General features: G+C 41.1%; 3 protein-coding genes and 1 long non-coding RNA gene across 27 annotated transcripts; 2 read left to right on the top strand and 2 right to left on the bottom strand.

Annotated features, from left to right (window-relative positions):
- Positions 1-6,917: 6,917 nt before the first annotated feature.
- On the bottom strand, positions 6,918-25,731 carry LOC140583997 (uncharacterized). Of its 13 annotated transcripts, none has more exons than XM_072707951.1 (10): positions 25,683-25,731; positions 24,521-24,580; positions 13,293-14,290; positions 10,389-11,433; positions 10,140-10,286; positions 9,431-9,532; positions 7,745-9,073; positions 7,593-7,662; positions 7,426-7,492; positions 6,918-7,327 (listed from the first exon to the last, which is right to left on the bottom strand). In XM_072707951.1, the coding sequence occupies exons 4-7, from the start codon at positions 11,421-11,423 to the stop codon at positions 8,843-8,845; spliced, it is 1,515 nt and encodes a 504-aa protein (XP_072564052.1). In that variant the 5' UTR covers positions 11,424-11,433; positions 13,293-14,290; positions 24,521-24,580; positions 25,683-25,731; the 3' UTR covers positions 6,918-7,327; positions 7,426-7,492; positions 7,593-7,662; positions 7,745-8,842. The 13 variants fall into 13 exon arrangements, with proteins under 13 accessions (XP_072564052.1, XP_072564053.1, XP_072564047.1 ...); XM_072707952.1 differs by having other exon boundaries at positions 24,544-24,580; XM_072707946.1 differs by having other exon boundaries at positions 6,918-7,354; positions 14,268-14,290; positions 24,544-24,580.
- LOC140583991 (uncharacterized) lies at positions 15,240-18,221 on the bottom strand. Its single transcript, XM_072707903.1, has 5 exons — positions 18,127-18,221; positions 17,749-17,939; positions 17,328-17,527; positions 17,059-17,218; positions 15,240-15,434 (listed from the first exon to the last, which is right to left on the bottom strand). Exons 1-5 carry the CDS (start codon positions 18,219-18,221, stop codon positions 15,310-15,312), a joined length of 771 nt encoding a protein of 256 aa, XP_072564004.1. The 3' UTR covers positions 15,240-15,309.
- Positions 25,732-26,222: 491 nt separating the features above from the next.
- On the top strand, positions 26,223-44,378 carry LOC140583996 (probable ATP-dependent RNA helicase DDX4). Of its 12 annotated transcripts, none has more exons than XM_072707931.1 (22): positions 26,223-26,305; positions 26,622-26,636; positions 28,127-28,169; positions 28,277-28,307; positions 31,406-31,465; positions 31,752-31,814; positions 31,934-31,984; positions 32,422-32,472; positions 35,147-35,209; positions 35,385-35,438; positions 36,393-36,446; positions 36,536-36,577; positions 37,304-37,446; positions 37,741-37,893; positions 38,482-38,636; positions 38,822-38,948; positions 39,193-39,359; positions 39,540-39,685; positions 40,326-40,425; positions 42,851-43,121; positions 43,226-43,333; positions 43,814-44,378. In XM_072707931.1, exons 1-22 carry the CDS (start codon positions 26,238-26,240, stop codon positions 43,901-43,903), a joined length of 2,055 nt encoding a protein of 684 aa, XP_072564032.1. In that variant the 5' UTR covers positions 26,223-26,237; the 3' UTR covers positions 43,904-44,378. The 12 variants fall into 12 exon arrangements, with proteins under 12 accessions (XP_072564032.1, XP_072564031.1, XP_072564033.1 ...); XM_072707930.1 differs by having other exon boundaries at positions 32,416-32,472; XM_072707932.1 differs by lacking the exon at positions 26,622-26,636 and having other exon boundaries at positions 32,416-32,472.
- Positions 44,379-45,233: 855 nt separating this feature from the next.
- On the top strand, positions 45,234-52,228 carry LOC140584021 (uncharacterized). Its single transcript, XR_011986073.1, has 3 exons — positions 45,234-45,583; positions 48,401-48,469; positions 51,138-52,228. It is a non-coding gene; the product is annotated as an uncharacterized lncRNA (long non-coding RNA).
- The last annotated feature ends 11,566 nt before the right edge of the window (positions 52,229-63,794 follow it).

The following is a 63,794-nucleotide window of genomic DNA, read 5'->3' as shown; positions in this document are numbered from 1 at the left end:
TGTGTGTGTGTGTGTGTGTGTGTGTGTGTAGTTACCTAAGCACAGTCGGCCTAGTGTTTGATAGGTGATGGAGAAGCGTATGGTCGTGGGGACAATAAACTACATGCGCCTATGCCAACATGTGTTTAAGTATAGCGACGAACATGGACGCTTTCTTTAACGTAAAACAGTTAAAGGCTCATTCGGTTTTGTTTACATTTTTATTTTTTTTTTCATTTCAAGTAGCCTCTAATCACCTTACATTAGTTCTGATTTACTGTAGTCACCAATCAGAGTATTTTAAAACAATGGCACTGAAATGTCACCACATGTTAAAGCTAACAAAGTAACATGATTATATCAGCGGAACAAACCAGTCGCCGGTACGTATAGACAGATCATGTGTTGCTCAACAATCGACAGCATTTTGAAATCTATTTGTATTTAGACAAATATATTGGGAATAAAGCGTTGTGTTTTAAAAGGCAGACATTGAGGTAGAATTTAAATTGGTCACAATTGTATTTTTTTCCGCAGCTAGAAGTGTCGGCTGAGGCTGATTTTAATTGGCATGTCAGTTTAGGATTCTTGCAGTAGAAGTTATGTAGTGAATTGCGGTACTCTGAAATGAAGTGATATGTGTATTAGAATCGTGAAGCGTCATCTTCCTTTGTTTTAGGTTCACCCCGGGCATTTTATGAATTGTAATGTAATGTCAGACAGTGTGTGATGAATTTCTGAAGGCCTGTTATAGGCCTATATGACAATTTCGTGGAAACGTCTCATGGAAAAATGTAGTTGCAGTTTGTCAGGACTAAAGACTGGCTAATATGACATGGTGAACAAGTCCTGTGGTTAAAGAATGCCTGCCTGTTGCTTAAAACATTGTGTTGTATGCCGAATGTTTCTTGCCCATAGACTACATGTTGCTATACTGTTCCTTTATAATATTCAAGTATTATTTTTTAAATCATTTAATGAAATAGGTAAATACCTCATCATTGATGACTATGGTCAACCTGAGTGACAAGTAACCCGTCCTGGACAGAGGTTTCTTCAAGGCCTGTGGTGGGAACCCCATGGTGTAGGATTAAGAGAAAGAATACAGGGAGTGGTACAAATGAGCAGTTGTCCTGCCCCCTTTTACTCATTTTGGATGCTTAAATTACTAAATTGTGATTTTAATGCTAATCTGTATGATTCTATGGTCTGAGCGAGTCTCCAGTACTACATGAATGGTAAACTTAAAAACTCTACTTCTCTTAGCTTAATGATATTTTCTTTTACTGTGTACGATTGGTAGAAATGAAAATCGTGATTTGTCTCTCAGCTTGTGTGTGTGTGTGTGTGTGCATGCGGTGTGTCAACAATGGCAATTAATCACTAAATTCTAAACAAACCCACATATAAAACCCCCTCCCCACCCTCCCCAGACACCTATAAAACACAGCATTCTTGCTCTCACCCCCCACTCATTTTGTGAAAAAGCATGTCTGTTGCCAAGACTACAGCTCGTGTCTTGAGTCGTACATACTATGACCCCAGCCACCCGGGGTCATACGGAGGGGCCTCCAGACTGCAGAGAGCCGTGCAGGAAGATACGGGGAAAAAAGTGGCTACTGATGACACCAGAGAGTGGCTGTCTATGCAAGACAGTTATACTTTACATAAGCCGGCTAAAAAGAATTTCCCCAGGAGCAGAGTGTTTAATACCGAGAGCCATGTATCAGCGGCAGGCCGGTTTATGCGACATGCAAGGGCTGGCGATGTACAACGACGGGTTAAAGTATCTCCTTACGGTGATTGATGTTTTTTCCTAAAAGGCATACTTGCGTGTGTTAAGAAACAAGACAAGGGTGGTTGTAACGGAGGCCTTTGATTTTATTTTATCCGAGGGGGCGTGTCCCTCAAGTTACACACGGATGCGGGTAATGAGTTTTCAGAATGAACTTTTCAGAAACTTCTAAAAAGTCATAAAATCACCCAATTCACCATTTAACCGAACGTTAAAAGAGAGGATGTCCAAGTCAAATTGTATTTTCTTACAGCTTGAAAACTACATCTTTTCATTGTGCCACACATACAATGTGTAGTGTACATTTGAATGTGTAGTGTACACATTCAAATGTAACGCTTTTTAATAAAGTAAAAACATTTTGCCCCCAAATAATTCTATTAAACAGTAATATCAGCGACCGCTCTCCCTTAACTACAAGAGTAGCAGGACTCCACACATTAATTTAACATGCTATAATTTAACATTTTCATTTTCATTTACTTTTTCCCCTGTGTACACTACACATTCAAATGTACACTACACATTGTATGTGTGGCACAATGAAAAGATGTAGTTTTCAAGCTGTAAGAAAATACAATTTGACTTGGACATCCTCTCTTTTAACGTTCGGTTAAATGGTGAATTGGGTGATTTTATGACTTTTTAGAAGTTTCTGAAAAGTTCATTCTGAAAACTCATTACCCGCATCCGTGTGTAACTTGAGGGACACGCCCCCTCGGATAAAATAAAATCAAAGGCCTCCGTTACAACCACCCTTGTCTTGTTTCTTAACACACGCAAGTATGCCTTTTAGGAAAAAACATCAATCACCGTAAGGAGATACTTTAACCCGTCGTTGTACATCGCCAGCCCTTGCATGTCGCATAAACCGGCCTGCCGCTGATACATGGCTCTCGGTATTAAACACTCTGCTCCTGGGGAAATTCTTTTTAGCCGGCTTATGTAAAGTATAACTGTCTTGCATAGACAGCCACTCTCTGGTGTCATCAGTAGCCACTTTTTTCCCCGTATCTTCCTGCACGGCTCTCTGCAGTCTGGAGGCCCCTCCGTATGACCCCGGGTGGCTGGGGTCATAGTATGTACGACTCAAGACACGAGCTGTAGTCTTGGCAACAGACATGCTTTTTCACAAAATGAGTGGGGGGTGAGAGCAAGAATGCTGTGTTTTATAGGTGTCTGGGGAGGGTGGGGAGGGGGTTTTATATGTGGGTTTGTTTAGAATTTAGTGATTAATTGCCATTGTTGACACACCGCATGCACACACACACACACACACAAGCTGAGAGACAAATCACGATTTTCATTTCTACCAATCGTACACAGTAAAAGAAAATATCATTAAGCTAAGAGAAGTAGAGTTTTTAAGTTTACCATTCATGTAGTACTGGAGACTCGCTCAGACCATAGAATCATACAGATTAGCATTAAAATCACAATTTAGTAATTTAAGCATCCAAAATGAGTAAAAGGGGGCAGGACAACTGCTCATTTGTACCACTCCCTGTATTCTTTCTCTTAATCCTACACCATGGGGTTCCCACCACAGGCCTTGAAGAAACCTCTGTCCAGGACGGGTTACTTGTCACTCAGGTTGACCATAGTCATCAATGATGAGGTATTTACCTATTTCATTAAATGATTTAAAAAATAATACTTGAATATTATAAAGGAACAGTATAGCAACATGTAGTCTATGGGCAAGAAACATTCGGCATACAACACAATGTTTTAAGCAACAGGCAGGCATTCTTTAACCACAGGACTTGTTCACCATGTCATATTAGCCAGTCTTTAGTCCTGACAAACTGCAACTACATTTTTCCATGAGACGTTTCCACGAAATTGTCATATAGGCCTATAACAGGCCTTCAGAAATTCATCACACACTGTCTGACATTACATTACAATTCATAAAATGCCCGGGGTGAACCTAAAACAAAGGAAGATGACGCTTCACGATTCTAATACACATATCACTTCATTTCAGAGTACCGCAATTCACTACATAACTTCTACTGCAAGAATCCTAAACTGACATGCCAATTAAAATCAGCCTCAGCCGACACTTCTAGCTGCGGAAAAAAATACAATTGTGACCAATTTAAATTCTACCTCAATGTCTGCCTTTTAAAACACAACGCTTTATTCCCAATATATTTGTCTAAATACAAATAGATTTCAAAATGCTGTCGATTGTTGAGCAACACATGATCTGTCTATACGTACCGGCGACTGGTTTGTTCCGCTGATATAATCATGTTACTTTGTTAGCTTTAACATGTGGTGACATTTCAGTGCCATTGTTTTAAAATACTCTGATTGGTGACTACAGTAAATCAGAACTAATGTAAGGTGATTAGAGGCTACTTGAAATGAAAAAAAAAATAAAAATGTAAACAAAACCGAATGAGCCTTTAACTGTTTTACGTTAAAGAAAGCGTCCATGTTCGTCGCTATACTTAAACACATGTTGGCATAGGCGCATGTAGTTTATTGTCCCCACGACCATACGCTTCTCCATCACCTATCAAACACTAGGCCGACTGTGCTTAGGTAACTACACACACACACACACACACACACACACAACATGCAAACCAGAAAAATATGCACATGCTTCTGGGGGATTTCAATAGTTTTGTACGTTTATTTATTTATTTTTTTAATGGTGATTAGATTTTCTTCTAAACCGTGTATGTACTAAATGAAAAAGACCAGCTAAAAAATGTTATTGCTAGCCAGCTTCCTATAAGAGTCAGCAAAACCCTGACATTGCAGCATTAATAAGCGCAAATATACACGATCCTGGCTAAAGTGTCTCGGGGATAGATAGCCGCACCTTAAGAATGTCAGAGCCCGGACCGTTCGCAGAATTACATCAGCTAGCAGCTCGTGCGCCTCACCGCGGACTCCATCGTGCTCAGAGCCATTGTGTCCGACATATTATGAATGAATGAAATGCCTTTTTATTGTCACTATACACATGTACAATGAGAATAAAAAGCAGATCCTCCAGTGCAAACATGCACGTAGAACACACAACAAACAATAAACAAATAGTGCAAAAAAAGTGCAAAACGTTCTGCGGTGCTACATATATACATATGGAAGGAACAAATAACTGTGTAGGTTATTGCCGCTGCCATTTCCCTTGTTATCCGGTAAGTAGTAAAGTAAGAAAATGAATCTCTGTTCACATTTCGCTCAGAAATCTCACTGCAAAGTGGATGACGACTGGTTCTGTTGAATTAGGTCTAAGTTTCATTAAGAGTCAAACACGGTGCAGCTCGGTCACCACTGTTAACTTAACATACCGTCCTCAGTAAACATCTCAAATCAGGCGCCCGGATGTCTTAAGTATAGGCCGCGGGGTCACCTTGTAGGAAAACCATTTACTAGAAAGCCGTCTTTATTAAAAATAACTAAGGCTTTATTCTTTAAAGTTTTTAATGTGTTTTAATGCGACTGCTAAATGCAGTTTACAAGCTCCTACTGTTATAAATAAAATGCTATTAAACCAGGTGCACTCGAAGTTACAGCTTTTGATGCTTCAGCTAAAAAACAATTTTGGAAAACTCAGCATATAATGAATGGAAAGAATGGTTACAGATTCGTTGATACACAAAATGCTGGCGGATCGTTCTTTCACGGCGGAGACATTCTCTTGCGATGGACCTGACCCTACACTGGGTACATGGGGACCATTGCTGAAGTAAGGATCTAATGCGTAGCTCGGTGTCGAGTCTCACGGTTAAACACCCCAGTCCCCGTCTGGCTCAGGTTTCAAAAGCTGCTAAAGATTGGTAGATTCCACGAGAGGTACCCCTTTAAATACACTTTATTCCCACCATCCCGCAAATATTAGCACATTTTAAAAACATGACCGTGCTGCATACATATAACAAAATGTATGTACAACTTTTATTTTGAATAATAAAACACCTGTACATGTTACATTTTAAAACTCATTTGATAAATGTACTCAAACATTTTTGTACAAGTTTGAAAAATAAAACACACGTATACATGTTACATTTTAAAACCATTGTGCAACTTTGAAAATAAAAAAAACTTCATGTTATGTTAACAAAATCTGCTTTGATAAAGAGCCTACAAATTTTTTGCAACTTTGTTTTTGTAAAATAAAAGCCACGTTCATATATTAGATTTCAAAACCGATTCGCAAAATGAATGCATATAACTTTGTACAAACACGCTTGCGCTGCATACACGTAACAAAACGTTTTTGTACAACGCGTCTAGAAAATAAAACACCCGAACATTTTAAAACATCTGTACGTCTTACTTTGAAAAGCTTTCATATTACATTTTAAAATATCTGTACATCTTACTTTGAAAAAACTTTTATATGTTACATTTTAAGACATCTGTACATCTTACTTTGAAAAAACTTTCATGTTACATTAACAAATTCATTCGATGAAATATTTTTAAAGACTTACAACACCCTTTTGCGATGCTGCTAGTTTTACATTTCGGTATCCAAAAGGCAGTTTCCCCACTAGGCAACAATCTGCGTTTGTCGTAGACGTCCCTGACATTTTTATTGAGGTCTATTAAACGTTTTCACGTCGCGTTTGATTTTGTTATAGTGCGGCATTATGGGGAATTATCCCGCTGCCTTTCATTTAACACGCTTAACCTTCGGCCTATGTTAGCTTTCTGTTCCTGTCTCTTATGTTAGACGGGTCGGTGTCAAGCAGCACGTGTCTTACATCAGCCATAAGATACCCTCAAAACAATTATTTATCATCCAATTTGTTTCTTACTTCTTGGTTACCTTGTTATGCTTCCTTATCCATGAAAAGATTGGTTTTAATATTTTTGGTGTGGCTTTCTGGACCTTTTTTTTTGACAGCATTCCTCTCGTTTTCAATAAAAAATAATGATAAAATAAACCTCTAGAGAATTATATAAATAAACTGAACTGGTCTTATCTTACCTTACATGTGTGGGGATGCCTTACCTTGATTTTGTTTTAATTTATTTAGTTTAAATAGAGATTCCTGACAAAGTCAAAAAGCTTTGATGCAGCATATATTTCGAAAAAAAGGTTCTTGGGTGTGCTATATAGAACTATAGGGGTTCTAACCAGAGGAAATATAACCATTGCCTTCAAAAAGGTGCCATGTCTTTTAATTGAGAATGTCCAAGGAGTGTCATATATGTACCAAGCTAAAAGGTTCAATATGGAGCCTTTTGTTTTAAGAGTATGCACAAATATATGTGGTGCTTTTATGCATGTTAAACTTAAAAATGGGTCGGTGCCGACCCTATCAGCACAGGAAGGTTATTAATAATGTCTCTAAGGATGGTAGCAAACAGGGCTCTTGGGCCGTCGCGTCACCAGACGCCGCGGGTGGCGAGTCGTGTTGAGCAAAGTAAACCGCATCATTTTCATTATTAGCGTTTTTGTTGTTGTCTGTTTCATTTAATAACGCTTCGGGTATAGGAAGGGGTGTTGCTCCGTCCATAACTGCTGATTCAGGTCTTGCGTAGATTTTCTCTTGACCGGTCCGCCCCGTCTCTCTTGTACATAGAAAAAACAGAGAATACCTATTATTAGAATAAGTTATTTTTAATGAATAGCGTTTTTATTATACGTATAAAAGAAATAATATACTCACTATATGGAGTTTTCTATCCGCACCGTCTCCCGTAGAGAAAAAAAACAAACAAAAAATAGCTGAATCTCTAAAAATAAAATAATTATTTTAAGTTATTTTGTTTTAGAATAAGTTATTTTTAATGAATAGCGTTTTTATTATACGTATAAAAGAAATAATATACTCACTATATGGAGTTTTCTATCCGCAGCGTCTCCCGTAGAGAAAAAAAAAAACAAACCCAAAATAGCTGAATCTCTAAAAATAAAATAATTATTTTAAGTTATTTTATTGTATGGTGTTTATCATAAAACACGCGTAAAAGAAATAATATACTTACTCTATGCAGGTCCCGTGTAGTTTTCTCTTTCCAGTAGGGCAAGGCCTTGATGATACTGGGTACTTGTGTCTACCAAAGGAGGGAATCCCTGCTCGGCATACTAAAAATATCTGCGGTTGGTTACTTATTAGGATTCTTTAAGGAGAAATATACGTCCTGTCAAGTTTTATCTGATGTCTATTTCGATGTACGTTTTAACTACACAGACGGTATGGGGGGAGTCGGGGGAAAAGACAAAACTTCAAACAAGATTTACTGAAATACAAAATGTCAAACTTGATGTGTGGCCCTCGGGGGGGCAAAAGACACAATTTCAAACAAGATTTACTGGAATACAAAATGTCCAACTTGATGTGTGACCCAAATTACAGTTTGACCGGGATTTGACCTATCGGGATGTACATAGGTTGCATGAGGAAAAACACAAGTTTTTCTACCACACAAGGCCAAACTGCTACTGCTGCAGGGGAGTGTCGGCTTTCACGCACACACACACACACACACACACTCAAACTGCCGCTAAGCGTTCATTGGAGGAGGATAGCGTCAGACCCAACTCCTCCTCTCATTCTTAGCTCCAACTTGTTCATTCTCACAGGGTTTCTTTCAGTCTCGCGCAGCACAACTCTCAGCTCTCCGGCATCGCTCTCTCCGAGTCCTTTGCGGATTATCCAAAGCCACGGGACCTTACCACGGTACCGCAGCAGACACAGCATCGCTCTCTCCGAGCCCTTTTCCACGGATTCTCCAAAGCCCGGGACCTTACCACGGTACAGCGTACGCTCACACTCCATCAGGTAACCCACCCCACTCAGACCCAGTGTTTGAGACCTTAACGCACCAACCCCCCTGCTCAGTCCCCCTGCTCGGCACCCTCGTAGCACGGGGCTATTCCCACAAAAAACCACACTCATAAGCACACAATTCACTCTACTCAAATAAAAATAAATAATAATTAAATAATAAATAATTAAATAATAAATAATTAAATTATAATAATTATAATAAATAAATAAACTATATACAAATAAACCCCTATCCCAACGCTCAACTCGCTCACAGCCAAAAAAAATTGCCACCTCGCACTAGCTCATGACGTCACCTGGCTTGCAGCCCGGACCTGTCACTTTTTGATTTATTTGACCTTTGTGACCTTTGACCCAACCTGTCACTTTGACAAAAGCGGTATTCTCCATCTCTCTCAGGCATAACTCTCACACCCTCCAGCACAATGCCAATGTCATCCTCCTCAGATCCAACAGCCTTGATTTTGTAGATTTTCATCCTCTGTTCAGAAAGATCTTGTGACACACTGTCCTCATCAGCATCCTGAAACAACAAACACATGGGTTTTTCTGACTGTAATTGCACACTTGAATATTATAAAGGAACAGTATAGCAACATGTAGTCTATGGGCAAGAAACATTCGGCATACAACACAATGTTTTAAGCAACAGGCAGGCATTCTTTAACCACAGGACTTGTTCACCATGTCATATTAGCCAGTCTTTAGTCCTGACAAACTGCAACTACATTATATACACAATTGTATTTCCTGGACACATCCTGTAGCTGAATGACAAATAAAACATGATAATATCTCAAATTATTTGAAAATTGACAAACACATACACAAACACATATGAATAACAAAAACAGAATAATGTTTCTACTTCAACACTTACACTGTACTCTTTGATCAGTTGATCAATGGACTCCCCAAGGTACACCATCAAGCACTGAATAACCAGATTTCTGGTTATGTTATTGCTAGGATTGCTTGGTGACTGAAAATGAGCAAGAATTCCAAAAATTACCATCAGATAAGTGACCATTTATTAAGACAAAACTGTGAGAATTGGCAGTATTAAAAAAAACTGTTAAATATCAAATTATCATCACATGGAACATTATGTGGGATAAGTAGCTGATGTTAATGCACATGCCTGGGTGCTGACAGTCAACAAAACGGTATTGTCAACATTATATAGGTAAAGACAATTCCAAGTTGTATGCTTCAACAAGTTGTATGCTTCAATCTTTAAATGTGTCGTTTTAGTAAATTAATTTAATTTAGTCATTTAGTTTTTTATTTAATTTAGTTTATGATTGTCAGAAAGGGTTTTTCCTTCTTGGGAAAAAACAAAACCCCAGCAATACCTGTACTTGTGGGGTTTTTTGGGTTTTTTTTTTACTAAGAACAGACATGTATTTAAAATACAATTAAAACATGAAACCCATAATTGTGTTGTTAATTATATCAGTGACGTCCTCTTGCACTGACAAAAACATGCAAACAAGTTAGTGGAGCTATGCACCATGCAAATGACTCTTGAAATTTGACAAAATAATTCTTTAAATAAAATTACAAGCTGAAATGTCTGTGGAAAATACCTTGGCTATGATAGCCTGCAACTTCAATCCCATGGCTCCCCCCTTGGAATGGAAAAGGGCCAACAGTTTGGGAGTGTACTCATCCAGCATGGACATGAATTTGGGTTCAAGGTGTACCAGGGTGATCCTGTAGAACTCATCCTGCAGCTGAATGACAAATAAAACACGATAAAGCCTCAAATTATTTGAAGCTTGAAAGATTACATTAAAAAAACCCAAAAGCCTACCCAAAATGAATTTGGAACTCACATGAGATGCCTCAAACAAAGCTGGCCATCTGGCTTTGATGTCTTCAATGCTGGGGGACAGGTTGACAATTTCATGTCGTCTATGTGCAAATGTTTTAGCCATTTTTTCTTTTATCACTTTGTTGTTGTCTCTTTTCTTGACTTCAGTAAGCAACTGAATTCTCTCTTCTTCTTGACTGTCCTCATCTTCACCTGCTGGATATGGCGGAAGGTAATTTACCTCTGCTTTCCGAGGCTTTTTCACTTTATTTGCAGACTTCTGGTCACCTGGACTCTTGTGTTTCATGGCATTGCATGTCAACTCAGGAACACCAAACCCTCTAAGTTTTGTACGATAATTGGCCATCTTGTATTTGATGCTTTGTTGCCAACCATAATAACCTGAGAAAGAGCCAGGTTCCTTGAGACAAGGGTATTTTGTCACAAGTGCCTCAGCAACATAACTAACCTGTGCACTTGAAGGATAGGCTGTAAATGTAAATACAGTTTCAGCCAACTTCTCAAAAATATCAGTCTTTACTTTGGAGGTGGGCAGAAGATTTCCATTCTTTTTATACTCCTCATTGGCTCTTTCCAGGTACATCTCAGTTTCATATGCAAACTGTGGAATGGGAAACTGTTTTGGCCAGGGCTCACAACGTTCTGTGGTTTTCTGCCTTTTGAGAATAATGGTGTCCTGAGAAGAAGTGGTTGCAGCAGAGTCTGCATTGGATACAATTGACTCAGCATATGAGGACTCATAGTCAGACAGTTGGCCAGAGGGGCTGCCAAAACTGTCATCAACCGGAGTCAAGCTTAGGATGACCGGGGTGATGCCAACAACCTTCACAGTGTCTTTGTCTTTTATCTGGTCAGCTCTGTGAAGAGTGAAGTAGTCCTGAAATTCTGGGTCAAAATACTGAAGACTGAAGTCATTTGAAATCCCAAAAGTATCCTTCACAACACTCTGCAGCTCCTCCAATGTTGGTGGGATCCCTGATGGAAGAACCAACTTCTCGATTTGGTCATCAATAATTACACGAAGCTTTGCCTCCATCTCGTTCAACCTAGAATAAAATGTAAATGGGCAGAGTTAAATTTCCCTTCAATTAAATAAAATTAGTTATTACTTTTCATTTATACAATAGTAGAGATATAAAACTATAAAACAAAAAGCACACTTCAACACACCAAATGTTGCAAAAAACAAATACTTGGGAGATGTACATGTTATCAAGTTTTTGTTGTTGTCGTTTTGGTTTTTTTTTTACCTATTATTCACAGCAGATGTAACGTTTCAGGGTTACCAAGCGTTTTCTTCCCACATTGTAAGAAGCCAAGGGCCACATGTCACCAAGTTTCTGCTGCTCCAAAAGACTGATCTTGCCAGTGTCCTCCAGTTGAAAAGATCTCAGATGCTCTACATACCATGCAGCAAGTAACTTCACAATGAAATATACACAATTGTCCAAAACGACTATCTGTATTATCTCAGCAAAGTCTGGTAGTCCACATGTTGAACCATTAGACAGGATCATCCCAGCAGTGTATCTTGTTCCACTGTAGGTGACAGTGGTGGCAAGCTGCACACAAGTCAGAGATGGTGATCTTGCTCTTAAATCTGCCTGTATGTCTGGATGCAGCACATCTACAGGCATTCTGGATATTTTTGTGACAAGCAGGGCAGGTTTCACCTCTTTTGATTGCATGTGGTATGTCATCATCATTTGATGCCTTGTAGAAAGGGTCAGCAACACATTTTTGAAATTGTTAGTGTGTCTCACAACTTGCTTGAAAAATCTGTGTTTTGCCTCAAAGCGCATTGTCCATACTCCAACCAATGGCCCATATTTTTCTATTAAAGCAGGGTAGTGCTCCAAAAAATGGTGTTTTGGTGTGAGCCTTTGATCAGGAAAAACTTCCAAATATCTGATACGATGTTCAGATATTTTAAATTCAAGGTAGGCAATACTTTGTGTTGTGTGAACAGGGGCAACCACTAACTCAACAATGTCCTTCAAAGTCAGAAGAAGTTGCCAAACAGGATCATCTTCAGGTACACGTAAACCAACAAGGAGAGGTAACAAACGTATTAGGGCCCAGTTTTCATGAGCATTTCCTCCTATAGTTTTGCGACCAGCAAAATTTGAAGGGATTGCTTGTGGACTGTTCAATTTGTCTGAGCCCTTATATGGAAAACGTGTGATTATATTATTCAGTTCAGTCAAACTGAAGTAGTGCTTCTTCAAAAACACTTGAAAACACAATGCTAACTCTCTTGGCACTATTCCCTCAAAAAGGTCATGAAGGACATCTGGTGGGTATCCAGACACAAAGTGAAAATTATTAAGTTGATCAGTTAATGGACATGACCGCTTTAAGCCAAAATGAGGCACTAAATTTGGATTTTCTTTGACAGCTTGCACGTGTAAAACATAGTCATCCTTTTTTCGAAGTGGGAAGACCCCAGACCGTACTTCATATGTCTGGTACTCTGAAGAATGTCCAAGGCAGAATCTACAAACATATGGCCCGTTAAAACTTTCAACAAGTCCACTAATTGCATGAGCACCAAGGTTATCGGCTACAACACAGTGTAGGGCGCCTTTAATATTTCTCCCTAAACATGAAATAAAAACCCCCTCCTGTTCAAGAGTGACAAGATCTTTCAAAAGTGGATCCAATACTACTTTGTATTCAAACTGTTTCACATCAACAGATTTGCAAAGTAAAGCTAGTTGTATTGATGTTAAGGCAGACTGTAATCTCAATGGCAAATTGGCCAAAACCCAATAAACTGCAGTTATTTTATGTTTTTTTCGAGAGGTTCCTAATGGGTTACACACCTCAAAATCATCAACATAAATTATTATTGAGAGTCTTGTTTCTTCTACAGCATAGAAGTCATTGTCCTTAAAACACCTACCATCAAAAATGGACTTAAAATGCCCAGTGCTACTTGAGCACCTCGAAAAGGCTTCCACTGCAATATCTTTGTTCTTCAGTACTTCTTGCAAAGTCTTTAGAACTGGTACATATTGAAAGCTCTTTTTTTGTTCAGCATCAAGAATATATTCAATAGGATCCACAAACTGGAAATGCTCCTTAAAATACTTATTTCTCTTAAAAGCTGAACCAAGTGGCCCGCCTGCTCCAAGAGCTCTGCTAATGGGATGAGAGCGGCACAACTGTTCAGCCAAGTCCTTTATGATAGTGTGGTCAACTGTGCATTTGTTAGATTTCAGTGCTGAATCAATTATATTTTTAACTGCCTCTACAGATGCTGAAGAAGAAATATAGAACAGATCTTCAACCAAAGCATCAATGCACCTCACTGAAACATTATAAGTGCTTTCTAACTTGAGTAGAAGTAAGCCCAGTCCTTGAAGAACAGTACAAGATGCACTTTCTGGATCAACATCACTAGAGCATTCATCACTGTTGAGTTCAGGGACATCAGAATGGTCAGTGTTCTGACTAGGATGACTTTCCAAGACTTCTTTCTTAAAATCAGTTAAGGAGCAACATGTATGTCTCCTGCCTTTGTGCTTTAGAAATGTATTGTATATATTTGTGCGAAAGTCACATCCATTAAAAACGCAAAATACAGTTTCGTGTCTCTTCAAGTGATTTCCTATATGTTGAAAATAGTCCTTCTGAGTAGAGCAAAAAGCAGTGCAAGCCAAACACTTAAATGCAGTGATCACTCCAGGCCTTGGACTCTCTTCAGCAGCATGGTATCTGGACAAATGTGTGCGAAGGGCTCCTTGTGTTTTAAATGTGCAAGGACAACTGCCATACAGACATGGCTGGTGCTGTCCACGACCAAATGTTGCGTGTTGTAATCTGTAATGACGTAGTAGATTCCCCTTTGTAGTAGAAAAAGATTTGCATATCTTACACTGCCATCCCATTTGCCAGGTCCTAAAGTGATGGAAAAATATATATGTAAGAATCTAAATAGTTTTTCATGACAAATGTAAGAGCATGGGTATCTATACACATTTGATGTTGAGATTATAGAGAAGAAGAAAAAAAATCCTACAAATAATAAGCAATTATTTTCTATTTATTATTTTTACAAAAACAAATACGTTAGATTAAGTGGGGTCAACTTGATAATTTTCTGCTGCTTCAATTTCAAAACCATTAGTTTAATTTCCCAGCAAACATGCCCCTTTGGGGCCCGTGTGGGGCCACTGCGGGCAGCCCGCTGTGGGCCCCATTACCGGCGTGAAATGCGGGGCACGTGTGGGCCTCACACTGTGGGGCCCTTGTGGGGCCATTGTGGGCTGCCCACACTAAGCAAAGTGGGCCTCATTGGAGCCCATTGTGGGCCCACACTATGCCCACACTTTGGGCCAGCCTACACGTACATGCCCTGCATTTTTTGGCCTGCTGGATGCTCCCCTGTGGGCATACTGTGGGCACACTGTGGGGTGTACTGTAGGCACATTGGGCATACTGTGGGTGAACTGTGGGCACACTGGACACAAGTGGGTTGTACGGCGGACACATTGGGCATACTGTGGGCAAACTGAGGGCACACTGGACACATGTGGGTTGTACTGCGGACACGTACATTGGGCATACTGTGGGCCTACTGTGGAGACATTGGGAGGGAGGAAAGCTATGAAGCCACAGTGCTCCAGTGTCCCCTTGGGCATGCTCTGTGGGTCTTTAAGAAATAACAAAATTAGTTTGGTCCTATACTGGCAGTATACCAGAACATTATTATTAAAGTGTATGCAGAATATTTGCACTTATTGATAGTAGCAGTAATAAACTACAAGTAATATGTTTCAAACACATCTGTTCACATAAGTTAAAAGAAGTAAACATTGAAAATTGAATACAAAACTGAGTATGTGGATTGAGTACAAAATATTTTTTTATTAAACATAACAATGAGCACATAACATTACATACATACATAATCTATATTAAATTAATCCTCTCAGTGTCCTTTTGCTCCTTCCTCCATCCCGGTCTCTAGCATTCCGCAGCCATGTTTTAATGGAAGATTCGGCCTCTGAGGCTGTGGCCCGGTTACTTTTTGTCACAGCATCTAATTGACAAAAAAGAACACCTGAAATGCTAATGTAAAAAAAGAAAAAAAAGAGGTTGTCCAAGTGCAAAGTATATACTTGTGTTTTCCCTACTGTTAGGTAGTTTCCCAGGGCTTTGTTGTTGAGAGAGAGACAGCTGCAGTTGATTGAGCTAGAGAACAACCCTGAGAGCCCTGTGAGTGAATGAGTGAAATAATTTATAAATAACATGGTGAGTCAGTGTTTTTCCTCTGTTCTGCCCTCGGATTCAAAAGTGTTGTGATGATTTTTGGTAACTTGAATTATAAAGTTAGCGGTAATTCATGGGAGTTCATGTTTTGTTGAGGTTTAAAAGCAATACAACTTGATCTTGTTTGCGCGACTTTCATTTTGACGGGGGGGTGGTTGGACATGCAATGCGTTCTGGGATGCATAAGCTTAGCCCTTAAGCAACCTGGAGTGAAGCGCGGCAGGGATGTGCTTGTTAGAAAGTTTGTCTTTATCTTAAACTTTTCCAGCGCTTTCGAAAGCAATGACTGTAAGTTTTGGTTATTGTTACTTAGAATGATAATGTGTAAATGATCTGAATGTGTTTCTTATGTATGGTTTCGATCGATTTGTGATTATTAGCATAGAAGGTAACTAAACGGTTGTGATAGCGCTAACTTGTAAAACGTTTTATGTTAATTGACAACCACATTGGCATCATAATCGTGTTTATGAATATTTAGTGTCAGCACTTTATTTTAACTTTATACTACTGTAGTTATTTACTGGCTTTAATGCGAAAACTAAAAAAAACTTTTCTTTCTTTTTTCTGTGTTACAGTTTTACTCGTAAAATTTCACCCGTCATGCAGCATTGTTAATAAAGGAGCAAGACGCTCAATTCCTGGGTCGTGAAATTCGAGTTTGGCTGGAGCTGACTGACTACGTTAATTACGTACTAGGAGTATAAAACATGTAGGGAGAACAGTACATCCTCATTTGTAAAAACTTTTTGTTTTTGTAATTTGCCTACCCTACTTCAGATTCCAGAAACAGGAATATGTAAAAGAAACTTTTAGCTCCTAGTTTAGTTCCTGAGTTTAGATAATCTGGTTCCATAGTTTGGATGACTCCAACTTTTTGGATGAATGGATGAAAAGGGCTTTAGGGCAGGGGTCACCAACTCTGGTCCTGGAAGGCTACTATCCAGTAAGTTTTCTATCCTACCTGACTTCTGATGAGCCACACCTGCTCCTGGTATTTACCTGAGAACTAGTGTAGCTCATCAGAAGCCAGGTAGGGTAGAAAACTTACTGGATAGTAGCCTTCCAGGACCGGAGTTGGTGACCTCTGCTTTAGGGTAAGCTAAAATGTCAGTTGCAAAAGGTCTAGTCTAGTTAAGTCACAGGTGGAGCCTTTAAAATAGCTTTGGAGCAGAACTCAAATTTTAACTTGATCTTAAGTTAACTTGCCAGGCTGATCTCTTTATGAAATACCATCATGCCTTTATTTTCTAGTGTAATCTGAAACACAAAACTTGTATGCTGTATTTCCTAGTCACAAAATATTCTGTAATTTGGGCTTTACAATTAAATTCAAGATTTGATTTTGTTCTCCTTCTTAGGGTCTAATTGCATATGAACATTATATACTGTACCTATGACTGCTCTGCAGACCAGCATCTCCCCAAAGGCCACCTTCTGGCCAGAGCCCCGCCAGCACAACTGCAGGGCCAGTGGGGTGGTTAGCATGCGCAAAAGGATGCGTCTTGTGTTGGAAGATGGGTTGGGACCCCCAATTGTTGCCAGATACTTTACCTAAATTGATGTAATAATATATTAGTGTATTCACAAGACAGCAACAAACTGTAATGGAAAATGTAATAAACTTGTGATGGAACATGGCATCTGAGAAAACCAAATGTACCATTTCCCTGTAGCAGGCCTCCTCCTTAAGCCTATTTTCCACCATTTCTAGGTCCTGCAAGTTGTTCAGTGGAAAACATATGCCCTCTGGCAGGACTGCAGCTGGAGAGGTGCAATTTGTCAGCGATAACAACAGCTGCTTGACAACAGCCACCTCTTCTTTAAGATGTTCCAGCTGACTTATTATGTGCAGTTCAGTTGCTGTTGACACAGTAAGTGATAACTTTATATATAGAAGCTCATGGTGCTATCACAATAGTAAGCATAGCAAGCATGGCATTTACTCCTGAAATGTGAAAAGTTGTTTGTAGGCTCTATGTGTTTTAGGTGGTGCTCTGTTCAAAAAAGGGCTCAAAGCATACCCCAAAGCAAACCATACTGCATATGGTTCATGAAGCGTCGTTTTGGCCATCACTACTTACGAGTAACTGTAGGCCTTCTTGATAAGCTGACCATTGAAGAGGCTTGTGGAGTTGGTGGGGCAGGTGGAGTTGGTGGGGTTGGTGGAGATGGTGGGACTGGGGGGGATGGTGGAATGGGTACAGCACGCCTCCGAGGTTTGATAATATTTTCTTCTTCAGAAGACTGGTACTCTGAGTACCGTGAGTTTGGTCTGGTGGAAATGAAAATCAACTTGTTACAAAATAAGATTTGTTAGGGTGTTACGGAATACTTAGATGCTGCTTATGAATGCATTATGAATGTGCACTGAATGTTCTATGAATGGATTATAAAGGCATTATGAAGATTCAGTTAATGTAAAGCGTTACCAAATAATCAATGCAAAAACAGAGACTCACTGCCTTATTCGATTAGACTTCCCTAGTATTCTGTCACTGTCAGAATTGAGACAAGAAGTTGTCTCTGCCTTTTTAGCCTTCTTTCGGGCCTTCATATGATTATATGAAGGCCCGAAAGAAGGCTAAAAAGGCAGAGACAACTTTTTTGTCTACTATAGAAGACAAAAATTGCAGTTTTCAGGGATGTTTTGATTGGCACAACCATGATGAACTTCTGTTGTCATGTTTTTACAAATGACAATTCTTTAGGCACTCTTAGACCAGGGGTCACCAACATGACCCCTGTCTTAGACATTCTAAGGTGGAGCAGTATGAAATTTGTTCTAGACTAAATTTTAAAAGATATGTAATTTTGTTAAACTTTTAGCTAATGGTCACAATAGATCATAAAACACATCTGTCATTCATGAACTACAGTGATTAGCTGTTTGTGGACCTCTTGACTGTGTACACTAACAATTGCTCTGTGATTTGGAACAAATACCACTCACAATGTATGATCAGGGGCCTCTGTTGTGAGTTGAGACTTCTAAGCACTTATGTCTATGGCTGAGGGTGTCTGCTAAATGCAATAAATGTAAATGCAAATGTTAAACACAGGGACCCTCTTTTGTGCAAGCTCTGCCCTCTATCGAACTACAGATTAATCCTCGGTACCCTGACGCAACTTCATGTACCTATTGCCCAATCAGCCTATAAGTTATGGTAGGGGTACAAACTGGGCTTGGAAGAAATAGCACTGGCACTATTTCCAAAGGGTACTGCTGCAGTGAGTGCACCTCAAATATAACAACAACATTATCAAAATTACTTACATGTTTTGAAGAGTGAGCGTACTTTATATATTTCCCAGTCAGCTCCTGGTTTTTCATGCTGCATCTGAGCTCGCTTTATATAATTGGGGAATTTATATGGAGGCCAATAGCAAGTGTCCTCTCCAGCCATCCACATACTGCTTACAACTTCCACCTCTCCCCGTCCCAAGAAATCCACGACATGGAAAAATGGTGAGTTCATCTTATGTAATGAAGAAAAGACGTTATTAATGATTATTTTATATTGTACATTTAAAAAGATGAACATTTAAAAGTAGAATAACTTCTGATCATCCACTGTAATATCTCTAAAAAGGAAATGCAATAACTTTAACAATGACAATGAAAACAGTTTAAAAAACCAACACATTTTTAAAACAAAGTAATTTAAACAAAATTCAAATGTTTATTGCATACTTATATATAATCTGTATACATTGTAGTAATTTGTTTCTCAGTCTGTTCAATAATTTCAAGTTATTTTCAAATAATTAGTCCAACATACAATACAACTGAAAACAATAACATGGCATTTGGTTGTGATTTAAAAAAAGATCACACACACAACCAACAAAAGCATAAACTGTAGTGCTCACTAACAAAGATGCTGACACTTATGACAGCTTAAAACAAAAAAGACTAAATAATAACGTAGTGAGCCGAAGGAAGAACTGATAAAAATCTGTTCAGCTGCTTCACTTGGTGCCTAACCTACTAGGGTTTACTTATAACCTCTATCATAACAAACCACTATAAATAGCTACTGTTGAACATAAAAAAGTAAAATGCTTAAAATGATTGTATTGAAACTTCCTGAACAAGGGATTAAAACAGGCAGGTACACAAACACATACAATACTTAAATACAGGATTCTAATACAAATGCAGCAATGGGGTTGCTGCCCATCCAAATCCAAGCGGGAGCAGAACATATTTTTTCTCAACATCAGAAAGCTTGTACACTTTGACCTCTGTGTCAAGCTCAGAAACAGTGTGGATACCAATGTCTTGTGAATTAATTGGTTCTGTGTACAGTGGGGCCAGATCTAAAAACCATCTCAAAAGAATGAAAGTTTCATCTGTGGTGGTATCATACAAGATATTTTCAACCAAACCAAGTTGTCCACCAATCATCACACAGTTGTCTCCCCTCTTACATTTTATGACAGCATTTTGAACTGTGGCCCTCTTGTATTGCGTGGCTGAAGCAAGATGTGGCACTGTTGGTCCATTTGAGTGCTTTCCACCAAGTTTATCTGGGTGGTAATTTGATTTCTTCTGTTCAGTATACTGCCTCTCTACAACATTTGTTATTTGCTGGAGAATGTGTTGTGACTTTCTGACCTTTCTTTTAAGGTGGCCCAAGAAGTTTTCAAAAGGAAATGCGGACACATGGTCTAATGGTCCAAACCTTCTGACATCATCTGCCAGATGACACAAACAGTGAACATTGTACACCATCTCCTCAACCCCATACAACATCCTGAATTGTCTAAGGAAGTACTTCAATAGATTATCTGCGTAATCACAGTAATGGGCGCACAGGGTAGGAGAAAGCATCAAATGTATGCTTATAGACAATGTAAGGAAGTTAATATAAAGTGGAGTTGGGAGGACTTCTTTCAGTGCCAGTGGACCAGTGTACAGAAGAAACTGCCTAAACTCAGTAGCTTTCCAGCGGTCTACTTTTGATAATGATCTTGGCCTTCGTGCAAACTCACAAGGTATGCACTGTGACATCCCCAAAAGTTTTTCTGAGATTGCATTGATCTTATTGGAGCCCATTCTGTATTTCAGGTGCCCTTTGATCCAAAATTTGAGCATCTTCCTTGTGACACCAAGGCAAACAACATGCATATAGTCCAGCACAAATTGTGAGACCATACCCAAATTTAATCTATTTGGTACTGAGTGACCTCTGTGATGATTTTCATCAAGCAGTTCTGCAAATGATTTATCTGTTCTCCGACTAGCATGTGTTTCTGGAAAAACCATTTTACGCCCCACATAAGAGCCCTCCTGAATGCAACGATCACATCCACTATAGCCTCCATGCCCTTTTGTTATTTTTATGAATGCCCGTGCTGGAGCATCACAAATGAAGCAATCAAGGGACAACTGAAACATCCTCTCAGCTACAGTGAATCCTTGTTCCAGAGTGAAAACCTCCTCAACAAAGTCATGCAGATATTGATTGGGATCACGTGGTTTGCTGTTTCCACAAAAAACACCTATAACAAATGGGTACCTTTCAAAGGGGAATTTACCTAAAATTGGCCAAAGTTGCTTTGGAGAACTTTTGAATAATGGCAGCCCATCTATGTTCACCTGCATCATGACTTTGTCAGTTTGTGATAGCAGTCCCTCTTTGTTTTTGAGCAAATGTTCCAATATGCCGAAATGGACATATTCCCCACCATCAATTGTTTTCACCTCATGTGAATGTGATGTTTTGATTAAAGTTCTTGAACATTTTGGAAGTGTGGGAATGTGTTTGTTTAAAATTTTAAGAAGGCTATCAGCTGCATTTTGTGTCACTCCCGACTCCACCACCCACTGACGCAGTTCATTGGGCAAATCATCAAAATTACAATTGTCATGATTGTCACTGAAACAATCTTCCCCACTAAATCTGAATCTGTCATCATGATTTTTAAAGTCATTGCTGTTGATGTTGTTGTCTTCAGTTACTGAGACGGTATCAGAAGTTATGTCTATATCACTTGTTTCTTCATAATTTGCTCCAAGGGATTCACTGGGATGAGCAAAGTCGGGCTCGAGGTCGTTTTTTTGTGGAGTTTGGAGCTCATAAACAATATTCTGTACACGCCTCCATTTGGTGACTGAACTCACACCACACCACACTACAGGAATTGAGGCAAAAAAGTAGAAAACATACAGCAAATTTCTGCAGAACTTCAAAAGCACAAAGAGACAGGACAAAAATATGTTGGATGGTTGCTGCAAATACTGAGGTGATTTTAGAATAGGTTTCAAATAGCTAAACTAACACTTTGACAGACAAAATATAATAGATATTATAAAAGGACATTCACAAAGAATATTTTTAATTATGGACAGAGTAATACTGAGTAATACTTACTCTTCAGCCAGTGGAGACAATCTGAAAAAAAAAAAAAATATATATATATATACAGTAAAACCGGTCTAAGTCGACACTCGCGGGACCAGCTTAAAAGTGACGACTTAGAGAATTGACGAGATACACTTACTTATGTCTATTTCGCCGTTTTGCCGACTAGTAAATATAAATATATAGTGCGATAGGTGGGGATTCCCCATTTCCACATTGCCGTGGTGACAAGCAGGCGGTGTGAAGCAGGCGGCAGGAATGCAGCGATTGGGGTGTTGACTTAATCCATTCATTTGTGTTGTTCGGGACCGGGATTTAGGTGACGACTAAGGGAATTTGACGACTTACAAGCGGCGATTTACACAAGGAATTTAAAGGAAACATCATTAGGTAAAATCGGTACTTTTGCTTGAGCGTCGACTTGTGCACATTGACGAGTTACAAGCCGGCGACTTAGACCAGTTTTACTGTATATATATATATAATAGCCATTTTTTGCCAGTCTATACACACACACACACCATTATATTAGGGCGGGCGCACCCCCTTGAAGGTCAAGTTAATTTTATTTAATTTTATTTTCTATATAGCGCCAGATCACAACCGAAGTCATTTAAGGTTACCTTTCCTATAGAACATTGTCCTTTTATTAAACAAACTAAATAACCTTATATTATTTACACAACAGCTTGTCATTTTTGTCTCTATACGGTCGGGCGTTTATAATTCTCCTCTGCTCTCTGTATCGCGCCTGGCGGAGTTCGGCCCCGATGCGCGCGCACAAACACTTGCGCGCATACACAGGTGAGCACACTCCCACCAGCGGACAGAGAGCGCGCGTCAGATATGTTGCGTCAACCACTTGAAAAGCTGACAAAAATATCTGCGGTTTTTAAACGCTCCCAGGGTGTTGAAGATGCACATTTTGTGGATAATAGTAATAAAAAGAAATGTTCTGATGTTTAGTTCAGTTGTATTATTGACTGCGCTGTCATTAAAAGAAACACATGAACACCATGAATCCTGTCGGTGTCCCCCCCCCCACTGTATGTAGATGTTATACGTATGACTAACACTACACATAAAAAATAAAAAGATAATGTGAAAGAAATTCATAACTATTTACTGGTGAGACGAATTACTGCTTGTGCGGAGATGCATGATTACAGTTTCGTTTAATTTTAGAAAGTGTCTTTCTTCAAAAAATTTACCTGAACATATATACTTAAGGTAGCCTAAATCATTACCACTGCGCATCAATATAGATGTGTATATATAAAGGAACGTTTAATACTTTACATTACCTTATATTTAAGTATAACCTATATTTAGCCGATCAAGCGGATACGCGTTGAACTGACAAGAACGGATCCGCAATTTAACATTCATTGTGGTTTTCAACAACTCAAAATGCGGTTAAACTGAATGCGGCTAAACATGTATATTAATGTAACATTTTACTCACAGGGAGTACCTTTAAATCGTCCTATCAAGGGATGACCAATAATTGTTTTAATTAGCGATCGCTGTCGCTGTCGTTTCTCTCCTAACGGTCTTTCCGATTCGAAACGCCTGTCTCGAGATCGCGAGCTTCCCGCTGCACTCAAACGCCCAGCGCGTGTCCCCAATCCATCCATCCATCTTCTGTACCCGCGTGTCTTATTCAGGATCGCTGGGGGTTCGGAGCCTATCGCAGAAGCTAGGGCACAGGGAAGGGAATGTACGTGTCCCCAGTGACCACACAAAATAAATGGCAGGGCCAGAACACTCTCTATGACGGGATTGTTTTCTAACCCACAGCCAAAATGAGACACACAGCTTTAGATGACAATAATAATAATAATAATAATAATAATAATAATAATAATAATAATAATAATAATAACAAAAACTATCATTATTAATAATAATAATAATAATAATAACCATCATCATCATCAATTAATTAATAATGACCATCAACAACAATAATAATTATTGATGTTGCTGTTGACAATAATGAATTATTAATAATTAATTTCATTAATCACTAATAATTATTAAATGCTATGGTACGTGACTGTGTGCAGTTCTAATTAGAAAGGGGCTGTCAGACAAAACTGCTGCAGGCCCTCCATGGGCTTACTCACAGAGGGCCTGTGCGGGTTTTCTGTGGGCAAGCCCAACTGTGGGCTTGCCCACAGAAATCCCACATGGGGGCCCCAAAGGGCAAAACTGCTGGGCCCAGCATGGGCTTGCCCAAAGGGGGCCTGTGTGGGTTTACTGTGGGCCAGCCCAACTGTGGGCATGCCCACAGAAATCCCACATTGGGGCCCCAAAGGGCAAAACTGCTGCGGGCCCAGCATGGGCTAACCCGCATAGGCCCCACGTGGGATTAGTGTGGGTTTGCCCTGCCCACACTTGCCCACAGTAAACCCACACCTGCCCATGCGGGGCCCAAATGGGCATGTTTGCTGGGTTAATACAACATGGTATCACAACTTACTTTATAATGCACAGTCTACATACCGATCAGGTGAATTTAAGTTGAGGGATCTTCCATTACCTGAAAGGAAAGCAACATTATCATTAATAGCAGTCTCCAAAATAAAAAACTTACACAAACACACGCAGATTGTTAAAGACATGTCTAAATTAATGCAAAAATTTTTAAAGGTGAGGTTCCTATATAACACAAGGAAACTCTTTATTAGATTAAAAAGGGGATAATTCTTCCCCCTTTTTTCAAAATTGCAAATGTGAGCACTTGATATGCAGTCATTCCAATAGATTAACACATTTCAAAACATATAAGGATGTTTACTGTTATTTTCTAATAATGATTCTACAAATTTTCATGTGAGATATTTACTCTTAACAGTAAATATAAACTCACTGACACTGACTTAACGCCTCTAAACAAACACAAAACGTTAGAACACTTATGCAAATATGCGATGTCTTGACAAATCAAGCAAATATTTGAAGTTTACACAGCTACATTCTCGCATGGAAATATCTTAAAAGTTTATTTTGTGACCCAGAAAGAGTAATATTTCAAACTCCGCCACTCTGCGTTCCTTCGCCACTGCCTCGTTTGAGGGTAGGGCTGATTGGCTGGTTTTGTGGCACAAATATAACAGTGTTCAGAAAGAGTTGAGCGCGCACGGGCAGAAATGTTGAGAGCGTATAAGCAACACATTGCGAGCAAGCGCAAATGCAAAAACTGAGCGAGAGGAGCTGCTATTGTGTGTGTGTGTGTGTGTATGGATAATAGCAAACGGTGAAATACATTTTTTGCACGCAGCAATGAATTTTGTTCACTCAAATTTAGCTTTTCTTCACTCAAAATAAATTTCTCCTCAAAATGCAACACTTGCACCTGAAATTCTTTTTTACGTGCGCTCAGAATAGTGGCACAAAAATAACGCCACAGTCACGGGGCTCCGACAGCATGACGCGAAAAAACAGTTATGTCGCTGGACTGAGTCACTTTAGCTTCATTAACCACAACTGAAAACCACCGCATCGAGACAAAAGCTTCGAAAAACTGACTGTGGCTGTTTTGACGTATCATACGTATCATACTGTTTAAAACCTTTACTCAAAACCGATATACGTTATTGTTTAAACCGTGTCTTATATTTGAACAAATTAAGAAATCTTACCTCTTACAAAATGGAGATCGTCCACTCATGAAGCGTGTGTGTCCTGCACGTGGCACAAAGGATTATGGGCGGAAGTGTACAATGATTAAAATGAAAATGCTTTCATCAGTTAAATCTATTAGATTTCTTAAATTTTCTTGGTACTCATACATTTTTTGTTAAATCTACTCAACAAACCATTGCTTAATTTATCCCAAACGAAAGTGTGTAAATTTAAATAACTGAACATCTCAAAATTGTTGAATTTTGCTTAGATTTAATTAAAACGACACATACACGTTTTTACTGAGTAATAATTACTATTACTCTCCTATTAGATAATAATTAACCCCAATCACAGTTTTTACAGTGGAGTGAAGCCCGTTCTTCTGTGCCACTATGAAAAATAAAGAAATCTTTCAGAAACAATTTATTATGACAGCCCGCAGGAACAGTATTTATAAATATAGAAAAACTGACTGGATATGCATGGCTGTCGAGTGAATTGCATGCTACATGCTAGTGAATTGCAGTCAGATTCAAACTTAGGCCAGCTGCGTTTTTGTACTTGATGCCATGGAGACGCTTTTTGCGGCTCGCGCTCCCTCGCTCACCCTCACGCGCAGTTCAAAGCACTGTCACGGGTAAGACGCGACACTCTTCTTTGTGCATAAAACTTTAATAAAATCCTCTAAGTATCATATTAACGTGTATAAAGTGATAAAATACGATGGGTTGAAACACATTTAGGCGTAATCCTACATTATTTTTTAGTGTCATTGGTATTAAACCGATTAAATCAACATTTAAAATTCCTGTCAGAACGAGCTAACGGTATCGCTATGAATTTTCTAGGAAGAGTGGAGGAGATATCTATCGCCTGTGCTGACAGTTTTAATTAGCAGTAATGAAGTAATCAATGGATTGGGATCAAACATTCCATAAATGCTTTTGTTACAGGGCACAGGTTCTGAAGTAAGGAAGCAATATCCGGCCATCGATACTGATGACTCAGAATGAAATGTTCACAAGAAGACCTTTAAAATGTGTTGTCTTAATATTTATGTTGTATTTTTCTTAATGCCATTTGTTAAATTAGAAACTTAAAGAAAATTTCTAATGTTCTTACAATAAAAATATATATTTCAACGAATTTTTAAAAAAATTTTCAAAGAAGGTCAAAGCTGAAGGATATCCTGTGGCTGTCCTCTGGACATCCTAATGGAACATTAATAAACAGAGAAATACTTAAGACAAAATTATATCTATTTAAATGCTATTCCAGCAAGCTGTCATAATGAATTGTTTTTGAAGGATTTCATTACTTTTCATGAAAGAATGAATGAAAGTTACATTATATAGAACTATAGACACCCAAAGTGCTTTATAGATGCAATAGGGAGCCACTTCAGCCACCTCCACTGTGTAGCACCCACCTGGATGATGTGACATCAGCCGTTCTGCCCCATTACGCTCACCACACAGTAGCTAAGGTGGTGAAGGAGCAGGAGAGAATTTACCAGTTAGATAAAGGGGATGATTAGGAGGCCAGATTTGATAAGCCACCTTAGGTAACATTTGATAAGGCAACAGTGGGCAATTTTAGCCAGAACATCAGGGTACCAACCCTACTGTTTGGAAAGATGCCCAGGGATCTTTTATAACCTGGGACAGTCAGGACCTCGGTTTTATGTCTATCTGAAGGACGGCAACACTTTACAGTACAGTGTCCCCATCACTGCACTGAGACATTGGGATCCACACAGACCACAGTATGGGGTAACCTGTTGGCCACAGCAGCACGTCAGTAACATGGTCATCCTAAGAATGTACCCAATAAAGGAAATTGAGCTGGCCCTCCAAAGGACATCCTCAGGCTGTCCCTTGTTTATGTCCCTAGTATTACTGGTAAAATGTCAAATATTAATTATTTAGAAAAAGGGATTTGAGTGCAGTTTCTGTCTGAGTTGCTTTTTGTTGCCCTACCGCTCAAATACCTCCTTTTCGCCCTGGTTTGTTACCGAGGTGTGGATGGACCAGGCCAGGCGCCGGCTTGGCTAACTTGTGTCCCGTGGGTCGTTGGCTGATTTACCGGACTCATTTGAGTTCAGGCCATGGGTGGAAGCTTAATTTTGCAAGATAGCTGCCAGTTATAAAACAGACCTTGAGGAGGTTAGCGGAACCACAGCGTTTCTGCGCTTTGTGCTGGTTAGATATTTTGGTGTGCAAAGGTTTTATCTAAACCAGCGCCTCGGGCATCGTGTAAATCGAGTACTTTCACATTTATTAACAGTTAGTATAACATTTTTTAATTTAGAGTGATGGATGTGGGTTTAACCGCTCCGTGTGTGAATTTTTGTCCGCTAAGCAAAATTTACTGTAAATAGGTTTGTTTGAGGTTGTAAAAAACCTCTAGATATCTTAGATTACATATTTCTCTTAACACTCATCTTTGTTTCCCACAGCACAGTTGGTGAAACCATGGAGGATTGGGAAGAAGACAACCAGGTGTGCAAAGGCATCTGAGCTCGTTGATATATATTGTAAAAAACAATACGTTCGCAACTGTATTGAAAATGCATAGTTCTTATGCTTTGATCCTGTTTTCCTTGCAGGACACTTCTGGAGGCAACATTGTAAATAATGGTAGGTGCAGAGTTAAGTCGTTCCCATTCCTTGACTCTTCAGGTCAGGTCTGAATGAAGCTAGTGCTGCTATCAGGCGCTTCACTGCCCACCTATTTCACCAGTCAGGTTGTCATGGGTGCTTGTTTGGAAACTTTAACCCTCTGGAGTCTGAGGCCTCTCAGCCACTTTCGGGGTAGTCTGACATCAGGCTGAGGCACAGCTGCGACATAGTGAGTTGGTGGGAACAGTGGCAGTCGGACGGGCAGGCCTAGGGAGCAATCCAAGACCTCTCTATAGTAAGTCCCAGGGAAAGGAAAGGCGACAGCTGATTCAGGAGGAGATCCGAGCAGGGGTGGAGGAAGCCCACTGCAGTAGGACAGTAGGGATGTTACAGCAGGGTGCATGGACTCGATGGGAAGAGGCAGCTGACCGAAAGATTTCGTGGACAGAGCTATGGAGATCTGAGCCACACCGGATCAAGTTCCTCATACAGTCAGTGTATGATGTACTCCCAAGCCCGTCCAACCTCTTCCGCTGGGGCTTAGCCGAGACTCCGTTATGCCCTCTCTGCCAGAAAGCCGGATCACTGGAGCACATTCTGAGCTGCTGCCCCCGGGCACTTGGAGACGGGCGTTACCGCTGGCGCCATGATCAAGTGCTGCGGGTCATCGCTGAGGTCATCAGTACAGGGATCTCCAGCAGTAAGTACCAACAACCAACATGGCAGCCCATTGCTTTTGTTAGTGCTGGGGAGAAGCCACAACAGCACCGGAGCCAGGCAGGGGGGCTGCTGGCAACAGCTCAGGACTGGCAGCTGAAGGTCGACCTAGGGAGACAGCTCAAGTTCCCAGAGAACATCGTAGTGACCACACTCAGGCCAGACATAGTCCTGGTCTCTGAAACAACGAGTCAAGTGGTCCTACTGGAGCTGACTGTTCCCTGGGAAGACCGGATGGAGGAGGCCTTTGAGAGGAAAAGGGCCAAGTATGAGGAGCTGGCAGGCGAATGTCGGAGCGCAGGATGGAGAATCCGAGTCAACCCCATTGAGGTCGGGTGTAGAGGCTTCGTCGGCCAGTCTCTCATCAGGGCACTCAAGTTGTTGGGAGTGAAAGGGTTGCAGAACAAGAAAGCCATTAGAAACATCTCTGACGCAGCAGAAAAGGCGTCAAGATGGCTGTGGATCAAGCGGGGGGATCCGTGGGCTACACAGGCCACTTAGACACAAGCCGGGGCCTGATCAACCCCGGCTGGGTCACCTGGGCGGGGGTGTCTGTTGTGAGACCCGAAACACCCAATGAACCCAGGATACAACACTGACGATGTGTCTAAGTTGCACCTAGAGTGTAAGTGAGAACATGCCTTGACATTTTAAAATATTTCACCTATCTAAAAAACATTTATCCCAAAGTGTTACATTTGCTTTTATTCAGCACAAACTCGGCACAAATAATCTGACACCACTTAGAATATTTATTCTGTTTTTTGTTAAAATCAACTTTAAACATATGCTTTCCAAAAACCTGTTTTCAGAAATTGTAAAAAATCACATTATAGACATTTCTAGCCAAGACTTTTGAGCTCTGAAGCTTATAGACCCAGGGGTTGGCTACACATAGGTGAAAGTGACATTCTGAAATTTTATGTAGTTTGATTACTAAAGTGTTAGAACTTTAGAGTGACACTCTTTTTCCTCAAAGTCAGTGGCCTGCACAATGAATATTGATGAGATAGGTGTCCTCACACCTGTAGTAGTTTGCATACTGTCAATGGCCCATCAGTCTGGAATGTCACTGCACCCCACACCCATAACCTTGGAAAGGTAGTTTGAAACGCAAGAAAAGTAGCAACAATAAGATCCTTTTCCCAGTTTATTGATAGATGGAATGAAAAATGAAAAATTGTGACCATATAAATAAGATGCAGTGCCTATGCAGAGTTAACAGAAATAAAATAATTCACTATTATTAACGCTTTGGGGACGAGGGCATTGTCAACCGCATATCTTTCTTGTGTATTTCAGTTTATATCTCGCTGAAATCATTATGTAGAATCATGAAAAAAACACTGACTAAATCCCTAATCTGTCTTCTTTTCAAAAGTCTCATTGTCAGAAGTATTAAAGTTTTTAAAATTAGGTTAAATCGGCAAAAAATAAACCATGTCACCTTTCTTTGTTTTACCTGCATCGGGGGTGTATAGTACTGCTCTTAGCTGAAGATCGCTATTCACTTTCTCAATAGGCTGGATTTGAACTGGTGACCGTATAATTACAGGCATACAAGCTTAGCCCACTGAGCCATGAACACAGGTGTGAGATTCGCTGCTGAAAGTGGCAACACTGGCACAAAGCTTCAGCGGCAGCGACGTATCCGTGTGCTATATTGTAGCCGATCAGTGTAAACACTACCCAGACATGTGCTCTTGTTTATTTCAATCACAATGGGCGTATTCACGTATTTGTTTACCCAATACTAACTGTCGATTTATCATGTTATCATGCGAATAGCGCGATTTGCAAGTGAGTGGCCGATCAGAGCTGCTTCGAGACGCAGACGCTTAAGTCAGTCACTCTTGTTCTTTCTATTTGTATCACGAAGCTGTACGAATATATTTAGTTTCTGCCTATATATATTTGAAAAGTAGACCATCCAAGGTTTCTGAGGGTGTTTTTTAAATGTGTATATGACAAAAACTCGCAGTGTTATTTAAACGGTTTGGCGAAATTTCTGTCCGATCCCGCCGGCGGGATCGCTGACTCCAGAGGGTTAAGGGGCCTTGCAGCATTTGGTGTGAAATGAAGGGTTGGGCACCATGGACCTGCTTGGTGCTTAAAGGAAATACACACAGCTGACGTTGTGTGATCTGTAGGGCTCCTGCTCTATGTGAGTGTGAAGACTTTTCAATGAAGATCTGCACTTTAATTGAATGGTACCACCTTGGGTGCTCATCTTATTTGGGATCCAAGCGTATGTCCCTTATGACTCTTTATTTGAGACCTTGTCCTATTAAGGTTACTGGGTTGGAAGTGCCAAGAGTTCAGTACTTAATGCGATGCAGGTGAGCTGAGTTTGCCTAAAAGCTGATCCTTATGCTTTTCCCTTTCGTATTCCCTTGCAGCTCCCATAAGCTCATGGAACAGTGGTGATTACCAGAGTAAAAGTCATGGGAGCCTTAACGGTGGGTCATTGTGCTTTTTGTGTATCCATGTCTGCAGTATCGGTGGAATACTTTGTTTTCAAAGAGATGATGTACAGCTATTGGTGGATGAATGCAAACTCTACAACCCGTGTGGATAACATGGATTTTGACTTTTGAAAAGAATCATGTACAAACTTGCGTTCCAAAGGCAAAGTGCTTACTTGGGCATTGCTGTTTTTCTATAATGTGTAGTTATTTAATGTAGGACCTTCCACTCAAGGTTGTTGTTTGTTCTTTTTCTTACATGTTGCTGTTGTGTGTTCAGGCAGTGAAAGCAGTTCTTGGAACAGTTCTGGAGGCAGCTTTGGCGGGAGTGGAAGGGGCAGTGGTGAGGGTCTTTTAGGATGAACGGGGGATTATATTTTATTTACAGCATGTTGCCCCTGGATTTCAGAAGTACAGAATCACTTGCTGAAAGCCTCCCCCCCCCCTTTTGTTTTTTTACAGGTAGGGGCTCGAGGGGAGGAGGTGGAGGGTACAGGGGCTCCAGTGCCTCAGGTTCTCTCTCTTAATTTTTTTAAATATAACTGCTAAGAAACATTAGTGAAAGTTAACATTTGAGAGTTTTGGGGAAGATTTTCAGTTGATTAAAGGGATTTGTTTCTGATGTACCCATAGCCAAATAATAATAATAAAAAAAAAATCTTCGTTATGTAAGCAATTGAAGTGTTAAACTTATGTATACATGATGTTTTCCCATTGTGGAAATAAGCTTTATTTCTTGATTGGACTAATACATTTTGGGATTTTTACTGGCTCTTTCTGTTCTCTCTCTATACTGATTATTGATTTAAAACTGCCAGTGTACAAAGCCTAGAGTTTATGATCATATGTTCATCTTGCTTTCCTGTCTATCTCTGAGCTAACCTATGAATGTAATGGGTAACCTAAATTTCTGGAATATTTGGATAATGCTAAATCTTTTGGAGGAAAAGGACCTCAAGTGTACAATGAGGACAGTTGTGATGGAGATGGTGAAAATAATGGTAAGTGCAGTAATAGTTTTATTCGCTTATTGCAGCAGATTCACGCATGTTGTATTATACACTCTGCATCCAGTGTTTTTTAAATGATTAAATTTACAGTCATGTGCTAACATTAAGGGTTACTTTTTAAGTAGCTATAATAGTTCGTAGATGTATTTTTATGGAAAGATTTGTGGGATTTCTACTTTTGCAAACTGAAAGTCTGTTAGTTGACTAGTGGCATATGCAATGATTTCAAACCAGGTGCCAAAACATAAAGGTAGGAATTTACACCAGCAGAAAGCACTTAAACACACACCCCAATTTCCCAGACATCCAGTTTACTGTGACCTGGCTTTGCCGTCTTAAAGGGAGTTGAAGTGCTGGAACCTAATAATGGTGCTATTCCTGTAATTGGGTTCCTGTTAAAAAGATGGTGATGTAGATATGGAATAATGGTATGGACCGGATAGGCAAGAAGGGAGGTGGTGTTGCAGTATACGTAAAAGAAAACTTGCAGGCAAGGGATCTCACTGATAAAAATAAAAATTCAGAAGCTGTATGGATAAAACTTGATGCTAAAGATTCAAATGGCCTAATTGTCGGGGTTTGTTATAGGGCACCTAATGTAGCTGTAGAGGAAAGCAGAATATTATATGATGATATCAGGATTATGAGTAATAAAAATGATGTGGTGGTTATGGGTGATTTTAATTTACCTGGGATACAGTGGGACACAGTCTCTGGCTCTTCTGTACAGTAAATGAACTTGAGATGGTGGAATTAGTACAGAATTGTTTTTTTACTCAGTTTGTTAATACTCCTACCAGGGGAGAAGCCCTTCTTGATCTAGTTTTCTGTAATAACCAGGATAGGATTGGAAAATTAGAGGTTTTAGACCCATTGTACGGTAGTGATCATAACATGGTTAAATTCGAGGTTAATTTTAGTGTCCGAAGAGCAAAGTCTTAAATTAAAAGTATACAATGTTAGGAAGGCTAACTTTAATGGTATGAGACGGAAATTAGAAACCGTAAACTGGACAGAGTTAAATAGCAAAACAGTTGAAGAGGCATGGGAATTTTTTAAAAGCACATTGTTGCAAGTGCAAGAGGACTTCATACCTGTTTCCAGCAAAACTAAATCTAGGAAACGACAACCAAGGTGGTTTACTAAGGAAATTAAGAATAAAGTCAGGAGGAAAAGGGCTCTGTTCCACAATTGGAAAATAACTAATGATTTCAAAATCAAGCAGGAGTATCTAAGTCTACAGGCAGAGTTAAAAAATGACATTAGGCTATCAAAGAGGGATGTAGAAAGAAAAATTGCATTGGAGGCTAAGCATGACAGTAAAGGTTTCTTCCAATATTTTAACTCCAAGAGAGCACTAAAAGCTGAAATTACTAATTTGCAGGATAGTAAGGGACTTATAATTGATAACGAAATTGATATGGTAAATGAGTTTAATGATTATTTTTCAAGGGTGTTCACAATAGAGAACACAAGTAACTTACCACCAATTAATACGAATACAGCATCGTCTATGACCAATATATGTATAACTGAGGTTTATGTGATACTAAGCCTAGCTAAACTCAAAATAAATAAATCGCAGGGGCCTGATGGCATCTTACCTATAGTCTTAAAAGAGATGAGGGATATTATTAGCCAACCTTTAACTTTAATATTCCAGAAATCGTTATCTGCGGGTGTGGTACCGTCAGATTGGAAGCATGCTAATATAACACCCATATTCAAAAAAGGGGATAGAAGTAATCCAGCAAACTATAGGCCAATCAGTTTAACTAGCATTACTGGAAAAATAATGGAAGCTATAATTCAAGTGAAAATGGTAGATTACCTAGATGCAAATAACATTATAAAGGATAGCCAACATGGATTTAGGAGAGGTAGATCCTGCTTAACGAATCTACTTGAGTTCTTTGAGGAAGCTACAAGTGAAATTGATCACAAAAAGGCCTATGATGTGATTTACTTAGATTTCCAGAAGGCCTTTGATGTTGTCCCCCACAAACGGCTCTTGCTAAAGCTTAAAGCTACAGGGATTTTAGGAACTGTGGCAGCTTGGATCAAAAACTGGCTAACTGATAGGAAGCATCTGTTCAGCCTTGAGCAAAGGAGACTAAGGGGGGATATGATTCAGGTCTATAAGATTCTAACGGGTCTGGATGCTGTTCAGCCAAATGACTATTTCAATATTAGTCTAAATACTAGAACTCGTGGCCATAAGTGGAAATTAATGGGAGAACATTTTAAAACAAATTTGAGGAAGCACTTCTTTACACGGCGTGTAGTTAGAGTATGGAATAGTCTTCCTGCTAGTGTAGTGGAAGCTAAAACCATGGGTTCCTTTAAATCAGAGCTAGATAAGATTTTAACAACTCTGAGCTATTAGCTAAGTTCTCCCCAAACGAGCTTGATGGGCCGAATGGCCTCCTCTCGTTTGTAAATTTCTTATGTTCTTATGTTCTTATAATGAGTCAGCCAGCGTAACCTGTCTGGTGCAGGTCACGTGGTTTCCTGTAAGCAGCCTCTCAAATGTTTATTGGTGCGTGGCAGGAATGCTACTAGGATCCAGGGCCAGATGTTTGTTGTGGCGAAATGACAAGCGTGCCTCTTTCATGTTATTTTGCTCCTTTTGGCTTCTGATGTGAACCTCAGTGTCGCTCCTCAGGTAATGAGGACAGCTCCTGGGGTGGTGCTCCAGGTGGATATGGGGGAAGAGCCAGAGGTCGAGGCAAGTTCTCCAGCCCCAGTTTCACTTTCGTCTTCCTCCTTTCGTAGGCAGTGATGGTTTTTAATGGCATCAATTAAGTCCTAATGCATAGCTTTCAGCTTGTAAAGTGAGCCTGCAGTGTAGTAAATTGATGGAAGCCTTAGTCATCTGTGCGTTTTGTTGTTGTGCTCTGCAGGAGGTGGGGGGTCACGTGGTGGCAGCAGAGGAGGGTTCAGCAGTGCCCCCTCAGGTAATTTTGAGGTTGCACGTGAAGTCCATGTGATATACAGCAGGGCTCTTCAAATCTGGCACTTGGTTCCAAATCCAGGCCTTGTTTTCAGCTCTCCCAGGCAGTTAAATAATTACCGATATCTGACTGGCCAGAGGCTTCCCACCTGAAGCCTCAAATAGGATGTCATGCAATGCAGAAATGGGCACTTAAGCTTACTTGTCTATACGGCTGCATGCCTGACTTTGAGCTGTACGTGCTCAAAACCTTGTCATTTGGTAGAACTGTGAAATGCATTGGTTTGTAATAACGAAATCACACATTTCTCTGTCACTTGTGAAAATATTCCGACTTGCCTACAAATTCAGCTTAAAGATGCATAGAGAACGAATCTCGTTCATAACCAGGGTACTGCTGTGTGTCCTTCAGTTTTAATCAAATTTAGACTATTTTTTAACGTTTGCTGTCATATTATTTGTGATTGTCTAAATATAAAATTGTAAAATTAAACCCTAGGGTTATTGTATAATTTTGTACAGGAAGTACAGTTTCAAAAGCTATGAATATATGCATCAACCATTGACCAGCACTGTTCTTCGTTTCAAATGTTTACGCAGTTTTAAGTCGGGCCCTGTAATTGGAACGTCGCCAGTTTCAGTCACATCTCTGTTTGGCCCTTAACTGCCCGAGAAATGCCCCAGGTACTGGATAAATGGCCAACACTGTGAGGAAAACAGAGAAGCTTGTGATTCAAACAAAGGTGGCAAGATGGGATACGTGAAAATGAAAGCATTGTAATGTACCTATACTTAAGCGAACTGCAAAATTGGTTTCATTTCAAAATTTGCACAATCCAAATTCCTGGGAACTCTGCTCACGGTTGTGAGGGCCGTGCTTCACCATATGTCACGCGCTGAGCTTGTGCAGGCTGCTTTACTTGGAAGGGATGCTGACAGGAAATGTTGCTCATCACAGGGGGCTCCTTTGAGGGTGGAGGAAGAGGCAGTAGAGGGAGATCTGGAGGGGGAGGTCAGTCTCTTTCTCTCTTTCGCACTCACCCTCTGTTCTCTCTCCCCACCTTCCTTTACCACAACTTTTTTTTTTTCCTTCCCAACCAGGATATCGAGGAAGAGATGAGGAAGTGTTTTCTGATGCAAAAGGTTCTGTTTGGTTTGTCATTGGTCTTTTTAAAAAAAATATTTTTAATATTTGCTTTTTTACCTAACATCCCCTCACCCTCCCCATGTAGATTCCTCAGAAAGTGTGTTTTCTGGAAGTGGATTGGGATATAGGCGGTGATAAGGTTACTCAGTGGGTAGCACTGTTTGCTTATCCCTCTGGTGTTAGGAGCCTGCTCCCCCACTGTCTGGGCTGTGAAGCTTTCTCCCCATGTTGGGTGGAGCCATGGTGCAAATATTTGCGTTTAAGCTAACTTTGTTTAAGCTAACTTTGTGTGTGCATGCAAGTGTGTGTGCCAAGGACTGGCATCTGAATGGGCCTGTAAACTCCCTGCCCTCCCTGTGCTGCCTGGCATAGGTTCCAGGCCTGCTGCATTCTTCCCATGATCCTGCTGGTCATAAGTGGTTTGGAATTATGGATGGATTTCGTATGCCGGTGTATTTTGGTGATCGGTGGTCATTGTTGACATAGAAGGAGGCAGTTAATTCAGTGCCCGGGGAGCAGTGCTTGGGGGCAGTACCTTGCTCAGGGTACCGCAGTGTTACCTTGCTGGTTCGGGGATTCGAATCGGCAATCTTTCAATTACAAGTGCACTTCCCTAACCATTAGGCCACTAACTGTGGTTTGATTGCTGGAACTCTGTTTCTTGGGATAAATTATATGCTGTTTCTCCTAATCCAGTTTTGTCGACTCACCTTGTCTACCAGGTCCAAAGGTTATTTATGTACCTCCTCTCCCTCCTGAAGAGGAGAGCTCTATTTTTGCCCACTATGAAACGGGTATCAACTTTGACACATATAATGACATGCTGGTGGAGATCAGCGGGCACAACCCACCACCGGCCATTGTGGTAAGTGCTCTTGTGGAGGTTGGGCAGCATTTTAAAATGTTATTACCTTACCTTTAAATGCGGCTTTTTTCCAATAGTATATTGCCATTTGTCTTCCAATTACTCACCCTGGTCCAGACCACAGGCATTTGGCCACTGATATGACTTGAATTGCATAATTTACAGTTTGACCACTGAATTACTTTGGAATGACTTTTTTCTGTTTATTACGTTCATTTCTGTACCAGTAAATTTTGTGGCTTGTTTTGAGTGCAGTTGCTCCGCTTGAAACTTGTGCTTGAATCACTGTGATAGTCATTTGAAGAGGCCGCGCTCTGCGAGTCATCGAGCAGGAACGTCATGAAATCGGGCTACGTGAAGCCCACGCCGGTCCAGAAGTACAGCATCCCTATCGCCAAGGCGGGACGTGACTTAATGGCATGTGCGCAAACCGGTTCTGGGAAGACGGTGAGTTAGAGGAAGTTAGAGGAAGGATTCAGTGTGTCCAGGCTTGGGTTGGTCACTGCCCCCACTTGGGACCATTATGGCTTCCATTGTTCCATTGTTTTCCAGTGACTTGGCGTTCTGGATGAACATTGACGGGCTGCCTCCCTAAAGTGGGAGGGAATGCTCCCTACCCTGATGATGATAAATATATATTCAGAAATGTTTCAGATGCTCTTAATCATTGGTTGTGAAAGTGATATACAGTAACTTGGGAAGTGCAAGCTTAAGGTATCTTGCTCACACCCAGCCCACATGAGAGCTGTTTTTGACAGAAGCTTAAAGAGCTTTGCTTGGGTGCATAGATCCTTTATTAATCCTGAAAGGAGATTGCAGGTTTGCAGTCGTTGAACAGTCATTTAGATTAGATATATATACACACTTAAATTGTAACAAATAATGAGCAACATTAAATGGTAACATTGTAAGGAATATCAAGCGGAGTATTGCATGGATTTCTGTCGTAACGGCTTGGACAGGGAAGAGTGGACCCCCAGGTCCCGATCTGGTCCCGATGCATCTGGAACCTTCTAAACGCCTTCTCCACACTAGGCTGCCTTCCTGCTGCCCATACTCCAGCAGCTGATGACAGACGGGGTGGCAGCCAACCGCTTCAGCAAGATCCAGGAGCCTGAGGTCATCATCGGGGCCCCAACCAGCGAGCTCATCAACCAAATCAATTTGGAGGCTAGAAAGTTTGCCTATGGGTATTTCTTCAACTGCCCCCTCCACAGCTACATGTATCATCTTTTCATTTTAAAGTCCTAGATATAGTTGAGCCTGATTTCAGTCTGTTAAGCATTTTTTTGGTGCCGACTGTCCTGAGAGGACGTCTGAAGCAAGCCTGTTTCTTAAGCAGAAGTTGCTGTGTTTTGCGCTGATTTCATCACAGGACATACGTGTGGCCTGTCGTCTATGGGGGCATCAGCACAGGCTACACCATATGCAAGGTGTTCCGTGGCTGCAATGTGCTGTGTGGCACTCCTGGCTGCTTGCTGGACATTATTGGCAAAGGAAAGGTACTAAACTGATAGATGAACCAAATAATTGGATAGCAGCTTGGTAGATCCAATCCCTCTTTTTGTTCCTGAATAATACAGCATAGGTTTTTGATGCAGTTTTATGCAGTTGTCAGCTCCGGAAGGATCCATATAAACAGAGATCCAATTTTAAAGACAAGCTTGTTGGAAATATGATCGGCTTTATGCATTTTGCCTTTGTGAGTAATAGTGATTTGAGCTTCTGGGGATGTGACCTTCTCAGGTGGGACTGAGCAAGATTCGCTACTTGGTGCTGGATGAGGCCGATCGCATGCTGGACATGGGATTCGAGCCAGACATGCGCCGGCTGGTGTCCTCCCCTGGCATGCCCCCCAAAGAGCAGTGGCAGACCCTCATGTTCAGCGCCACCTTTCCTGATGACATCCAGAAGTACAATTGTGGCCGTTGGGGGGGAGGGGGAAGGGAATTAACATACAACTTAACATGATATCCCAGACTTGCGTGTACAATATCGTGTTCAGCAGTGCTTGAGTTCCTGCATCGGGGGTGGGGGGGGGTTACTCCTGGCAGGGGAAGGGAATGCCCTCGAGACTGTTTCTTCTCCTGTAGGCTTGCTGCCGACTTCTTTAAGGTTGACTACCTCTTCCTGGCTGTTGGGCAAGTCGGTGGTGCCTGCAGTGATGTGGAGCAGAACCTAATTCAGGTCTCCCAATTCTCAAAGAGGGGTCAGCTTCTGGAGCTGCTGAACACAACCGGTACTCATTCCTCTCCATAGGCTTCTGTCCTTACGTGTGTCTGAAAAATAACGCCCCGCGGATTAAAAAGACCAAGCTCTCAGAAATTCTTTTGCTCCTCTGATAAAACAGCAGCTGGTAGTGTTGGGCAGTAGTGAGTGAAATGTTCAGTTCGAAGTTGGAAGCATTTCAGGTTTCGCAAACACTTCTATTGAAACATTATGGTCAAAGTGAAGTGCAAGTATTATGTTTCCTTCCCTGTTGGCAAATGTACTACTATTCAGTATAGAAATGTATTTTTTCCATACATCAGTCTAAAAATGAAAAGAAAATTACACCTATATCAGTGTTCCATGGATCAGATAAAGCAGCCATGACAAGCTTTTCACTCCACTGTGTTCATTAGAAGACTTTGGCAGTCCTAATTTTAACACCCAAAATAAGGATATAAGATGAAAATTCTGTCAGTACTTTGAAAATGTCTCGCAGCCGTGGACTGAAGTCATAACTTCAAGCAGCCATATCTCTGGTGCTAAAATGGTAAAATCCATTATTTGCTTTGTTAGGTCTAGTTGTGAAGAGAGAGGGTGTATTCCTTACTGCTGTGGGGTTGCCTTGGGTTTCTGTTGTGGCAGAAATGTGTTTTTTTTTTTTAAATTAGGCACAGAGCGCACAATGGTGTTTGTAGAGACGAAGAGAAAAGCGGATTTTATCGCAGTATTTCTGTGTCAGGAGAACATATCAACTACAAGCATTCATGGGTAAGTGTATCGTGCCAGGCTTCTGGCTGGCACTGGCATGGTCCCCTGTCCTACGGGCATTAACACAGCGCCCCACACGAAAGTTTTATGAGCACCGTGCTGTACAGGACTCCTCTAGATGTATCAGACAGTGAATGTTTAAAATTGGCGTTTTAAATCCAGTAGAAACTGCAGAAAGATCTGTGAGCAGTGGGCTCTCCCCTGGGAAATCATGGGGAGGGTGTCAGGGGGGGTTCTGAGAACAAAACTGGATGCCTGCCATTAGGGCTGGGCAGTTTAACCTAAAATTTATATCACTTTATAATTTGCAGCACTGTTGGTAACGGTGTATATATTGCTGTATATTTGTTTTTCTTAATTTGAACAATGTGCTTCTGAAGGGGCAATGCACTGGTGTGTGAACTGCATAGCAGTTACTGTACTCTTAACTGTATTACCCGGACATATTTCATAGTACACTGGTATTTTAAGAACATTTATTGTGCAAACGCAAACTGCAATAATAGAAATGATACAAAACCTGTTCTCAAGTAAGTTCCATCTCTGAAAAACGATGAAATCGATAAATTCAAGCTGCAAACTGCAAATAATTGACCAAGTACAGCAGGATGTTTTGTTCTGAGGTTATAGAACAAGTGGCAACCACTGTTGCCCGACATAATTTGCAGATTATCTTTTTCTGCTTGTCTGTTTTTAAATCACAAATTCCATATGATGGAAGTTCCATTTTTTGTAAATTTATTTTAAACCAAGTCCTCTTAAATGTGCCCAGCACTGTCAGCCAATACTTCATTTAAGCAGCATGGACTCTGACATTTTCTGGATTATGCTGGTGCAGGCTGGTGGTGACAAAGCCTGAGCCTGCATGACTGTTCAGCATGGTGTGTGTGTGTGTGTGTGTGTGTGTGTGTGTGTGAGAGAGAGAGATACTGTATGTATAGAAATAGTTTATACCATCCACCTCTACCTGCCACGAATAAAGGTGAATGAGCTACAGAATTCAGCTGCAGACTCTCAGTTTAAACTGACAACTCTGGAACGCCCTTGCTACTGTATGCAAGCAAGGTTGACAGGTTTTAACATGTCCCTGACATTAGTAACGCTTCATTGGAGAAAGTGATCTGATATGGTCCGAGTCATTCTGCTGTCATCCGTCAGACTGGCATGTGTGCGGTTCTGGCAGTAGGCAGATTTGTCAAACACCAGGGTTTTCTCATGGTTCCAACTGGGCGTATTTCTTGAATTTTGCTTCCCAATCGACTAGTCAACTAATAACTTTACCAGTTGAAGCTTTTGGTCATACTGGACTAGTCGCTGGCAATTTGGTTTCAGAATGTGTACCAGATTTTCAATAGTAAGTCTGTAAGCCATCTTTGACTATTAGATTTCTTTGCCTATCTTTTGTTTGGCTTTGAAGAATTTATATTTTAAATTAGTGGCATTTTTAAAAACGTATCTGATGCCTGGGTGTGTCTGTGTGCCATTTACAATGCAACAGGGCATCCAGAGGAAGCAGCCGTGTTTGAAGATGATAAACAGACTAAGCAGTACGGAAATACTTTTACAAAAGATATCCGTTTTAGTGTTACCTGCAAATTATGCTGCCCTGAAGTACCACAAAAGCAGGGCTCAAATATAGACGAACCCGGCTCCGGTTCCTTTCATCATGTCCCAAAATTTTATTGAAAGATTCAAAGTATTAGTCTAAAACCAAAAAGTTAAATCCTCAGCTTTGAATTGAATTTTCATTAGTAGCTCTGACCAGACATTTTAGTGGATGAGATATTCCTACATGACACATTTTCTGTCTTGTGTTTTTGTGTGTTGACTTATTTTGCTGATCTTTCTTCTGCCAAAACATCACTTCCTGACTAGACTGGTGGAGGTCAGTCGTGTGTAAGAAGCAAGTGGTGAATATATTTTTATGCATTTTCACAGGGATATTACTAATGAAAAAGCAAGAATATTACTTGTAGTGATGTCATTGATGCATTTTATTACTGAAGTACTTCTTCACCATGAGATGGGCAATACCCATAATTTTTTCGTATTGTTTTAAAGTGGTAACGCATCCCAACAAATTAACATACTGCATCATAAATGCATATAACGAATGTACAGGACCCCTTCTCTGAAGCTGACAGGGCTCCCTCCCAGATTCTGCTTTGACCATGCATGCTTACTACCATGCTTACTACCTAAAAATGAAACACCTGCTGCCAAGTACTCAGCCTCAGTAGCACTAACCAGACAGAGCAGAGGCAGAAAACTTTTTGTGTCGTGTCATAATTACGCAATCAGCAGTTTACTAAATTGCCAGAGTTGGTGACTGATTAAAAAATCAGCAGGTCACAAAACCCCCTAATGTGACGGCGGCCAAAGAGCTTAGTATGTGCTTACTCTGCTGGTCATGTCTTTGTCGCAGTGACCGGGAGCGGAGAGAGCGGGAACAAGCCCTGGGTGACTTCCGCTCCGGGAAATGTCCTGTCCTGGTGGCCACTTCCGTCGCCACACGGGGTCTGGACATTGAGCACGTCCAGCACGTGGTCAACTTTGACCTCCCGACTAACATCGACGAGTACGTGCACCGCATTGGCCGGACGGGCCGCTGTGGGAACACGGGCAGAGCGGTGTCATTCTTCGACCCCGAGTGCGACACCCCACTGGCTCGCTCCCTGGTGAAGGTCCTCTCCAGGGTAAGTGGGACCGTGTCCTATCCAGAGATGCATTCTAAATTTTGGGCCCAGGCAGTTTTACGTTCCGCTGCAACACGATTGGATGGAGCATGTTTCTGTTTAAGGCCCAGCAGGAAGTACCGTCTTGGCTGGAAGACATAGCATTCAGCGCACATGGGACAACTGGCTTTAATCCACGTGGGAAGGCCTTCGCTTCTGTCGATACACGCAAAGTATGTTACCTTTTTCTCTTTGTACTTGAATGGTGGCAGCTGATCCCTCACAGACACTTTTCTGAACATTAGACTTCAGTTTGGGAGTCATTGTAATTTGTGGGGGGAGTGTTTATGCTGGAGTTTATTTTTGGAATCGTACACTGGTTTGTTTGCTGTAAAAACAATTGTCTTTTTGGAAACATTTTTTTATTTACATCTGTTGTTTTTGGCTACCCTGTCGTTTCTGGGGTCCCTTTTTCAGAAAAGGTCCTCGCTGCCAAATAAAAATCCTTAACTATGCACACTACGTGCAAGTGTCATAATGTTACTGTATAAGAACTGGAAAAGTATGCTAAGCACTTTCCATGCTTGTTCAGATTCCGGTAAATGTTGTGAGTTTGAGACACAAGTGGGGAAGAGGCTATAATGGTCTGCTGGTGAAGTATTTTCTGCTTAATCCTACTGTAGTCCCTGCCCTGACTGGCTGTTGTCTTTTAGGGAGGTTCGTTTCAGAAGGAGGAGAAGCTGCAGCCCATCACCCAGAGCCCAGCAGCCACTGCCAATGACGACGACGAAGTATGGGATTGAGTCCCCTTCGCTTTGTGGGACTGAGCTTTTGCAGTTGTGCCCTTATTTTCATTCCTGTCTTTAAAATATGCAGGACAGCATATTTTTCAGAAATGTAACTTATGTGCACAGTTGCTGGACAATATTGACCTTGACTCAGTGCACTTGGGTATCTCTGGCCATTTGCCAAAGTTTGGTTTCAAACTGACGTTACAAGTGTTGATCAAGTAGATGTGCTTTTGTTCAAGACCCTACTACCAGCACAGTTTATTAGTAATGTTTATCATTGCTGTGATTTCAAGATATCCTAAAGTCTGCATGCTGTTTAAATTACTGCATAGACTTGAGATCATAGCTGCCTTTATATTACCTAGATTTTTTTTTTTCTTTTGTAGTTTTGGCAGAATGTTTACTTTGCTGTGGCAATTTCATGCATGTGCCTCATTTCCTAGGGTAAGAGTGTCCTGACAGCAATAAAATTAAGTTTTTGAATTTTCTTGTATTGCAGCTTGTGATTTTTCTTGTACGGTTTGCTTTAGGATTGCTTAGGGCCATGGAGAATGGGGGTAGCCGGATACTGTGCGAGTCAGTTTAAGGTGATGGTATCGTACTTATTTCTGGAAGGAGTCCACCCTTTTTATATGTCTGAGATTGTTTAAGGTTCAGTGACAGACTCATATTTGTCTTAAGTTGCTTATTCTATAGCGCAGATAGTATAGGGCAGAGGTCTCCAACTCCGGTCCTGGAGGGCTACTATCCAGTAGGTTTTCTATCCAACCTGACTTCTGATGAGCCACACCTGTTTTTGGATAAATACCAGGAACAGGTGTCAACTCATCAGAAGCAAGTAGGATAGAAAACTTCTGGATAGTAGCTCTCCAGGACTGGAGATGGAGACCCCTGCTATAGGGAATGAGGCAGCGTTGTATCCTGGATGATTATCAGTCACCCACAGGGTGCACCATGTGCAAGTGCCCAATCCTACACAAGGCAATTGAAAGATACCAATTACCCACGTCTTTGGAATGTGACAGGACACACCCAGTGGAGACCTGAGCTACAAGAAGATATCACCTCTGTTCTGTGCGGAGTTGCAAAGCCCTCACTAGTTTTATTAAACATTTTAAAATAATGAGTTTGCTTAGAATAAATAGAGGTTAGATTTAAATGTTTGTCTACCGCATGTTAAACTTACTGTGGCAGCATGGTTGTCCCCCGGTGCTACAGGGCCAACCCATTCATTGTTCACAGCAAGCGATACAGTACGATAAATAATTGTCTGCTACTGTAGGTGTGTTTGTGTGTGCGCGTGCGTGTCTGGTTCAGAATCAGTTTATTTGCCAAATGTACAAGCACACAAGAATTTCACCTGGTGATGCAACACAATAAAATTTGGTACAACTGGACAGCAGCAGCAATAAAATGAAAAACGGAAAATTGAGTTAACGGTATAAGTATAACACTGACTTGTGTATAAGATTATTAAGGATGTTTACGGCTTTCAGAAAATAGTTAAGGTGTCTGGTGGTCCTGGAGCTGAATGAGCGGAACCTGTGAACAGTGTGGTGCCGACTGAAGAGGAAGTGGGCGAGATGGTGTGAGTCCGACTCAACGTTTTTGGCTGGCTTCCCGGCTCTCGCGTCGTGCTGGACCCCCGCAGGCACATGCTCCTAGCCTGCCAGCCTCCTAGCTGATCACACGGTACGTTTCAGCCTGTGTTTTATTGCAGCATCGGGTGATGGTACCATACAGTGATAAATGAGATGAGGACGCTTATAATAGTGGCTCTGTAGGTAGCGCATCTGGCGCTATTCTCACGCTCACGCAAAAAAAAAATAATTAAAAATCGTACGGCAAATCTGTTTTCTATTATAAAACCTAAAATTGGATAACAAATATGGATCAAAAGCGTTGGGGTAGTATGAAAACCCTACAGATTATGTACAAAGTAATAAAACTGTTACACGTACGTAAAGGCCTATGTATGCGCGGATTTGTCTCGAATGGAAAATCTCACGCCAGCCGTTTTTCGCGGCAGCCCGAGGAAAAATATTCTCTGATGAGTTACTTTGATGGTGGCGGTGTTGTGAGTCTCCCATCCCAAGTCTCAGCTGATTGTTTTCCCCAAGAGCTTGACAGACTTTACAACTTATAACCTGGGGCTGATAAGTCGTGGAGGATGTGGATGCTTCCTCACTAAAATAGGAGGAAACGTGCTGCTGAGAGTTTTGTTAATTTGGTCTTAGTAGTGTTACTGGTTATTTAAAAATTAGCAAAATATGTAGTTTAGTTCTGTCTCTTCTAGTTTCGTGTCTGGCACTGTTTACACATTTATGCCTGAAGGCTTTTTATTTAATGAATGCCTTCAACGGCAACATAACATGCCCTCACAGGTATAAAATCTGTTTGCACGTATTTCGCTGGTAACTCTCCGGCGGGTATTCCTAAGGGCACACGCGTCATTCTCCGAAATCTCCAGCTGGCAGAAAGTGCTTATTGCTGTGCACTATCGTTTTTAAGCTAAACTGACGCTCTATGCATGGAATGCTTTTTTCAAAAGGGAGTTGCCGAAACAACTAAACAACAATGCACTAAACAAAGATGAATCAAATTACATTCCCCCCAGCTATAACGTCCTATCTTCTCTATATAATATACCAAAGTAGGCGATAACATCGCGGGATGTTTATATGACTTTCAGTTGAATGTCATATATATGCAAGTTAGCATCCTGTAAATTGTTTCATTGTAAATATTGAAAAGCCTGGCATTTATATTTTTAATGGCATTTGCTCCGCCACTTTCCAATGAATTAAAAACGAGGTTTATATATGATGAACGCAAATACTAAAAGGGTCATGCAAAGGCGCGGCTTCTCAGAAGGAGGATTGTTCCAGTGGTGTTGATGGTGAGCTGAGTAACTTCCTCGAATATATCTTGAAGAAAAAAAAACACTGGCTTTCGAAACTTCCTTAAATGCTCAATTCAGTTTCCCTATGTTTCCCCTTGAAATGCGCGTTCACGATCAAATTTGAAATCAATACGCTAGATGGCAGACTTCCGAGAATTTCAATCCGGGTTTTGAAGCCTTTCTATATACATAAATATTCCGTTCACCATGCACGTTTTAAACGTCAAGTAACCACGATTGTATTTCTTTCCTGTTTATATGGCATTGTGTATTATACCAGATTTACAATAAATTAAAAAAGACATACGTTAATAAACAGCTGTCATGAAATGCTCGTATCGTCTTGGTCTCGCCAGCACATGAAATGTCTAAAGAATTTGCTTCTATAACACGATTGCTATGAATCAACACATAAATAATGACTCGTATAAATAGATTTACACTGCTCATAATCCAAACTATCATATTGATCTACATACAGAAGTTCGTGATACTGGATTAAAAATTTTTTTTTCTATTATTATTGATTATTATTAAGTATTGATTGGTTACACTTAGCTGTCTATGCATCTATGTTATACTGACAGTGAAATACTCTCCAATGTACCACTCTCACTGCTAATATACAGGGGAAACCAATCTGCCCAGTGGCCAGGCAAAATGGTTCCCCCTGCTATAAGGAATAAGCAGTAATTCCCAGGCACTATATTGAGCACACTGATCTGTCTATAGGTCCATGTGATACTAACAGTTATATCGGCACTAATTTATATACAACTGTAACACATAAACATTGATCCTAATGCGCCAGTTACAGTGTACTATTTACATATATATTTTACATTATTCTAAAATCAGGAACCCTGCATACACCATTGCCAGATATGTGCAATTTAATTTTGATAATGTATTTAACCAAGTGACATAAATGTTTATTTACATTTTTGATAGAATGGTAACATTGTAATGCACGTTTTTTTCACTGCGCTTTAACTGCGCTTCTTAGAACGTGATTCACCGACGCACTAATACATGCTGCAAATAGGCCCAAGATATCGAAAAGGTGCACAGCATTAGGCTTGTGTTTTTGTGTTTTATCTTGTCCCACTGACAAAAATTAACTGCACAGTTTTTAATCATCACAGACAAGTGTAAAAGTTGGACTAAATATTGTTCATTACCACCCACCAATAAAAAGCAATTACTAAGTACTACACACAGGCTAAAATGAATCAATAATAGCATTTATGAATCATGTACAGTAATGCTACAGCTTACAAAACCATAGTTTAAACACTTCATCGTGACCTTCTGACATAAGGAAAAATGTCTTGCAAGGTGCTTAAATTAATCTGTGTTTTGATGTTATTAATAATATCAGTTTGGGTTATTCATTGTATTACTGTTAATATTATTTTTAGTCTTTTACATAGAGTAGCAACAAAAGTATGTTATTAATCCTGAACTTAGAGCTTCATTCAATACTTTGCGTGCAATGTATAACAACCTATGGCACTTTACTGAATTAATTCAGGAATAATTCACTATTTTTATTTCTAATATGTTTTCTCTTAATAACATAATAGATGTTCTTTTTCTAACTACAGATTAAACAATGCTCAGAATGTCAATCAAAGAAGACTGTCAAATCCATAGAAGAGCACCCACCCATCATTGTAAGTCTTCATTATTTGATATTTGATTAGTATGTTGTATGACTTTTAAATTGAACAACTGATATATTTTTTGATATATGACATTTTGTCTGACAGGTAACTGAACCATGGGAGTTAATTGGCATGGATCTTGTGGGCAAATTGGCCATGACGGACAGGGGAAACCAGTACATATGTGTGCTGATAGATTATTTCACGAAGTGGGTGGAAACATTTCCACTGCCATCGAAAAATGCTGAAGATGTCACTATGTGCATAGTGAACTTTTGCTACAGATTTGGTGCACCGAAAAGGATTCTGACAGATCAGGGAAGGGAATTTGTACACAAGGTTAGATATATATATATATATATATTAGTGCTGTCAAACGATTAAAATTTTTAATCAGATTAATCACAGGGTTGCTGTGGATTAATTTAGATTAATCACGATTAAATATCATTCATTTTTAATCTATATTAATCACAATTCATTTTACATGAGCAAACGGACTCAAGAAAAAAGGGAATATATATGCACTTAACATGTTTATTGAACATCTTGAACACGAGTCGGATGCATTCCATCTGCCACAGAAGTGCAATACCATGAACCCATATCAAAAAGCAAGATTTTTTCTGAGCCGGACAACTTGTCATATTTAAGGTACCTCAGTTTATCTTCGTTCACTTACAATTAGCCCGAACTACCGTAAATCCGACAAATAATCCGACTAATCATGAAATCCAATTCTAGCCCAGTTAATTGCCATTATTAGCAATATCAGTTAACACATTACGCGCGGTGCTTTACGTATAAAACTCCGTAGCAACACGTCCACAGATAAGTTGGACGGTATAATTTGTGCGACTGATTTAATGAGCCATAAATGAGAAGTAGTGCTTAAACAGTATAAAACTACAACTTTCCCTTCTGTTGATAAAAGGCGCAGCCATCTTGGATTCTGAACTCGGGATCCTCTGTGCTGCTCCGAGATATTTCTCGGATCTCCGAGAAACGGGAGCGCATATGTTGTCACTTCCGGCTTCAAAACTCCAGAATACAACTCGGAATACGAGTTCCCAGGGCAAATGGAATGCACTAAAACTGGCCGAAATGGGTTGACAGAGACATTTCAGGGATTTAGAGTCATTCTGCACTGCAGATGGGTTAATTGCGTAAAAAATTTTAATCAGATTAATCATGATGATGGATTAATCCGCGTTAACCCGTTAATTTCGACAGCCCTAATATATATATATATGTGTTGTTTAGTTTGTCATTTCCTAAGTATAATACATTATATACATTTGCTATTTATTATTTTTTCCAAACCTTTTTTTAAATTTGCAATTTTGAACTGGGTGTGGTCAATAGTGTATAGAACAATAGTAACATTTACATTTTATACAGACACACTCCAACAAATTGTAAAAGCAATGAACACGAAGAAAAGTGAAGTGATCTCTAAATTTTTTCCATGGCTATATATACTTGTTCTTAACAAGTTATTTAAGATTATACTTTTTGCCTGGCCACTGGGCAGATTGGTTTCCCCTGTATATTAGCAGTGACAGTGGTATATTGGAGAGTATTTCACTGCCAGTATCACATGGACCTATAGACAGATCAGTCTGCTCAATATAGTGCCTGGGAATTACTGCTTATTCCTTATAGCAGGGGGAACCATTTTGCCTGGCCACTGGGCAGATTGGTTTCCCCTGTATATTAGCAGTGACAGTGGTACATTGGAGAGTATTTCACTGCCAGTATCACATTGACCTATAGACAGATCAGTGTGCTCAATATAGTGCCTGGGAATTACTGCTTATTCCTTATAGCAGGGGGAACCATTTTGCCTGGCCACTGGGCAGATTGGTTTCCCCTGTATATTAGCAGTGAGAGTGGTACATTGGAGAGTATTTCACTGCCAGTATCACATGGACCTATAGACAGATCAGTGTGTTCAATACAGTGCCTGGGAATTACTGCTTATTCCTTATAGCAGGGGGAACCATTTTGCCTGGCCACTGGGCAGATTGGTTTCCCCTGTATATTAGCAGTGAGAGTGGTACATTGGAGAGTATTTCACTGTCAGTATAACATAGATGCATAGACAGCTAAGTGTAACCAATCAATACTTAATAATAATCAATAATAATAGAAAAAATTTTTTTTAATCCAGTATCACGAACTTCTGTATGTAGATCAATATGATAGTTTGGATTATGAGCAGTGTAAATCTATTTATACGAGTCATTATTTATGTGTTGATTCATAGCAATCGTGTTATAGAAGCAAATTCTTTAGACATTTCATGTGCTGGCGAGACCAAGACGATACGAGCATTTCATGACAGCTGTTTATTAACGTATGTCTTTTTTAATTTATTGTAAATCTGGTATAATACACAATGCCATATAAACAGGAAAGAAATACAATCGTGGTTACTTGACGTTTAAAACGTGCATGGTGAACGGAATATTTATGTATATAGAAAGGCTTCAAAACCCGGATTGAAATTCTCGGAAGTCTGCCATCTAGCGTATTGATTTCAAATTACTGCTCTAAAAATCCCAATCACCAGCAAACACAATTTAAGTTTCTTCACAGGTTGTACCCCACTCCCCGGAAATGCCATCTCATGGGCTTAGAGCCTGACCCCATATGTCATTTTTGTCCCCTTCAGGTCCCTAAATGTCTTCGATGTCCTCCACGGAAAGAGCTGCCAGACACACGACCCTCCACTTCTCCCATCCGTCCATCGTGTAGCCAGCTGCGCATGTTCCTGCAGAACAGTCAGGTTCCCCTGAACCTGGGCTTCTCGTCGAGAAGATGGTGTCAATTGCGTTGAGAGACCAGTTGATCAAATCCATAACTTCCTTAGTTTTGAAGAGCAGGGCTGAGAGAGTCTCTCAAGTATAGACAGTAAGACAGTAGACTAGACGAGACGAGAGAAGCAAAGCAGGGAAGATAAGGGGAGGGAGAGGGAGAGAAGTGCGTCCGCCTCCGATGAGAGCTCAGTGAAGGATGGTTGCAACCTCGTTGTCACTCTGGGTGAGATCCTCACACGGGATCTTCTCACCCACCTAGGTTGAGTTGAAGGGGTTTACCAATTTGCTGTTATGGAAGCGTAGTAGACTCTGTAAATTTTTTGTAAATGGTCCCTTTTGTTTTTTACACCTCTTTCCACGTCCTGACCGGCCTCCCGCTGTATTTCTACGGCGTCCTGAGCCTTGCTGACCCCTGCTGGTTGCCACCGGGGTGGGAGTAGACGCAGTGGCGGCAGACATGGTCATGGAGCTGGCTGCCGGCGGCCCAGTGCGGCATTTCCTCTGACGGCCTCCACTACTGGTACTGGTTCGTCCTTTGGGATTAAAAAGACAGGGGACAGCACATTTAATTAAACTGAATCCTTATGTCACTCTACAACAAAACTACATCACAGATATCACACTTGGCAGTCAGTATTGCACATTGAGAAAAATTCTGCCATCTTATTGGATACAGGAAATATAGGCTTGGGAGACTTATGCGCTGGTCTTGAATTGGGCCGCCTGCGTTTCAACAGGGGAACTTGACCTATAAAAACATGACAGTTGGTGCACAGATTCCCTGATATGCAGAACAACAGCGAAAAACAACGCTGGAAAGGTTCATGTGCACCAAATATAGCAGCCTGCTCAATCCAAATGCTGACATCAGGAACTGACTATTAAGTAAAATCATTTATATATCTTTCAATTTCCATAAATTGCATTATTAGTATTAGGGATTGCATCTTCACTCTCAAGTTATCGAAACTAGGATTTCTGCTTTTTCTTTTTTTTTTTTTGTGATCAAATTTTAATTGGAGATTTTATAACAAAGAACAAGACGGAACAGAACAAAACACACTCGACCCCCCCCCCCCCCCAATACACTCTGAGACAGCACCTCAAAGGAAAAGAGACAAAGGACCAACAGTGGTCACCGGCAGCACCCAGCCCCAAAGAGTGCAGCTAAAAACTGAGGAGAAAAGAAATAACATACTTAAATCAGTAAGAAATGTCAAAATTAGGAAAGTAAAAATCAAAACAAAAAACAAGGGATACGGCCTCAGGACGTGACCCACAGCCAGTCCTTTACCAGTTGCACGTCATGGAGCCAGCTCTGGATCGTAGAACCAGACGAGTTGTTAATCCAGGCTGCAGAGAGTTCCAGCAGAAGAAGATCAAGGAAGGTGGACTTCCAAACAGTGGGAATGGCACGATCAGGAGACTTCCAGACAGTGGGAATGGCACGATCAGGAGACTTCCAGACAGTGGGAATGGCACGATCAGGAGACTTCCAGACAGTGGGAATGGCACGATCAGGAGACTTCCAGACAGTGGGAATGGCACGATCAGGAGACTTCCAAACAGTGGGAATGGCACGATCAGGAGACTTCCAGACAGTGGGAATGGCACGATCAGGAGACTTCCAGACAGTGGGAATGGCACGATCAGGAGACTTCCAGACAGTGGGAATGGCACGATCAGGAGACTTCCAGACAGTGGGAATGGCACGATCAGGAGACTTCCAACGAGAGGCTAATAACAACTTAGCCGCTAAGGAGGCGGATATCAGGAGCCTCCGCTGGAAGCGAGAGAGAGAAGAGAAGAGAAGTCCAGGAGAAGAAGGACCACGGGAGACAGAGGGATGGGAGAGGAAAGAACTGATGAGAGAGATCTGGCCACATAATCCCAAAGAGCAGGCGCTGGAGGACAGTCCCAGAACATATGGAGAAAGGTACCAGGGACCTGAAGGGGACAAAAATGACATATGGGGTCAGGCTCTAAGCCCATGAGATGGCATTTCCGGGGAGTGGGGTACAACCTGTGAAGAAACTTAAATTGTGTTTGCTGGTGATTGGGATTTTTAGAGCAGTTTTTAATATTATGAAAAATAACACTCCAAGATAGGACAGGGTTTGGAGAGAGCTCCCCCTGCCAGACAGAAATCATGGGGAGAGGTTTATGAGAGGATCTGCAGAGGAGAGAATAGAGACAGGACACGGGCTTAGAAACAGGTGAAAGGACAGAGCAAATCTGCACAGCGGGTGAAGAGGAAGAAGCAAGGAAAAAGAGATATTACAGGCCCTAAGCATGGACCTCAGCTGGAGGTAGAAAAAGTATGAGGAAGAAGGAAGATCGAATGTGACCTTAACCCCAAAGGACGAACCAGCACCAGTAGTGGAGGCCGTCGGAGGAAATGCCGCACTGGGCCGCCGGCACCCAGCTCCATGACCATGTCTGCCGCCACTGCGTCTACTCCCACCCCGGTGGCAACCAGCAGGGGTCAGCAGGGCTCAGGACGCCGTAGAAATACAATTCAATTCAATTCAATTCAAAAAACTTTATTTGTCCCCGAGGGGCAATTTAAAAGGCACAGAGGAGCAACGCACACAAATAACAGTAGTAACACAACAGATGACACACACACATAATGAACTATGAACAAAATAAATAAAGCTTAAAGTACAGAGGCAATAAGATGCATGATGATGAAAGTGGGAAAAAAAAAAGAGAGAGATGAGAGACTCAGATCAGAGGAGGTCTGGATTGTAGGGGGAGGGGAGGTGGGAGTGTGAGGTGATAATGGTGGGTTTGGGGGGGTGTCAGGAATTCAAAAGAAGGACAGCTTTAGGAACAAAGGTGGCCCTCCTCCTCTGTGTCCTGCAACCGGGACATCGGAGCCGACGTTTGGAGGGGAGCCACTCAAAGGCAGAGTTCAGCGGGTGTGATGGGTCTTTAATGATTTTGAGTGCTAGCCTGTGTGTCTGCTGGTCGCAGATGTGTGATATGGATCTCAAGGGCAGACCAATAATCTTAGAGCACATGCTGACAGTGCTCTGTAGCCGATTTCTGTGCTGCATGCTGGTGGAATGGAACCAGCAGATGATGGAGAATGAGATGACATTCTCTATGAAGGAGTAGTAAAAGGACCGTAAAATGTCTTTCCTGACTCCAAAGGAATTGAGCTTCCTAAGGAGGTATTGCCGCTGATGACACTTCCTAAGAATCTCAATTCAGCAGATGGTCAAAGATGGTGGCCAGATATTTATACTCCTGGACTAGCTCTACTGGTTTATGTTGGAGTCAAAACTCCGCCGGGTCCGTTGATGAGAAGAGACTCACTGCACACCAGAGGAGTTGTTGCCAGTTACCAGTTTATTATCTTATTCTGATTGCAATCAGGGAGCACACATCTCACACACGTACAGAATGTACAGCAAGAGGAGTGAGCTCGATCCACAGGTATCGAGTCTGCCCCTTTATAGGCCTTCTGGGGTGACAACCCCCCTTCTTCTCTTCGGTACTTTCCCCTGCTCATGACAACAGCACATTCCAACCTTTATTCAACCCGTCTGGTACATCTCTGAAAATAATTGTTCTGACATTATAGTCTGATTGGCCAGCAAGCTTTTGATAGGTAATATGTCTTAATATAATGTTCTGACGTTATGGTATGATCTGCCCGCAAGCCCTTTAGCCAGTAGGTTCATGTCCCCGTCTCTTGTCTGGCACCTGATTAATATAAACATTAGTCAAATGCTAAGTTCCTGTTTTTATGCACATTCTGTTCCTACTGGTCTGCACCTGCATCGGTAAGCTCTTTCCATAGTGCAGGGCCAGTATCAATTCCCCTTTTCTGTTATGATTAATGATAGATAAGCTTCGGTTAGATATTAGTGGCTGCGTGTCTGCACATATGTCTTTTATTAGATATTAGTAGTTATACAAGCGCACTCAATCATTAACCCCTCATTTACCATAGATGAAGGTGGTAACTGCTGCAGCCATGTCTCTCTGCTTGTTGGAGTAAGTCACGTTTAGTTCCAGACATGAGGTGTCACACCAGCCCACAAACTTCTGCAGAGCGTGACCATGGTTGTGTGAGGGGCCTGACAGCAGAGTCAGGAGGATGGAGTCATCAGCGTACTTCACCAGATGGCAGTTGGGCTGTGTGTTTCTGCAGTCATCCGTGTATAAGATGAAGAGCAGAGGAGACAGCACGCATCCTTGTGGTGACCCGGTAGAGGTATAACGGAGGTCAGAGAGAGTATTGTTTACCTCTGTGATCTGTTGGTCAGAAAGTCCAATATCCACAGGATTAACTGGTTGTCCAGATGAAAGTTGAGGGAGAGTTTAGTAGCCAGGATGTGGGGTTGCAGAGTGTTGAATGCTGAGGAAAAGTCGGCAAACAAGAGTCTAACTGATGAGTTAGGCTGCTCCAGATGTTTATGCATGGTGTCTATAATGAATGATTTTGCGTCGTCAACACCTCTGTCTGTGCGATATGCAAACTGAAGCGGGTCCATATAGGGGTTAGTTGTTCTGATGATGTGGTGTTTTACGACCCTTTCCATGGCTTTCATCACTAGAGAGGTGAGAGCCACGGGCCGAAGATCATTCAGAACTTTGGTTATACTTTTTTTTTTTTTTATAATTCAAGTTTTTATTGTTTTCATTCGGTACATGACAGTGTCATCCAAAACAGGTTACAAATTTTACAGGTACTACACATCAGGGCAGAAAGTGCACAGTGGCTATAACCAACAGGTTCAAACGGGACAGTAATTAATTAATTAATTAATTAATTAAGGAGGGAGAAGTAAATAATCTCACCAAAAAAAAAAAATAAATAAAAAATAAAAATAATAACAATATGAGAAGTTACTGTGTCACTTGTGAAGACAGAGATATAAAAGACCAAAAGTCTTCCCAAACCGGAGTACCCTCCCGAACCCCTGCTGTATTCTTAGAATGCAGTTTGTAGAGCAAACGTTCGTACGCAGCTGTCTTAGTCATCATAATGACCCATTCTTTTAAGTCTGGGGTGTCGGGAGTCTTCCAACGTCTCAAAATAACTCTAGCCGCCACAGAGACCCCCACCATAATCACAGAGAACCCTCCCTTTGTAAGATTTGGCATCTGCTCCCTGTCACCCAATAGACACAGCCTTGGTGAAAATGGTATTGTCTTTCCAAGCCATTTGCTCATAATATTCAAAGTTTGGCGCCATAAAGGCCGAATAAGTGGGCAGTCCCAGATACAATGAATAAAAGTACCTATGTCCTTTTGACATTTCCAGCAAACATTATTATCAGTCAAACCCATTCTATGAAGCCTATGAGGCGTCAAATAAAACCTATGTGTAATTTTATACTGTGTAAATTGTCCTTTAGCTTCTCTTATATATTTGCCAGTATTTGACAAAATTCGTTTCCACTCCTCGTCCCCAATAACAGTCCCAATATCCTTCTCCCATATTGTCTTTATATTAAGGCAATCATTACTGAGCAAATGGTTGGTAGTCCTGTAGAATACAGAGGCTTTCATCCGAAAATGGGGCAGTGTCAGAAAATCCAAGATATGATTCCCATCTATGCGCTGAATTTTGGTGAGAACACAATTTCTAATCTGAAGATATTTCCAAAAATTATCTTTCCCCTTTAAATCATACTTCTGTACGAGATTATTATAAGACATAAATACACCTTGGTCAAACAGATCAGTCACAGTACACAAACCACTCATATGCCATTTCTTCCAGTATATTGGTGATTTCCCAATACTAATAGCCGAATTGTACCACAGGGAAGAGTATGGTTGCTTACAATGTGATAATTTATACATCTTGTGAATCTTTGCCCATATCTCTCTCGAGTGCTTCATAACAGGATTTGTGATCATATCCGAACTCTGAGACAGGCGTTCGATAGGGCTATATGGCCATGACAAAGTTTTTTCAATAGTAACCCATTCTAATTGAGTAGTATTGTGCCAATGCATGGCTAATTTGGCCATTTCGAATGATATCTGATATAGCCGAGGATCTGGTAATCCCAACCCTCCCTTATCACGAGGCGCACATAATTTACTAAGCTTTATCCTAGGCCTTTTTCCGCTCCATAAAAAATGTTTAACCATCATACCGTATTGAGTAAACACCGATTGTGGTATTGTAAGCGGCAGCATCATAAGCAAATAGTTAAACTGAGGTGAGACCACCATCTTAATTACATTTACCTTCCCCCATAAAGTTAACTGAATTTTCCCCCATTTATCAAAATTATTTCTTATATTTTGTAAAAGTGGCGCCATATTTAGCATGGGGATCTCTTCCAACTCCCTGCTTACCTTGATACCCAAATAATTTATCCCACTCGGAATCCATCTAAAGCCAAATTTAGTTACCATATTTGCATTACATATTCCGGATATAGGCGCCGCCTCTGACTTTGTCCAGTTGATTTTATATCCAGACACCATAGAATAGGATTGAACCGTCTCCATTAAGTAAGGTAAGGATTTATCTGGATCTTTTACCAAAGCCAAAATGTCGTCGGCATATAAGAACAACTTGTGTTCTGTGCCGCCCCCTTGAACGCCTGAAATATTTGCGTTAGCCCTAATGGCCATGGCCAAAGGTTCCAGTGTAATATTGAACAATAATGGTGACAGCGGGCATCCCTGACGCGTCCCCCTGGTGAGGTCAAAAGACGGAGAAACTTTACCATTAGTAAACACGCACGCCTTAGGGGCCTTATACAATGTTCGAACCCACTTGATAAAACAAGGCCCAAACCCAAAATTTGATAACGTTGTAAATAGAAATTCCCAGTGCACCCTATCAAACGCCTTCTCCGCATCAAGTGAGAGAGCGACAATCGGGTCAGATTTTTCTCTGTTTAGCCAAATTAAATGAAGTAACCTTCTCATGTTATCCGTTGATGATCTATTCATCATAAATCCCACTTGATCCATGTTTATAATGCTGGATAGTACCTTCTCTAGCCGTAAAGCAAGAATTTTACTAAGGATCTTGCAATCAACATTGATGAGACTTATTGGCCGATAATTTGAGGGTTCGGTGGGGTCCCTATCTTTCTTAGGAATCACCGATATTAGAGCATCATTAAAAGACGGGGGCAGAGATCCACTAGCATATGCCTCATTATATACTTCTGTTAAAATGGGTGCAAGTAAATCTACATACTGTTTATAATATTCAACAGGAAACCCATCTATCCCTGCTGATTTTCCATTCTGCATAACAGATACAGCTTGTCTGACTTCAAGTTCCGTGATTGGGCCTTCTAACATATACATCTCCTCTGGGGACAATGTAGGCGTTTTAAGTCTGGAGAAGAAACTAAGCAATTCTTCCTGTTTAGGATTAATGTCCGCGGTATATAACTCTTCGTAAAATTTCCGTAATACATCGTTTATCTCCTCCGTTGACGTTACTATTGTGTTTCCTTTCTTAATAGCTGATATTAAATTACATGTAGTCCTTTGTTTCAACTGTCTAGCAAGCAGCTTACCAGTTTTCTCCCCTTCCCCATAAAAAGTAGTCCCCAATCTAAATAAGGCGTATTCCACCTTTTTATTATAAATTTCCTGTAATTCAAATTTAAGTTTACAAATATCTTGATATAACTGATCTGAGAAGCACTGAGATAATTCTTGTTCACAATTTTTTATTTTATTATCTAATTCCTGTAATCTGTCATGATCCTCCCTTTTCCTTCTAGATGCGTACCCTATTATTTTCCCTCTAATGTATGCCTTAGAGGCCTCCCATTCCGTCGATCTTTTATCTGTACTTCCAGTATTAATTTCAAAGAAAGACTGCAGATCCTCTTTTAATGATAAACTAAAGGCCTCATGGGACAGCAGTGAGGTGTTTAACCGCCATCTGCCTTTTCTCTCCTTGTCACAGCTAATATCAATTCCTAATATCACGGCAGCATGATCCGATAAAGCGATAGCACCTATTTTGCAGTATGTGACCTGCTTTGTCAAGGTGTTTGAGATCAAAAACATATCGAGTCTGGAGTGGGATTTGTGACAATGTGAATAAAAGGTGTATTCCCTTTCACGTGGATTCACTAGACGCCAAATGTCCACTAGTCCATGATCTTCGCCCATCATATGAATTGCCGCTCTGTCTTTAGGACATGTTTGGCCGCTATATCTACTTTTATCTAAGAAAGCATCCCACACTTGGTTAAAATCTCCAGCTAGTATTATTTGGCCATCCAGTTCCCCTAAAATCTTGTTTAATTTGTGAAAAAAACTAGGATCCCCTATATTTGGTGCATAAATGTTACATAACACCACCGCAGTTCCATTTATCGTGGCCTGTAGACACACCATTCTACCCTCACCATCTCTGACCTCACCAGTCAGAACAAAATTTAAATTTTTGTGTATCAGTATAGCGACGCCATTCCGCTTGCTGGAAAAAGAGCTATGAAATACCTGTCCAACCCACCCATACTTCAATTTTAGAGCCTCTTCCCCTTTAAAATGTGTTTCCTGAATAAACGCTATATCTACCTTGTTATGTTTCAAATAGGTCATAACTTTGCCTCTTTTTATAGGATTCCCACAACCTTTTATGTTCCACGACATACATGTTATATTTCTCCACACCATAGCGCCCTATACCATATATATAGACCTACATTGACATCGTAACCTATGAAGTACAGTACGTAACGAATTCTCATTATTAAACTGCGTCATGACCGAACCTTTTTTTGTAAGAAACGTATGGAAAAGAACAAAATCAGTTAACATAAAATGCTCCCCCAAAACACAAACCGGGAGCTCTGACCAGTCTCTGGTCCTTAAACCTCCACCCCTAAACAAAAAACAGTTGCAAATAGAACACGCAACAACAAAAAAGAAACTCCTATTGGTCCGTGGAGTACCCCTCATGCAGCTGGTCACAGCACTGTCCAGCTGCATGCTGCTCGGGCAGCACATCCTCTAAAGCTCAGAACCCACCCGCGCTTAACATCCGCCCATAGTTGACTGTTATAATTTCCTCAACGTCCGTAAGCATTACTATCTTAGGCATACCTGCTTATGACCCATCGTTACTCAGTGTGCCAATGAAGCGTACTGCTTCCTCAATACTGGTAAAGCTACGATTTCTACCTTTCCAGGTAAACCTCAACGTAGCAGGGAAAGCAAGCGTGTATCTCACATTTAACTGTTGAAGCGCTTTCTTAGCAGGCAAAAACATCTTCCTTTTTTCAGCCAATTCCCTCGTCATATCAGGAAACACGGATATTCTACGATCCTCCCACTCGATTCCTCGGCGTTCACTTGCGGCTCGCAGTACTTTCTCCCGTGCTGACTGCCTCAGAAATCTAATCAGCACCGGTCTCGGAGGTTGATCCTCACTCGGCATTGGGGCCGGCGTTCGATGAGCTCTCTCCATTTCGAATTCCCCCTCCATGTCGATCCCCAGGCCCTCGCTCAAAACTCGCTTGACACAGTTCTCCAAGGTACCGTTCGTCCCATACTTCTCTTGTAAACCCACGAGCCTTACATTGTTCCTTTTACTATGGTTCTCAAGCATTTGAACACGATCCCACAAAGTTTTTATCTTCTTTTCTGTAGCGTCTTTACCTGCCGCCATCGCCTCCGTCACATCCTCCAAATGCGAGATACGGCCCTCCGCCTCTCCCATTCGGGCCTGCAGTCCGTTCACGGTATTATTTAACTCCGTCATTGTCCCTTTAATGGCGATTGTGTCCGCCGCCACTAACTGAAGGGTCTTGTTCATTTTAATAACTTCGGTAAAAACTGTCTCCAGGCTCACTTCAACGTCAGTCTGTTTCCCGGGCGAACTCGAAGTTGCTGTAGCCTCCGGGAGTGGCGGGGTCTTTCTAGTCGCCATGCGGTTTGTTTCCTTGAAATATTTAGATGTTGTCGCCATTGTTACACGTCGAAAAACGCAAGTAAATCCCTAGAATCCGGATCGGGGACGATATCAAAGTATTTTACCAACGAAATGTCAACTACTTCGCCATTAATTAAAAGAAAGTTAGCGGGTGGGTAAGAGCTTATCTAGCGAGCTGCCATCTTGCTTGAGGTACCCACGTGACTCCCCTGGTTATACTTTTTTTAGGAATGGGGATGACTGTGGAATGTTTCCAGAGGCGGGGTACTATGCCGCTGTCCATAGAGTTCTGGAACAAGGTCCGGAATACGCCACCTAGTTGCTGAGCACAATGCCGCAGGACTCCACTGCAGATGTGGTCTGGGCCGGGTGCACTTCTCTCTCTAGTCATCTTAAGGGCATTCACTACGTCCAGAGTGTTGAAGATGAGTGCGGAGTTGTCTGATTTAAGTGAGGATCTTAAACTCTGGAGCTGAGTGGAGTTGTCTGACTCAAACCTGGTGTAAAAGGAGTTGAGGTCATCAGGGAGTGATGTGTCGCTGCTGCCCTCAACGTGGATGGTTCTGGGACTGGAGACAGCTGTGTTCACAGTGGCCATGGTTTTCAGTCCCTGCCAAGCAGAGCGGAGGTTCCCCTCTGAAAAATTCTGCTCCACTTTGTCTTTGTATCTCAGTTTTGCCATTTTAATTGCTAGTTTGACTTCTCTGTTGATTTCCTTCTTGTCTGATTCAGAGCCAGTAAAGAAAATCCTTTTCTTTTTGTTTAGTATTTCCTTGAGCTCTTTGGTGATCCAAGGTTTATTGTTGGCAAAGATGGTGACTGTTTTTGATGGGATGATATTGTCAACGCAGAAGGAGATGTATGATGAGACTGTGTCTACCTGCTCATGTATATTGTTGGAAGAAAGAAGATTGTCCCAGTCTGTAGATTCAAAGCATCCTTGTAGGGTTTGGATGCTTTCTGCTGTCCACTGTTTGATGTTTGTAACAACCTTCTTTGCCCTTTTGATGATTGGCGTGTATGCTGGGGCGAGCAGGATTGTATGACGATCAGCCAAGCCGAGAGGGGGGAGGGGAAGAGATCTGTATGCATCCTGGACTGAACCATAGCATTTGTCCAGAATCTTCCCCATGCGGGTGGTACATGTGACGTACTGATGGAATCCTTTGAGGGACTTGTCAAGCGAACAGTGATTGAAATCTCCCAAAACGAGTTTGGGGGAGTCCGGTGATAACTGTTCAAATTTATTTAGAGTGTTGATGATGTGCTCCGTAGCAGTGGCGGCGTTGGCTTTGGGGTGGATGTAGACCAAAATGAGGAAAAGTTGTGGAAATTCTCTGGGGAGATAGAAAGGGCCAGGAGCTCGATGTCTGTGGAGCACCAGCGTGAATTAATATAGAGACACACGCCTCCTCCATGATGTTTACCGGAGAGCACACTGACGCGGTCCAGACGTACCGGGGGGGTGAAGCCATCAATGTGTAGCATGTCATCGTTGTCGCTCTCATTTAACCATGTTTCCGTAAATGCCAGGATAGAAGCAGTTCTGTATTCATGCATATGGTTAACGCTAGCTTGCAGCTCATCCGTTTTTTTGCGGAGAGAGCGAACGTTAGCCAGGATGATGGACGGAAGCGCTCGCTGTTTAAAGGTCTCCCTTTTAAGCCTGGCTTTAACGCCACCCTTTTTCTTCCCTCTTCTGGTTACCTTTTTGTGTGTGAATTTATGCTGGCTGGAGGAGTTCACGCGGAGAATTTCCTCTGGAAAGCTGACCGTGTCTGTGGAGTGTTGAGTCTGTAGTCCAAGCTGAATTAAGCGATCTCTGTGCTAGATGAGCCGCGATCCGTCGGGAGGGTTGTTTCCAGTAGAAGACGCACACTCACAGATAAGCAGCCAATGCGTACATGCAATTGTCCAAAAAAATGCACAAATCTCACAGATATTCATGCTGGGGTATGTTCCGGGAATAATAATAATAAATAAAATAATAATTAAAAGAATAAATAAATAAAAATTGTGTCCGGAGTAACAAGCAGCCACGTAACGTGAGCGCGATTAGAACAAAGAGACAGCGCAAAGTGAGCGCGTCTAGAGCGCTCCGTGAGTATTGAGGAAAAAAGTATGGAAAAATAAGAGAGAAACTCAAAAAAAGAAGCAGCTCCGTTAAAAGTGCAAAGCAGTTTGTGCAAGACTGTACCGAAGCACGCAGAAAAACAAAAACAAACCAACAAGAACGATAAAATACGATACACATGTCGCTCCTCTAACCAGCCGGTCGACCGCACGAGCAGCGACCCGGAATTCATTCGGCGGGAGGCCGGTCAGGACGTAGAAATTGGTGTAAAAAACAAAAGGGGCCATTTACAAAAAATTTACAGAATCTAGTACGCTTCAGTAACAGCAAATTGGCAAACCCCTTTGACTCAACCCAAGTGGGTGAGAAGATCCCGTGTGAGGATCTCACCCAGAGTGACGACGAGGTTGCAACCATCCTGTGTCGCACTCCATCAGTGTCAGAGCCTGAGCCTGAGCCCTGCTCACCGGCCTTTGTGGGATTAAATAGAATTATAAATAACATACAATGAATAGAGGAAAAAGAGAATATAGCTTAAAGCAGGGC

The sequence above is a fragment of the Paramormyrops kingsleyae genome, unplaced genomic scaffold (genome assembly GCF_048594095.1).
Source record: "Paramormyrops kingsleyae isolate MSU_618 unplaced genomic scaffold, PKINGS_0.4 ups29, whole genome shotgun sequence".
NCBI classification, from domain to species: Eukaryota; Metazoa; Chordata; class Actinopteri; order Osteoglossiformes; family Mormyridae; genus Paramormyrops; species Paramormyrops kingsleyae.
This window is presented reverse-complemented; position numbering and strand designations above follow the sequence as displayed.

Coding starts and splice junctions, on each gene's coding strand:
- LOC140583997 (XM_072707946.1), bottom strand. Junction 10,287..10,388: donor CTTTGTTTGAGGCATCTCAT/GTGAGTTCCAAA, acceptor TTTGTCATTCAG/CTGCAGGATGAGTTCTACAG. Junction 9,533..10,139: donor TGCAGGCTATCATAGCCAAG/GTATTTTCCACA, acceptor GCTCATTTTCAG/TCACCAAGCAATCCTAGCAA.
- LOC140583991 (XM_072707903.1), bottom strand. CDS start 18,221: ATGAAGGCCCGAAAGAAGGCTAAAAAGGCAGAGACAACTTCTTGTCTC. Junction 17,528..17,748: donor AAGAAGGCCTACAGTTACTC/GTAAGTAGTGAT, acceptor CTGTGTCAACAG/CAACTGAACTGCACATAATA. Junction 17,219..17,327: donor AGGCCTGCTACAGGGAAATG/GTACATTTGGTT, acceptor ACATCAATTTAG/GTAAAGTATCTGGCAACAAT.
- LOC140583996 (XM_072707930.1), top strand. CDS start 26,238: ATGGAGACGCTTTTTGCGGCTCGCGCTCCCTCGCTCACCCTCACGCGC. Junction 31,815..31,933: donor CGGGAGTGGAAGGGGCAGTG/GTGAGGGTCTTT, acceptor GTTTTTTTACAG/GTAGGGGCTCGAGGGGAGGA. Junction 43,334..43,813: donor CTTCTGTCGATACACGCAAA/GTATGTTACCTT, acceptor GTTGTCTTTTAG/GGAGGTTCGTTTCAGAAGGA.